The following is a 60,948-nucleotide window of genomic DNA, read 5'->3' on the forward strand; positions in this document are numbered from 1 at the left end:
TGAAGGAAGGCAAGATTGTGAGAAGATACAATGGTAATGGTGGGATTTTTGAAGTTTGTTGGAACAAGGAAGGCAACAAACTTGCTGCTTGTTTTGCAAACAATGTAGTCTGTGTTATTGATTTTCGGATGTAGACGTGAAGAACCTTCAAATGCCGTCCATCTTTGAGGTCATTTTGCCATCTTTTGCTAACTCAATCCAGATAGGAGTAAGGTGCCAAACTTGATGGTGGTTTCGTAAAAATGTAGTCTGCATCATTTAGCTTTTATATGTAGAAACAAAGAAGCACATATTTATATAAACCTTAATTCTCCTAGTAGTATTTGATTTGACTCCAGCGGTTTTCAATTTTACTGGCAAGGACTGCAAAGTGCGCAGTTTACCTTCTGCAGTGAAAGGTAAAATAATTTTGAGTTACAATAGCGTATTACTCCATCTTTTTTTTCTGGAAGGGAAATATAATGGCAGTGGCCTCACTAGTCACTACCAGCACACAAGCAGAGAGACCACTAGACGATCCTTATGGTTGGCATAACCTCTTATTTGCAGGCATAAGCTGTATCATGATTGGCATAACCTCTTAGTCCTGATCAATCGCATCAAAGTTTAAATAAATATTTTCTTCTGGTTATCTACCGCACGATTTACAATCCTTCTGCTTATTTCCTCTATGCCCAGAGGAAGAGAAAATGCAGTTAAAAAGAACTACAGTATTTAACTTTTGGGAGAAAAGGAAAGAGAAATGGTTCTAGTTTAAGTCCCTCTCCCACAAGCTAGCTGTTAAGGTTCTTGAGGTAACGTAAGATTCCTTACTGGAAATTTCTTAGGAATGATGCACAAGACGAGCAATTTATCATGTTTGTTTTGAATGGCACAAAACGCACGTAAGCAATCAGTAGTAGTATTACGCGTTTCATGTATTGATCCATCGATGAATAACCTAACACAGTAGTATGTACTATGTATATAAAGATGCTAATGATTAGGATCTTTTCAAGGACTTTACATAATCCAATTGCTCTATTTGAATCTAGATCTTACCATACGAACATCCAGCCATCTAGGTAATATATATATATATATGGGAAATCAATAGCATGGCCAATACACCAACCAAATCCATTGTAGTATCAAGCAGCATTCAAAAACGTTCCAATCAGGTCATGGAACCTTGACAAGGTAAATGTTACAACTACCTATTATTATGCTCTCTACTTAGAGCACATTTTCAAACATTACAGACCACCAACATGAGAGAAGAAGCCTATCATATCGCATAACTTCGAGGATTCCACCAAGTAGCATCAGGAAGTCAACTTGAATGAATAATCTTCCAACCTGATGATATTAACTAGCTATCATATCAAAGCTTATCCACACTATCTGATGAGTCCTTCTTTAGAGCTTCCAGGCAAGAGTTGCATATTGTTAATCTTTTACATCTTCAAAGAATGTGTCTGGTATTTCCGGGGGAGGAGATAATGTTGACACACATTTGAACTGTAACATGAAGTCATGTAGTATTGTGTAAGAGTCATCTCTATGATTGAGAAACTTTTGCTTATACGTACTAGTACCAACTGAAATAAGTGTACCTTATGTTGATTGTATTTCTCCCTCACTGCCACCAAAGTGCTTCCCCTTCTACCTAGTTGCAGGTCATGTATGAGCTGGACACATTCCTTTAGTTCTGCTGGTTTATATCCTGAATATTGCTGTAGTGCAGCATTCTGTAATGTGCGAGTTTAATCAGTCACCAAACATATTGTGTATGTTATGCTAGAAAGATTGAAGACGGCTAAACATGTCAAGAGACTACTCAAAAACACGTCCTTACCCAAGGATGCAACTCTGGCTGAAGTGTAAACCTTGAGAGAAATACGACTGCAGCAGCAACCAAAGATGGTAGGTATTTTACACAGCCATAGTCCAGCAAACTTAACTCAGCTAAGTAGTAGCCTAAGAACTCCAACTGCAAATTTGGATTCTACAAAATCAAAAGAAGAACAAATGAGCATCAATATTTAAAAAACCCCATGGAAGGAAACAGAAGAAAGGTTTTAAAAAAGATTTGCATACATACATTGTAATCTTCCTTAGCTACTCTGGTGAATCTTCTGCATCCCACAAGGAAAGGAACAATAAGGTTAGCTACGTGAATGCAAATCTTAGTTTCATGAGCATAGAGACATAGAAGCAAAGTAGCATTAAAATACCTAAGGAATGTCTTGATTGTCGGATTGCCCATTTCATACTTGAGGAATTTGAGCACGTCAAATTCCATCTTCACCACCTCTTGCTTAGTGTAGGTATTATCAGTAATGTAACAGAAATCTTCCACATGAGGAGGACTTATCTCTTCATACTTCCTACTCGAAACAATAAGCACGAATCCATAAGCCAAAAAAAAAAAAGAAAAAACAATAGAATACAAACATTGCTCAGAAAGTAGATCCACTGCCAGATTCAAGGCTTACGAGGCAATAAGCATGGAAGAAACGCCCAAAAGTTGCAGCCTTTGCCTGCTGATAGCATTCTTCGATAAGAATCTATCTATATAGGAAACAGTTAAGTACAGCGTATCTGAAAGAAGCTTGTATTCCTCAGCCACCTCAACCAACCAATCCACCAAAATTCCTCTCATATTTGCTGTTACATCCTTCTGAACCTTGTCAAGGTAATCCGGCAATGGTCTTCTGTTCACCTCCATCTAAATTATAACCCAAATATCATCAGATCAAATCATAAACACCTCCTAAACCCCATTTAGATAGCAAAAGATTTAACACGAAAATGCACCAATCCTTTCTATACAAAAAGAACCCATTTTTCATAAATAATTTCTTAGAGGCCAACCTTTTTGCAATTTAACCATCATCTTCAAAACACCCTGATATTTCAGGGACTTCAGAAAAAATCAAACCCAACCCAAGGGAAAAGAAAGTTGCGAATGAACCCATTATTCATCACCCCAATCTGGACAGCCATATGAAATGCATGTAACGGTTAAGAAAATTTGACATAACCAAGACAAACCCATAAAAGCCACAAGTACTTAACAAAATTTACAAGTGAAAATAACAATTCAAGATAACAAAATCCCAATTCTTTATTTGCACAGATAAGCCCAACCCGTGAATAATCAACACAAAAACTCAACTTGAATGGTAAAGTACCCTACCTCCATCTTATGAAGATATTGATAAATGTCAGAAACATAATCCCTACACATTTGGGGATCATCCGATTTGACATCAATATCAATAGCACCATCCTCCTCCACAACCACAACCACAAACTTCTCTTTCTTCTCCTCCAAAGCCTGCTCCTTCACCTTTCTTTTAGGCCTGCATTTGTGCTGCTTCTGATGCTGAGATTCATCTGAACAAACATCACCAGACAAATTCTTAAGCTCTCCCAAAACAACCCTATTCTTTTTGGGCCTCTGCTGCTGGGAAGAGGCAAGAGCCATTGCCTCAGCAGCCCTTTTCTTGGCCAAGCGAGTGACCCTCACGCAATTCTCCTTGTCCGCCATTACTACTCTCTCCCCGGTTTCCTAATCCTCTGATGTGTGCTTAGAGGTTGAGGGAGAGAGGAGATTAGGAGAGGGATGGAGATGCGGTTCAGGAGATGAGGAGGAGAGGGAGGATTTGTAGAAAAGGAGAATGCCGCCATTTGAGAGTGTTTTTTTTTCAAAATGAAATACTAATTCGGTTTGCGCGGCTTAGTAAAAATTTGTGAAATCTGGAAAGTTTTTGAGATTTGAGTTGGGTTAATTTCACAAACCTTCCCTGAGGTTTTTAACAATTGCAGACACTTCCCTCAATTTTTAAAAATTACACTTACCTCCCCTATTTTCACTATTTAAGTAACATTCTAAACCCAAAAGGCTATACTTTTTTCCAAAATTCCTATAATGCCCTTGAGTTATAATTCACAACAAAATGTAAAGGAAAAAAATGGTTTACAGTGTCTATTTTGTTTATATTTATTCCCTACCATTATTACCTACTTATCAACATCCAACCACTAAATAAGCATTTATCTTTATTCTAATGTTCCATTTTTACTTAAAAATTTCTGATGCAGACCATTGTATCAACTATAAATATTATATCATATACCCAAAAACTTATCTACAATTTCATAACAATATCAAATTTTACTTAATATCCATAAATTTCAATTCCATGGCTTCCACCTTTTAAATATAAAATAATCCAAACCATCACTACTAATATCAATATCCAATATATTCCATAGGCATAGAGTTCAAAATCAATCAAATTCTCTCTACAGGAATAATATCAATAATTGTAAATAAAAAATAAAAGCACAATACAGTTATAAATATATATCAAGAACACTTTTTTCATGATAACCAAAACAGTATAACCTATATGTAGTTCCTATTTCACTTCTTATCCTTAATTTTTATTTTTTATCACTATCACAATCTAATTCGATAATGAAATTAACACTCAATTTATCATTTCACAATTTCAATTTGTTGATACCTATCAAAAATTAGAAACAAAAACGGGCGCAAGGAAACTATTTACTAATAATGGAAAATCGAGGATTGGGAATAGACCAAGATATATAAGTATTGGTGGTTTAATGTCAATGAGTTGATAATTAATAAAGGGCATTATTATCTTTTCATGACAACAAGGGAGGTCTCTGTAATTATGTAAACCTCAAGGGAGCCAAGTGAAATTGTTGAAGACCTCAAGGGAGGTTTCTGAAATTATCCCATTTGAGTTTTGATGTTAAGGCCTTAGGCCGGAGGAAGCAGACAATTTAGGCGAAAATTTTTTTTGGCGCACTGGAAAAGTGTGAAACTTGTTTTAGGACAAATTAATAAGTACTAATTTTTTTTTAGCAGAGTGCTAAGTGTTTTGAAATTCAAGAATTTGAGGAAAAATGAATACATTGAATAAGAGGGAATAAGAGGAAGGCAAAGAGGGTTGTTTTCTTTTCCCGGTTTTAAGTTTCAGCTTCTCTAGACTAAAATGTTACTTACCATAGTAACATTCCCTCTTCCTTATTCCCTCTCAGGTAATTTGCACAAGTACGCCACCTACATAGTCTTTAATTTTCATCTTTTGGATAATTTAGTATAATATATTTTTTAAAATAATTATTATAGCATTGTTTTATGATGTAATGTATGTGAAATAAAAAGATAATTAAAAATATAATAAAATGAATTGACAAATCTATTTATGTAAATGAAATACTACGTGAAATAATTCAGTTATTCAAACACTCTATCAAGTAGAAACTATTTTAGCAATTTATCAAAAAATTAAGACAATAATTGAGTAACTAAAAATAGTGAGAACAATATCTCATCGAAAATGGGAAAGAAATAAGCCTTGTAAATAGTGTAAATTTTTCCTACTTGGCGTTTTTTTTTTCTTTTTTGGTCAAATTTACGGTGGCAGCAAGTAGGGTAATGTCCAGAGGGTGTTTTAACATACTACTACTGTTACTTACCTTAGCTTTGATTTCACTAACTTAAAACAAGAGTTACAAACAAATCGAGGTTATTCACGAGCTTAGATACTCAGAGCTCAAGCTTCGACCAAGTTCAAGCAGTTTTAATAGTTTCACAAACTCAAACTTTTGAATATCCTTGAACCTTATATGTGAGATTTGAAAACTCGTCAATATTAATCAAAATTTATATATATACATACACACACGAATGTGTGTATTATTTATTAAGGTGAAAATGTCTATCATATCTCTTATATAAATGTATACAAAATATTAATTTGCAACACTAAAACTTGAGTTATTCCATATAAGCTTGAATACACTTCATCGAGGTAGATCCAAAATTGAGCTCGAACAAGTTAAAATTAAATATCAAGTTCAGGCTGAACCTTAAATTTGAAGAGTTCGATGAGCTGGAGTTTGAATTTAACCATTTTACAAACTCGACTCAACTTTGTTGTATTCTTACTTGAGATAACAATTATCGTCCTTCTCTTTCTTCCCTTTTTGAAACTATAAAAGGTAAAATTAAGGAAAATTTGTAAATTGATGTAAAGAGTACTTACAAGTAGAGATGGCTTTATGCCCAAGCAATCCCATAAAAGATCACGAGATTAAGGTGGGAGGAACTAAAATGGGTTAGACTCATTTCAATATTACCCAAATACCCAATAAATCCTTTTTTTTTTTGCTTTAATTTTTAATTTATGCTTTTTCTTTTTTAGACCTCATTTCTCTTTACTATATAAAAAGCATACACTTATCTTCATTTCTCATGTAATATTTTTTCAAAATAAATATTTTTTGGTGAATTCTACTTCCTATTTTCCTTGACTTATTGGACCCAACAAATTAACAAATATGTTAATTTGATTAATTATTATATGGAAAATCAAAACGAGGTGTGTCTAATACCTAACTCAAATTTTTTTTGTTTAAATCTATCAAAAAAATATAATACTTCACATTTTTTATTTTTATCTACTAAGCATTTCATCATACAGGGGGGGGAAATTAACTAGGCATTATATCATACTGAGGGGAACACCCCTCAAATTTATGTCATAGTAACTCTACAATCAAGATCAGCATAACAATAATATTTTTCTAACCAATGAGATCTTTGTACACAATGCTATGTATTAGTTATTAATGATGATTAAATTTGCAGAAATGAAATTTCAAATGAATTTTATGTCATTGGACTAATAGTCTTCATTTTTATTCTTTTGTTTAGTTACTCTTGTTTTATATTTTATTTTTTTGTTTAATTACTCTTAGTTTACTAAATCTTATTTTTATAAGAGATTTTTACTAACATTTTTTTAAAAATTTTATCTCAAATTTCCATATATTTCATTTTTTTCTCTATTTATTTTTCTTTCATTTTTCATCATATATATATTTTTTACGTTTGTCTCCTTCATGCATGGTAGCCATTTAAGCTTCATCCAACAATTTTGCTTTTGATTGAAGATTTAAATTATGAAAAAATGGAGAAGAAATATATATGTAATTTGAAAAAGTGGTCTAAATGAAGTTATTACAGGTGCTAGTCCGATTGCTATTGCTAAAGAGACGACAGCCAGCATAGAATTAGAGTAGCAGGGCTTTCGGAGAGACTAGGAGGCATGAACGCGCTTCGCGCGATAGAAAAATAAAATGCCCTGTCCAGTTTTGAAGTAATAAAAATATCAATTTATTTAGAAAAGTATATTTTTTAGTATAGTTATTCCACAAGTTAAGTTTTGTTGATACTTTTTGGCCGTTTCTCACAAAGCCTCTAGTCAATGGCAACCGTCAACTTGCATTTTTTGCAAAACCATTTCTGGTGCAAAAATGGAACCAATGTAGTATATGATACAGAGCAAGAAAAGAAAGAGCATCCCACGAGTTGGTTATTTACTCATTGAGAAACTTTTGTGGCCTATAATAGCAAACACAATTGGTGTTAAACAAGCCTATAATGTGGTCTAATAGACTACAATCTTAAGCATCCATTCAACACTATATCAAAGTTTCACGATGACAACTGTTTGAGGGGGCCTATACAGAACATAAAATTATGAATCTCTTAAAGACTGTATTCACCTCTTCAGCCAGTGACAGGAACTTTTGAGACTCATCAGAAGCATAACCAGAAGAACCTAGAACTAACATTCCCGGAGCAAAACATGCTAAATCATCCATCTGCACATAATTTTGAAAGACAAATACTATAAATTAATAATTACTCCTCCGCAAAACAATTAGGATATTTAATCTTGCAAGTTCACACGTCACCTTGTCAGTTAGGGAATTTCCAATCTTTTCACAGATATATGCAAAGGATGAAGGGGTAGTTCTCTTAACCAAGCTTGAAAGACCTTTCATTGATGTCTCCCACATTTCTCTGCTTGCAGATTCATGAGAAGAGTTACTTCTCCAGGATATTCTAAGTTTATCTCAAAGTGTGAAAAAGAACTTAAGACAGCAAAGTAAAGAAATCTACTCCATGCTCAACAACAATGCAATAAGCAATATGTACATTAAACTTTAATGTCATTAATCTCTCGCTTTGAGTTCATAATACGTTTTTCTAATCCCATATACGTGACTTTTCTTTTACCTATATTTTCTCAAGATAGCTGACACACTTTGATACAAGTCTAAATATATATATATATATATATATAGACATACACACACACACACACACAAACATTAAAATAGAAATGTGAATGCTTTGCAGAAAGTATGCCTTTTGGGAAAAGATCGATATATCTAAGGAAAGAAATGCCAATGTTTACCTGTAATGATTTACAGAAGCAGTTTTGTTTCCTTGTATCCACACTTTGAGTAAATATTCATAAAAGCTGCCAAAAGAAGAGCTTTTAACATTATTCAAATTACAAAAAATACAAAGTAAAGAAAAGAAAAAAGTATATTTTCAAAGCCATGGAAATGAGATATACAGGAGGATAATTTTGAAGGGACCTAAATGAAAAACAAATGCTATCTATAGATTATGAGATAATTACAAAGCAAGTACTGCTAAGGAATGTAAACATATTGAATAGATTGTATCTGTCCCCCTTAGCCCAGAAGTGATGGTAGAATAGAATGTTGTGCCCCTCTGGGGATTAACATAGATGGGAAGCAAACCATCAGCAGGAAAGGTCCTACTAAGAAATAAAATAGCATTCTCTGCCTGAAAGTAATGGATATGAATCATCAGCTGTCTGTCAGAAACTTATTGGGAAAAAAAAGGTCTATCCTTATCTAACTTAGCCAAAATTCTCTCTTGTTCGAGCACCATAAAATCTTAATATACACTTTGACTATTAAAACTTTCATAAAATTGTAAGTCCCAAAACAACCAATGCAAAGATCATAAACGAAACAATAAGTAAATAAAAGGAAAGGATTGCAAACCAATTAACTACCCAACTCCTCTTGAGCTTGTAGATTAATTGAAACAAACTATTTCAAGTTGATGAATTACAATCACTCTTGTGTACAAAGGAAGGTTCACCTCCTCCTTGCCCCAAGCAGCACTCGGTCAAGTCAGGACGTTTTACTATCCCTCAGGACAACCCTCACAGAGCTACACTCATGAAAGATTCACTCACAAATGAAAAGCTTACAATGAACCTCACACCACTAAGACTACAAATATTCTTTTTGGAGTATTTTCTCACTAAAATCTCTCTAGATCTTTTGTATCTTCAGTGTGCCAAAGTTATTTGAAGTGTCTGACCAACAACTATTTATATAGGACCAAGAAAGAGCCTCATTAAAGCTTCCAACGGATAGAAAGTAGCTGAAGAGTCAACTAGCCGTTGGTAGTGTCGGACGTCCGATAGCTCTGTTTTATGCGTCCGACAGCAGGCAGAGAGTTTAAGACTTTTTCTTCAATTCTTTCGGACGTCCGATAGACTGGTTTTCTGCGTCCGAAGGTATGATGTAGAACTGGAAATTTTTCTTCAATTCCTTAGGACGTCCGATAGGCTGGTTTTCTGCGTCGAAGATACTCAATGGTTGTCGGACGTCCGATGCAGACTTTTTGAGCGTTCGACAGTTTCAGCATACTTTGTCTTCTTCCAATTGCACTTGTTCATGGAATCAAATAATTTCATAACTGAAAATATATCTTGAAGAAATATTAGTATCATCCATTTGTTTTGTAAACATCAAAAGATAGGGATCAAGATCAACAATCTCCCCCTTTTTGATGATGACAAAACAATGGATGGAAAGAAACAAAAATAAGTACAAGCTCCCCCTCAATCATTGCAACCAAAACTTTTAAGAGCCAAACTCATAATCTCATAATAACTCCCCCTTACACATTGCATCCATCTCTCCCCTTTTTTGTCATCATAAGATGAGAGTAATAACCAGCAACCATAATCCAACAACAATAACAGAAAATCTAATATTTCAAACAAAAACAGAGAAATGATAGCAGAATTCAGCAATACCAACAAACCAACTTATCACAGAGAAATTAGCAAATCATCGTTAGATCAGAATAGTCCTTTTCTCTCCCTTTTTGACATCATATAGATTCAGTAATATTCAAAAATATCAGCGAAAACTCAAATCAAAATATCAGAAATATCAAAAGAAGAATATTGTGAACAAGAATCACTGCAATGATTAACAAAATCTCCTACTTGTTAAAGTTAGCATAATGTCTAACTATCCACATGTATTTCATGCCTTTTTTTATATTCTTTCTCACATAGCAATCACTTTTCATATGACCTTTTTGACAACAGAAATTACACATAATCAGGGAATTATTTATATGAACAGGTTTAATAAATCTTACTTGTCTTCTCCTATGGATAACAAACTCATTTGCAGCAGAATTTATCTTAAAATGAGGTTTTGATTTATTATTCTGAAAAGAGTCCTGTTTTTTATGTTGAAGCAACTCATTTAAATCATCCATTCTTCTTTTCAAATCATCTTGTTCCCTTTTGAACATTTCACAAAAACTTGTTTTTCTATCAAGATCCAAGTGTAAAGCAGTCTCACTTTTTTTTAAGTAATCATTTTCAGCTTTCAACTTTTTGTTTTGTTGAAAAAGATTTGTATTATCTCGAAGCAAAAAACTAATTTTCTGTTTTAACTCCTTGTTTCTAACATAAGATTCTTTCAAACTATCATGCAATTTTATAATGAAAGATTCAAGATCATCATCATCTTCATCATCACTTTCAAATTGAGAGCTAGAAGATGTTACCTCATCATCTCCAATGGCCATGAAAGCCAATTGAGCAGATTGATCTTCCTCTTCAATTTCACCATCGGAATTGCATTCATTCAATGTGAATTGAAATTTGTTTATTCTTGGTTTTCTTCCTTCTTTCTTCTTCATCACTGGACAGTCACTTGCATAGTGTCCAGGTTGGCCGCATTCAAAGCACTGATCAGTTTGCTTTTTGTTGAACTGATTTGGGAATGAATTGCTAGGTCCACCATTTCTGAATCTCCTCTTGTTGAGTATTCGTTTGAAACTTTTTGTGATGAGAGCGATATCATTGTCATCACCTTCCACATCTTCTTCATCTAGGGAGGCAGAATCATCTTCATCTTGTGAGACTTTTAGAGCAATATTCTTTCGCACTTTTGCATCATCTTTCTCTTGCACCTTAGTCTTAAGTTTCAGCTCATAAGAGAAAAGAGAATTAATAAGAGATTCAATAGGCATAGTATTCAAATCTCTAGTCTCCTCAATAGCAGTCACTTTATTTTCCCAATCATTGGACAAGGCATTCAGGATTTTTCTATTTTTCTCATCAAGAGAATATTTTTTTTCCAACACCTCTAAATCTTTAATGAGATTATTGAATCTACAATACATTTGATCAACATTTTCATGAGGTTTCATCTTGAAAGATTCATACTTTGTAACTAGAATGGACTTCTTTTGTTCTCTAACATTCTCACTACCTTCATGAATTTCTTTCAGTTTGTCCCAAATTTCTTTAGCTGACTTGCAACCCTTGACTCTAATAGATTCATTTGAGTCTAATGCACAATATAACACATTCATGGCTTTTGCATTTAAGGTGAGATGAGCTCTATCCACAGCAGTCAGTTCACTTCTTGTTTTCGGTCTAGATGCATGAGTATTTTCATCTATAAGAGAGACATCATATGGACCTTCACTAATAATAAACCACAATTCGATATCAATAGATTACAAAAAAATAATCATTCTTTCTTTCCAACTCATATAATTTGACCCATTAAACACAGGTGGTCTAATAACAGAATGTCCTTCAAAAAACATAGCATTATTGGTTGTCATCTTTACTCCAAAGCCGATTGAGCTTAATCTCTAGGAGACCAAGCTCTGATACCAATTGTAAGTCCCAAAACAACCAATGCAAAGATCATAAACGAAACAATAAGTAAATAAAAGGAAAGGATTGCAAACCAATTAACTACCCAACTCCTCTTGAGCTTGTAGATTAATTGAAACAAGCTATTTCAAGTTGATGAATTACAATCACTCTTGTGTACAAAAGAAGGTTCACCTCCTCCTTACCCCAAGCAGCACTCGGTCAAGCCAGGACGTTGTACTATCCCTCAGGACAACCCTCACAGAGCTACACTCATGAAAGATTCACTCACAAATGAAAAGCTTACAATGAACCTCACACTACTAAGACTACAAATATTCTTTTTGGAGTATTTTCTCACTAAAATCTCTCTAGATCTTTTGTATCTTCAGTGTGCCAAAGTTATTTGAAGTGTCTGACCAACAACTATTTATATAGGACCAAGAAAGAGCCTCATTAAAGCTTCCAACGGATAGAAAGTAGCTGAAGAGTCAACTAGCCGTTGGTAGTGTCGGACGTCCGATAGCTCTGTTTTATGCGTCCGACAGCAGGCAGAGAGTTTAAGACTTTTTCTTCAATTCTTTCGGACGTCCGATAGACTGGTTTTCTGCGTCCGAAGGTATGATGTAAAACTGGAAATTTTTCTTCAATTCCTTAGGACGTCCGATAGGTTGGTTTTCTGCGTCGAAGATACTCAATGGTTGTCGGACGTCCGATGCAGACTTTTTGAGCGTCCGACAGTTTCAGCATACTTTGTTTTCTTCCAATTGCACTTGTTCATGGAATCAAATAATTTCATAATTAAAAATATATGTTGAAGAAATATTAGTATCATCCATTTGTTTTGTAAACATCAAAACATAGGGATCAAGATCAACAAAAATGTTCATCTCTTTTTGTCTCTCTCAGACGCACAGAAGAAGGAAAAGGGGGAATGAGCGAGCAAATTACTTGAAAGTGTAAGGAGCTAGTTTTTGGATACCTTCTGCCGATACTTTGGGTTTCCAGTCCTTTGAGAAAGAGCAATAAACTCCAGCTGCTCTGTACCAGAATCAGCTAAAATACTATCAACCTGAGAAAAGGTAAAGTTTTACACAATTTGTCATACATATGTATACTCAAGGCATAGACATGACAATGAGCAGAGACAATGCAAGTAGTTCATGCAGAGAAGTAGATATACAGAAGTTGATTGGGAGATACATGATTTAAATGTAAAGAAAGCCAGGATTAATAAGAGCAATGTAAAGCTCAATTGCCATTATATAATTGTGAAGAATCAGGGAATATTCAGATAATTATTGTGGCAGGTATTGCTATTATTATATCGTGCAGCTGAGTCTTGAAAGGACCCACAACAATTTTGTTTTGCTTAAAAGTATAGCAAAAGTCACAGTTGGACAATGAACTTGAGTCTAAATGTTTCATGAAACAGAAAACAAATTAACATATGTATCAACTTACACCAGTCCATCCGGGATTATGCGGATTCCCGTGAGCCAAGCTAATAACGTTATAAGGAATGCCAGAAGGTGTGTCCTATGTAGGCAGTAGCCTATCCGCAATATCCTGAGCCTTTTCAAGGAAAACCTTATCTCCAGACAGATCATATGCACTGAGAAGTCCTCCTACCACTCTAGATTTTGTTATGAAAAATTCATAAGTAACCACCAGTTATATGAATGTCTTGTCTACCTCTATTTAAAAAGTTGACAAGAATTTCAGATGTTAAAACTTATACAAAGGAAAAGATGAAAACACAAAACTAAAAACACACGAAACATTAAACCTTATAAAACAACCTTATGGTTGTTTCAAACACATTTGCATCATAGTTTTTGTTAAAATCCAAGGAATTTGCAACCCACTTGCCACCAAATGACCAGATAAGATTAGATAGGAAAAATGGGTAAGCAAATACTTACCGATTAAAGACACTTTGCAATTAAAAAATCACCTTACTACAGTGAAACTTTCAGGAGGGGGGAGGGAAAGCAAATTTGGACAAAGATAGTGACAACTTATATGTGTGTGAACAAAGATATAGCAATCATTTTTTAACATGGTGACTACAGAAAAACTAAACAGCAAGTGGAAATTCTACGACATTGCTGCTAATCTTCAATGAAGAAAAAGTCAACAAGCAAAATTTACATTTACGCAAATGGCTCAAATGTCTTAACTTGTTTTACACTGCCAACTTCATTTTCTTTCTTGAAATTAAAGCATAAAGGGTTTTGGACAGAAATCAAATCTAGCACCGTGGCTATACCAAAACAAAAAAATGCCAAGTATGGTTGTCTTCAAATTGGTGTAATTCCTACCTTCTTAACCCGTACAAAACCTTCAACTCTACATCCTCCTGCTGAGGGCGCAGGTCTTTTTGGATCTTTTGTCTTGTCAGATTTATCCTCTAAAGCAAGTTTTTTAGACTCTAGTGAAACAGATGCAACCAAAGTTTCCATTGTCTGCAAATAATTAAAAAACCCAATAATGCCACATATATAATAGGTGACAACATCAACACCTATGCAGGACTACACAATTCAATCATAGGTTTCTAGTATAGGAAAATGATATCAACTGCATTGATAGATGTGCAGAGTCATGCTACATATACATTTCCCTTTTCCTTTATTTATTTAATTTTTGTTTTGTTCTTTTACTTCCTTGCTTTTCTTCACCTTATTTTTGCCTTTCCCGTTTAAAACTTTGGGCATGCAACTCAATATTGTTTCTTACCTGGACCAGACTTTCAGTGTCTTGATCGCCAAAATATGATTCATGCTCATGATGCCCATGTTCATCCCTATATTAAAACAGACAACAAACTTCTGATTTGAATACAACAAATTCAAATATTACATAAGGTCATTATAAATGAAAATTTCTGCAACTTAAAGCTAAAGAAGAGAAAAGTTTGCACTACAGAAGGAAATTTTTAATGAGAAAGTTCAAATTAACCAAGACAAACATATAATAAGCAAACAGTTTTTAACAGGCAACAAAGGTCAAAGAATCAAATTTGGACAAAGATAGTGACAACTTATATGTGTGTGAACAAACATAGCAAAGAAGGTTTAATACAGAGAAAAAGTAAAATTCTGGACCAACATTCATATAAGTGCCATACAGAAGCCTAGCAGATATTGCGCATAGTCCACTTTATGTCTAGGACCCTTTCCACCGAACCTAATAATGCAAGTATTATCAAATTAAATTCAACTTTAATGTCAACGAAAAGGAGAACAAGGTATAAAAAATGAAACTGAAACATTAGAAAATTTCCAACAGGAATATTGCAAGCAAATTCCAAGTATGAAGCTATTGGACAAGGCCAACAAATCATAAGTAAGGATGACAAAAAGAGAATTTTAAAAAAAAAAACTTCTTGAGCAGTTCTCCATTAATTTTTTTTAGTCCAAGAGAGATTTTAAGATCTTACAAGAAGCAAGGAGAAATGGAGAATTAAACCAATAATATAGGCAGCTACCTCCTTTTCATTATTTCTTCGGCTGTCTTGAAGTCATTGCAAAAAGCTTCTGTCCACAACCATTACGCCAAACATCCCGATCAGGCACACCTTCAGTAAAATAATTTTGCCCTCCTGAAGCAGCCTCAGTCAAATCTGGATTTGGATCTAGATCAGAATTTGGATGTTTAAGGTCTAAAATTGCTGCTGCAGAGCCATCACCTAAGCGGATCCTGTGGAAAAACAAAAAAAAAACAATTTTTGTATGGCCGACTATGGTAGCCACCAAGGAGCCTAGGACAAGGGGCGGAAAAAATACGAACTCCAGAAGGGGGGAAAACAGGAAGCTTACAGAAAAGATCAGGGTTCACTGGAAAGGAAAAAGGAGAAAGCTCGCGACGGAGGAGGAGGAAAAGCGAACGAACGGCACAAGATCTGGACCGATGCAGGCAACAGCGAAAGCGGTAGCTCCTTGGGCGGTAAGAAGACAATGGAATTGGCAGAACGGAATACTACACCGCAACAAAGCTTTGTACCAGTCTGGAGAGCACGCGGATAAGTGACAGATCAACATTGTTGTGAGAAAAAAAAGAGAGAGAAAAGAATGACAGAAGAAAGAGTGAGAGAGCAGCTGCAGAGGGAAGGCAGCGGGAAGAGAGAATGTAGCAGAAGCACATGGGATACTGGCAGCGAGGCCAGGTGGGAAGCTAACGCGCAAGGCGCGAAGGATTGAATGCTTCTAATCCACATGTCGGGCACGTGAGAGGTCGACGAAAGTTTTGGCTGAATTCTGTTGGGACGTTATCTACTTATGTTGAAACTAGGAGGTATAATCCGTGCGGTGTGCGGAGGTATAGAAAGAGAAGATGCCCAAGACAAGCATATGATATGGAAGGAAAATATCGGAGGAAGATATAAAGCAAAAGGCAGAAAAAATAATGAAAGACGTATTAACTTGAAAGACCTTCAACTCCCTGTGTGAGCTAGAACAGGAGTACAATTTTTGGCTCTATGTTTAGTTGGTCTTTGTTGAAGATGATCGGCTACTAAGGGAACGACAGCTCCACTAAATTTTACATGGTCCCAGAAATCACCCCCTTCCTTTCCAATCCCCTTCCACTGTTTTCTTGTCTTTTAGCAACTTGCACATTACAGGCGGAGGAGTTTATAAACTTCTATTTTGTGACTGCAAAAACTGCTAGCCCTTCCACCTGGAAAATATCACCAAAAAGATATTGCAAAAGAGAACAAATTTCAGCATCACCAAACCAGAGTGAATCTAAGCCATGATTTTAAGACAAGCCCACATGATAAACAATTATCTTTGACCAATAGATCCCCCTAATAAGGGACCAAATGACCTCACTGAGTATATGCTCCTGGATTCCAAAAAAAAAAATGGTTTGCACAATTTTTTTTTCTTTTCTATGTTATTTGGCTGGTAACATAGAGAGAATCTCATCTGTTTACCATGAACTTTGCTCCCCATATTTTTTCCTCTTTAGCTGGAATTGCAGTGATCTTATTCTTTGGATTCTCATAGCTTCTCAATTCACCCAAAGCTGTGGAGAAGAAGGAACCTAAACAACAGACATCAACGTACATTACAAGATTGGAATTGTTCAACATAGCAAAGAAATTTGAAAGAAAAGATGTACTAACAAAAAGAAAGGAACTTTAGTGTTCCTTAACACAAGCAGTTAATGTATTCATTAATTTAAGAATCAATTCTTTGATGGCTGAATTGAGCGCCTAAGAATCAAATTTACCTTGAGGGAAAGATGCAAGGGACTTGCCACAAGCACCTTTAAGCAAGTTAGCATCATCTGCAAATGCTACCCATCCATCAGGAGTGATTCCACAATATAGAGGAACCTTAGCCTTTTCATCCTGTCACAACATCACCAACCAGACTGTTAAAACATTTCAATTAAGTCAAATTTGTAGGTAAGGAAATGCGAAGATCACTCACAGTAGCCACAAACAAGGTGGAGGTGGCCTTGCCGAAGACAATAAATGCAAAATTCCCTTCTAGGTGGCCAACAACATGGTTTGGAGGATAACGTGCCTTGTCACGAAACGCCTTGTATGCTTCAATCATCAAAACCACCTCATTTGAAGACTTTGGAAGCCTATATTGTTGCTTCAGACTCCCTAGATTATCAAGTGCTCCCTCAAACAAGGAAAATATGTCATCTTTAACTGCGAATGACCTACAAATTTGTATCACCGAGTTAGTTTCACACGTCACTTTTTTTAAAAAATTGATTCACATAAGGCCTAATTACTGCTAACCAACCAAAAATAGGTTTGCAAGTTAACAGCTCTAAAAGTTAAAAGACATATGTATATTTCATTAGATCATCGCACGGTACTGACTACAAAGGTCCCAATTTTTTGCTTCTTCCCCGCCAACTCTCTCCCCATTTTTTTTTTTAAAATAGACTCTGGCCGGGAGGGGGTTGAGGAGTTGGACTTATTGGGGAGGTGGACTGACTGAATGGAAATGAATGGGAGTGAGTTCAAGTAACTTGATTCTCAAGATAAAATGAAGCTGCTAAATTTACCTCTGTGTTTTCTTTTCTGCCAATTGATTTTGTTCCGTATTAATCACTAAAAATAATAATAACAATAATAATAAAACATATTCTTACTTTAGCCGGTACTTGTAAAAGCAAGAATGTACTTTCACTTTTAGACCCAAAGGCATTGCATGTAGTAATTAAAAACAACAATTGAACAAAGGGAATTAATAAAGGGAAGTGTTGATCGATCGGACCAACTCTCTATTTCTTCTCAAAGTACAGTTTGATTTGTAAACAATACTCACTGAGGTTGGCCGCCAGCAACATATGTGATATGATATGCACGGTGGCTGGGGTGGAGGTCTTTCAAAATGGTGTGAACCAACTATATGCGAGTATTAACGATGTTGCTTGAACAAGCTTGAACAAGGGACAATCCACAAAAGCTTGAACAAGGGAAATAGAAAAAATGGGAAAGCATATCAGAACAAAGAAAGTAGTACCTTAGAAAGGGCAAAAAATAGAGCAAGCTGCGGAAGATGCTTCTGCGCTTCCAACTCTATCTTAGACGGAGAATAAGGGTCCAGAAATTAAAAATCATTCTACCTGCAACCTGGAAAAAAAGTGAAAAAAATTCAATGCAATGAAGGTTTTAACCCAAAACCAAGAGAAAGGGGAAAAAAGAGAGAGATCTGGCGCATGTTGATGACTGAGGAAGGGAAAGAGGACCGGCCATGAAGCTCAGTAAAGTCACCAGTCCGAAACACGTCATCTTCGTTAAGCTCCGGAGGCAGAGTTGTCTCCAGAAAGCAGTGAGAGCGGTGCTTCGTTCAGTCGGAGCGAAAACGCAGAGAAATCTGTCAGAGGAGGGCAATTGACGATGACGGGAATTAACGGTGCCATTTTGGTCCATTTGAGTGTGACAGCTATGGTCCTACCTACTACTACTACTACTGTTGCCACCAGCAGTAGTGAAACTGCAGGACCGCGCGAGTAATCTGTTGGCGTTGGGATGGGTTTAGCTTCTGAGGATAGAGGTGAGGCGAAGGAGAGGAGGAGAGAAGAAAGCAAGCGGCGGCGGCGACAGCGGCAGCAGAGGAAATTTAAGAAAACCCTAGAGAGGAAGTATATGCAGGCGTCGGCGCATCGCGCGAGAAAAAAAAGGCTGGTGACTCACATGTGCCGTGAGAGGACGACGAAAACCATTCCAGGTCACAAGAGGCCTTCTGCTTAGGGGTGGGCAAAAAAACCTGCCGATCCGAAAACCCGATGAACCCGATCCGATCCGATCCGAAAAATAGGATACCCGATCCGATTTTTCTTAGCGGGGCAGATGAGGGTCGGGTACCCGAAAAATCGGGTACGGATACGGATCAGAAAAATAAAAACCCGCGGGTACCCGACCCGCAGGGTATATTTTATAAATATTAAAAAAGTGGGGATCATTTTATAATTTTATAATTTTTAATCCTAAGTGCAAGTGAAGTGGCTCGCAGCCTCATATTCTAATCCTATATGATCTACTCTTCTTATTTTTTTTGAAGAAAGTGAATATTTTCGGTGAAACATGAACAAAATGAAAAAAAAATTTGTGAAACTCTGTTATAAAAATTGTTCATCCCTTTCATCTTTTTTATTTTTATTCTACCTCCATCGATCTTTCCTGCAAATCTTGCATCAATTCAATCAAAGATTTTTGTTTGGGGTCTCAATTTTCTGTTAGCTAGATAATTAAAATATTTGTGTCATTCATTTGCAATTATATCTCTTAAATTTGTCTCTTTTATTTAGTGTAAGAAATTTATTTTTCTTTTTCATCACCTTAATACCATAAGGTCTATTCCAAAGATGTAAAGAAGTTGGGGAAGATTTTTAACATTATTTTGGTTATATTTTTTTTCAAAAATAATTAGTTCTATTCAATTCTTTTCCGAACTTGATTTCACAATTGACTTATTTGAGATGCGGTCTTGTACCATAATATCCTTGGGGAAGTTACCAAATACTTATTATCCTTGTGTTTGTTGTGTTGTAGAGGTATGAAATGTGTGAAAATGGTGATGTACTCAAAATTATTATGAAACTTCGTTTTGTCCATTAGATATTCTAATATGTACTAAATTTATGAGATCGATTTGATTATTGGATGAAATGTGTGAAAATGGTGATGTATGGACTTTAATTACAATATCTCTACCAATATTAATTGGAAAAGCATGTTTTTTTATTGAAAAACATGTTGATATTAAGTAGAAAATAAATTTTTTTTATTGAAAAATAGTTTTTTTTAGGGGCGGGTACCCTATGACCCGCCCCTTTTTTTCGGGTACCCGCTATTCGGGTACCCGAAAATATTAGGAGCGGGTTAGGGTCGCAAAATGGGTGATCCGATATATTAGGGTCGGGTCAGCCAAATCATGTTAGGGGCGGGTACCCGACCCGTGCCCACCCCTACTTCTGCTCTTATTCTATATATGTTGAAGAACAACGTAAAAGAGACAAGAAAAGAAATAAAAATAAGAAAATTTATAATACATGAGACCCGTGGAATACCCAAATGATCCCAGACAAACCCATCAAATAAATAGGTATCACAATCATCAAACCCACAACCCAAATTTCCAGAACCCATCCTGCCCAAATTATGGGCAAGCATGGTATTTAAGTGGGGCTTGGTCCTTATTGCCAATTATACTTACAAGATCTATTATATACCAAGAATAATTCCATGTATCAATAGTTCGTTTACACGAGGAAATGCTACTATAACAAAACCCAAATGATGTCACGGGGTAGGGGTGTCAATGGGTCGGATTTGGATCCGAACTCGATCCAGATTCGATAAAATTTTATGGGTTCGGGTTGAAAAATAATTCCAATACCCATACTTGTTTACTTTAACAAAAAATGGGTCGAATACGAATATAGGATTTTGACCCGTATCCGAATAATATATTAATAATTATAAAATATAAATATTTCTAAATACATTCTTTTACCAAATTAACAATTTAGTAATGACTTTGTAAATTGATTTGTAGTTAGTTTTGGATTGACTATTACGAGTTATTTGTGATTTAGTTTTGTAATTTGATTTGTTTAAGTTTGGAAATTGGTTTTGAATTTAATTTTGGAATGTTTAAATTTAGATCTTTTCTTTTCGGGTCGACCTGGATCCAACCCGGAACCCATCGGACCTAGTTCCAAAACTCTAAAGTCAAAACCCGTCAGGTATATGGGTCAGATCCGAATCTACTATATAAAAATGGGTCTGAATCTGAAATTTTCAATTTCGGCCTGAACCCAACCCGCTAACACCTCTAGTTATGGGTCTTAATATGGTGCCTTGACATTTGGGCTTCTTATGTATATCAGGCTCAAGAGCACCCGTATTACTTTTCAATGTGCGAAGACCAACTCTCATGCTTATGCCTTCACAAGGAGAATCAGCAGCACAAGACAATCCAATTCCAGTGACTTGGACCAGGCAATCACTATGAATTTGTTGGTCAATGGATTCATTTGATTCTTTCTGATATAAGTCGATAGTGGGAGCAAGTAACTTCCGGTCCAGCACGTCCTCAATGTTGGTGGCCTAAAATTCATCTCTACCCATTTCTTTAGGCTTAATCCTTCAATGAAACTTTCATGTCTTGGGCTTTTGCCTGTGAAGAGTTCTAGCAGAAGAATTCCGAAACTGTATACATCTCCAGCCCGGCGTGGATGATCTCTCGCCAGAGTCATAATCTACAAGGTGTTCAGAGTAAAAGTCAAATGGTGACTTTTGAGACGATGAATGAAAGCAACAGAAATCAGGAAAAGCCGGCAATGGATTTCCCCTAAATCCTACTATATGTGATACAGAAGCGTAATGAACTAACTTATATGCTACAAACTCACGTAAACCAAGAAAATAAAAGCCAAGAATTGTCAAGAAACTAACCTGGAGGCATGTGGCCTATGGATGGATCCCTTCAGCATCCATGGAGCTGACACAAGATTGATCATCACTGTTGTTTATCAACAACCTGGCAAGCCCAAAGTCTCTAACTTTTGCCGTCATGTCTGAGTCCAGAAGAACATTGCTAGGCTTCAAATAGCAAGTCAGTGCAGGGACCTCACATTCATGGTGCAGATAATTCATAATTTATGGCACAAGCGACATCAATTGCTACATTCAGTCTATCCACAACATTGAGCCCCCCTCCACAGGAAGTCCTACTCTTCCCTGTTATCCAATCTTCCAGATTACCATTGCTCATGAACTCAAATACTAAAGCAAGAAAATCTGAATTCCTGAAATCGATGCTGGAGCAAGTAGTGATAAGTTTAACTAGATTCCTGTGCCTGACGTGCCTCAAAGCTGCACATTATGCTATAAAACTCTTCCAGGATCCGGCTGTCTTTGTATTGATGACCTTAACCGCAACAGCAGTCCTTTGTCTGAGTTGTCCCTTGTATACAGATCCAAAGTTCCCACTCCCAACAAGATTTCCTTTGTTGAAATAATTGGTGGCAATGCGGAGGTCATCATAAGCGATCATATGATTTTATTCTGCTTCAAGGATTCAGATTCTACTTCTACTTTTGCCATTTGTTTTCCGAAGCAAAACAGAAAAGCAATTGTGAAACGCACTGCTATTATTGCTCCAATTAGACTGAAAACCAATATTAAATATCTGCGATGAGCCCTCATTTTCAGGCAGAGGTTTTTGTTGCCTTCCAGATGAACCTTCGAAGGATGTGCAAACACTCCACTAGAAGGGATTTCTCCTTCCAAATTTTTGAATGAGCGACTGAGGACCTGAAGTGCCCGCAAGTTTTGAAGATCAGAGGGAATTGGGTCACTGAGTTGGTTTGAGGAAAGATCAAGAGTTTCCAATCCCTTAGCATCTCCTAAAGTATCCGGAATTTGGCCTGATAGCATCTTTGTACAATTGTACCAAGTAGTGAATGCTCCAATCTCTTACGGTTCCCAATTGACTTTGGCATGTCACCTGCAAGACTATCGATTGTGACAAGGAATCCGACCTCTTCCGGCAAAGAACCTGTGAGATAGTTATTGGAAAGATTGAGGAAAGTGCTTAAACTGGGGAGATGGAGAATTTTTGGCGGGATGCTTCCGTTGAGCTTATTATCGATAAGTCCATGGAAAGTAAACTTTGGAAGTTTTTGAAGGTAGTAGGTATGCTTCCAACCAATTCGTTTTTTGACAGGTCTATCTTGTTCAACTTCTGCAGATTGCCAAGGGAATTTGGGATTTTTACATACAAAGGATTTCCAGCCAATCCCAAACCTCGTAGTTGGAACTGCCCAATTTCTGGGGGAATTTCACCGGAAATTTCAGCATAACTCATGTCTAGCAACTCTAAGCATCTCAGTTGGCCAATTGAGCGTGTTATACCGCCAAAAATTGGATTTCCTCCCATGTAAAACTTTTTAAGAACTTAAGAAAGATTGCCCATGGTCTTTGGAATTACACCTTCTAACAGAATGGAATCAATTGCGAGGAAGTTTAGACGGGTTCTCTTTGTTAAGGATTCCAAAAGACTGAAGCCATCACCTCCTGAGGCAACAATCCTGTTGAAACTTGAAACCTCTGTTACACATCTCCAGTTCGGGGAGATTTTCTAATCCTGGAGGAATACTTCCATGCGAAAGGTTATGTGCCAAGCGAATCATTCGTATCCTTGTGAGACTGTGCAAGGATCCAGGAACTGTACCGGTGAATCTATTGAAGGAAAAGTTGAAGCCTAGAAGATTAGGAAGTGTTACTCCGATGCTGCTGGGAAGATCACACCACAAATTGTTGGAAGGCAAAGCTAAATATACACACGTTGTAAATGGAGGAGGGACTGTACCGGAGAAATTGTTAATCCTGAGATCAAGAAACTTCAAGTTTCTCAGACGGGACAAGTTGCTGTGCATCTTTCCATCCAGTGAATTGGTGCCTAAATTTATGACGGATAGAATTGTAATATTTGCTATAGAAGATGGAAATAAACCAAAGAGCTTGTTTCTCGCCAAATTCAGAACTTGAAAAGCCCTTTCAGTTGGCTTATCTCTTGAGGGATTTCCTCTGAAATCTGATTCTGCACAAGGTCTAGAATTCTGAGCTCTTTGCACTGGCTTATGTTACTTGGTATAGCATCAGTTAGGCCGTTGAAGCTCACATTCAGCGTTCTAAGGCGCAAAACATTGCCAAGTTGCTCAGGAAGCTTTCCTGTCAATTGGTTATTCTGCAACTGAAGGGATCCCAGGAAGGACAGATTTCCTATGTAAGGGCTTATGAAGCCTGCTAGTTTAAGGCTTGAAAGGTCAAGCTCTACCATACCACTCTTTGGATCTTCCACACATCAGCACAACATGAGATACAAGAATTTGTTGACAATTCTAAGAATTCGGCAATGGGTTACTTAAGAACCATAGGAATATTTGGTTATCAGACTTTTCAAGCAGTTTAATAGTAGTCTGATTGGCTACTCTGCACTTTCTAGAGTAAACGAATTTGGACAATTTCTCATGACAAATGTTGCTGCCATACTCCATCTCGTCCCCTGCTCAATCTTCTTTTTCTACTTTCTAAACGAAAAAAAGGAAAGAAAAGAGAACTTGTGTTAATGAGTTTCACTGAGATTTTGTGTAATTCAAAGAAAGTGATGGTTAGTGTAGAGGTATCGCAGACAATATGGATCTTGTAAAGCATAAGCGGATAGATCCAGCAGATTATTTTGCTTCTGTTTTGTTCCTTTAAAAAAATTGAAAGATCTCAAAAATTAGTCCTTTAGATTAAAATTTTAACCCACAAAGTAATGGAAATTCTTTTATTACTCCACAAACATTTGCAAATTCCTCTTACATTCATTTTTTGTTTGAGCCACGTGCCCACATCAGTCAGACAACCCGAAAAATGGAACTCGCAAATGAAACATGATTGATATGGCACAATTCCAGTGTACATGTTCGTATAAGTTGAACTTCTATCGAAAACTTGGGTCTTATTTAGTTATTTGGTTTTTGGGCTTTGGGAAATCTGGTTTCCATCGCACCAAGGTCCAGAGGGTTTTTATTTTTGGGGTATGTAAAACGTGCCAAGTGCTTAAACATAAAATTCAAGAGTAATGCATGTATAATCTTGCAGGATAATTTCAGAAATCTCCCCTAACATTTTGTATAATATCACTCAACACCACAGGTTTTTAAAATCTTGTATACCTCTCTTGGATTGATATTTCTTGAAATATTTTAATTCCTTTAGAGGAAATGCAAGAAAGATAAAACTTTTGTTCCAATATTACCATTATATTATCCTACTTATGAAGTTTACAACAATAATAAAGAACAAAATATGGTTAAAAAGTAAAAAGATGAAAATATGAGTGGTTGTCAATGCAATAACGAGTAATTTTATAGATATACAACAACTATTATCTAATATAATCCATGATGTTTAACAAAAAATGGATATTCCTAAATATATGTTTGGTCATTAGATCATTTTTCATTATTTTAAATTTTGACTTATTTATAAAGCTTTTTCTATAAGTAGGATTTGTATTACAGGCTACATATGTGAGGAGATTATTTTAATTTTTAGTACAACTTAAACTATATCACGTACTAACACATATTTTCTTAAAAATTTCTTGACCTCCTTATAACTATCTACAAAATTTTTTAAGGTGTTAATTACTCACCAAAATCTTCGTATGTAATTGACTTTGAATAGATTTAATTTACCCATGTCCTTTCTTATCCCACCATGACCTCGATATAAAGAAATATGAACCATTATTAGATAGCGCAATTTGTTTTTGTAACCTACATTTTTTTTTCCAAAATTTTATTTTGTTTTGGCTTTTTGGTTAAATAGCTATTAAGAGCAATAATAATACTATCAATTTGTAATATTTAATAGGAATATTTAGTTTCTGATAGGAAAGGTAAGTGAGATTTTAAAAATTTTAGAGGAACTAAGTGATATTATGAGAAACCTCAGGGAAGAGATTTCTGAAATTATCCCTATTCTTACTTGAAACCACAACCTTTTTTTTTAAATATTTTTTGGACCCTTGTAGTACCTAAGTGTTGAGACGGAATTAAAAATTAATTAATAGATCAAAGTTAATGTTAGTTCATTTTAATTTCAGATGAAAGATTATAGAGTTGCTTAGTCGAGATTGGAGTGTAGTATAACTATGCAAGTCATTATTAGGGAGAATTGATCCAATCGTTAAGGTTGAGGTTTCGGGTATTAATGGTCATGTACTCAAATTTTCCTATCCTTCCTCGCTTCTTAAGTTCCACCCCTCTCTTGGAAAATAAATTTTAAAAAAACCTTTTATGGCCTTTGTTAAAATGAAGGGTTAAAGACATTGAAATCTTCTAAACTTTATCTTTAGTTGCATTTTGCTCCCCCTAAACTCGTTTAATAAGCACTTCGTCTCCCTATTTGATATTTCAAGACAAAAATGCCCTTACTATTTTATTTTGTTTCTTTTTTTGTTTATTCACTCCCTTTTTTCCTTTTTCGTTGCTTTTTTATTTTGTTAATTTTTACTATTTTTTCACTTCTGTCATATCACTATTTTGTTTAATTTTCCTATTAGTATTACTAATTTGTATGCTAATTACTTTTTAACTATAATTTTATTCTTGTTTTATTTATTTACACTATTAGAAAATTCAAGATAAATTGTATAGCGTAAAAAATTAATATATACCTATCATAATAACAATTGTATATTACTAGCAATTTGACTATTTAAAATGATATTAGCAAACTAGGATGTACCATTAAATTACTTAATATTTAAAAATATCCCAAAAATAAAGTAACCAATTTTGTATTTACTTTTTTAATGTATGATTGATTAACCATTATTTTTTTTACAATCTGAATTCATTAATGTTGTTATTAAAAGTTATTTTATTCTAAACTCTAGATGTATTGATTTAAATAATATATAAATAAATCCTTTGTTATAACATAGACCTTATGATCATTATAACTCCCAATAACAAAAGGTTAAAAAGACAGAATTAAAATAAGCTTAAGAAGATTAAACTTAATATATTAATAATAACAGGTAAGTGAAGAAAGTAGTTGATTACATGAGAGAAGGGAGAAAAATAAAAACTATAAAGAAAAGTGAAGAGGTGATTTTTGGTGGATAGTTAAGCCGACCTAAATCAGCCCTCTCTGAGGTAGTAGGATAGGTCCGAAATGAACCTTCTGAGCTGAGGTGAGTGGCGGGGCTTCTCCCCTGGGATCACTCCGACGATCAATTTAGTATGAGAACGAGAATACTAAGAGTATGAGTCAATGAACAGTAGGCTTACTTGTTGGGAGTGTGTGTGGGGTATTTATAGGAGAGTAGAGGACAGGACGGAAAGCTCATGCTGGTGGGACCCACTCTCTGACATTACGGTTCTGTCTCCTGTCAGGAGGTCTGACCCTGACACTGTAGCTTTCTGGGTATGATGACGGAGAGTATTAGGCAGGTGCCATTAAGTGCCTCCAGTGCTTTTCAGATAAAGCGCTGGTCTCGGGTGATGTCAGGTGACCTGACATCATCAGCGTGCGGCCGAGGTGGGGGTGCCGAGATCACCCACACGGTAGACTAGGGATCCGGCCGAGCTCAGGGGTTATCCTCAAGACGAGGATGACCTTTGTACAAAACGTCTGTGTTGACTCGAGGGACGAGGTGGATTCACCTCGGACGTGCGGGGTGTCCGAGGTGAGCATCCTCAAAAAGGAACAAGTAGAAAAAGAGCAACAAATGAGGAAAAAATAATTAATATAGAAGAGGCACTTTTGCCCTAAAATATAAAGTGGGGAGGGAGGGGGGGAGGGGAGGGGAACAAAGTGCCTATTTATTGAGTTAAGGGGTAAAGTGCAGACTGAGTGTAAAATTTAGAGGGTTCAATGCTTTTAACCCTAAAATGAATTAATCCATGCAAAAAGGGGTTACAGCGGATACTTCATCGCCCATGCAATCCTATTTCTACGTCGTTAGTTCCCTATCTAACCAAAGAAAAAGCATAGACCGACAAAATGTAAAATCGCATGAAGTCTTTTAATCTATAATGATCTAATCTTACTTGAAAAAGTGTACGAGCAAAACCAAAAAAAAAAAAAAAAGTTTCGAAAGGTCCTGTTGGTCCCTGCTGGTTCGTTGCAGTTGGTAGTTCTTAGTTTTCACTCCGAAATCTGAAATTTTTGAATGGTTGGAGTTTAAGAGGCACGAATAAATGTACAATACAAAATTAAGCATAATCTTTGATTACTCTTTTGAAGTATGTTTTAGTTTGTGAGGCTAAACAGATTCGGCAGATATCAATACACAAAATCTTCTCCATTAATTATAGTGACGAAGTTTGACAAAGCCGGCGAGAGCTTACTGTAAATTTGAAATACTTGTGTACTTCACTGGAAACCCTCAATTTCTATTTCTGTTTTTTTATTTATACATAACTATTAATGAAAACCTCAAATATTCTACAATTCTAACTCCTTACAAGGCTTATCAAATAAAAATAGTATTAAAAAAAAACTAAATACAAACAAATCACTGGAGATTATCAAGCTGATCTTGATTTACAGGAGCAAGCTGAGATAAGAACAGCTCCAAGAGTGCTCCTTCCCTGGGTTGTCCAGCTGGAAACGGATCAGTTCCTGAGGAAAACCAAAAACCAAAAAAAAAAAAAAAGAAGAAGAAAATGAATAAATGTAGTTTCTTTCTTAGTTACATAACAATTTGAAAAAGAACATGTTTAACTTTTCTTAAAAATGAAGAAAAGAATTGTTTAACACCAAGACCTATTTTGTCCTTGAAAACTTAGGCTAGTTGCAGTTTGCAACTTCAAGTATTTTTCTTTTTAATATCATTTTCACTTTATACCATCAAACTATTACCTTGGACTTTTGCACCTTAAAGTTTTACACACACCCTATTAGTTACCTGCAAACCTTAGTAACGTCAAAACAAGGACATAAATCCGAGAATGTGACCATCACTTCAGGTGGATTTATTTATACACTAACACCACTTGGTTACCTTGCCAAAAATCCACGATGGTATGAAGTCTTTATTTATGCACTACGTACCAGTTGGATTTATTTATAGTACCCTATTAGCTTCCAAGGCTTTAGTTAGTTGAACAGAGCCATGAAACTTGATCGTTGGGGAATCATTTGCAGTTGATCTGAAATCAGGGAGTAATCTTTGAGTTGAAGACGAAGATTAATGGAACCTCAGGAATATTTACCAACCTGTTGGATATAGGTGCGTCCATGGCGAGAGATTTACGTCGATGATTTGTCCATAGTGATCATCATGGGGACGTTGCAGTACTTGTGGGTCATTCTCGATCTTGCTGATTGGACTGTTATGATCATTCAGCTGCTGCTGCATGTCTGCTGCTGTATCCATATGACTTTGAGGAGGAAGAGTTAAGGAAGCAGGTACCATGTTCTCTATGCGCTGATCAGCTTGCCCAGCTCTACCAGAAAGCACAAAAATTACAACCAAAAAAAAAAAGAAGAAGCTACTAGGTATACATAGCATTGACACGTAATAAAACTAGTGTTTTCAACCTTATTTACTGCTAGTTTTTTACTATGTTAAAATGAGCATGCACCTAAGAGGAATAAGCCCTGTGGGATCCAAGAAATTGAGCATTGGAATTTGATCTTGGTCTCTTTGATGAGGAAACCAATCCAATATACTGCTTGCACTTCTCGTAGTAAACCCATTTACTTGTGCTGCTTGTTGAGCCAAATTTACCTGCCAATGATAAAAGAAAAAAGGAATGAACTGTGCTTATTCTCCCTGATATTTCCACAGGGTGTACCGTCGAGGATCTTCTTTCGACAATCATGGAAATATTAGAAAAACCACATATATAAATGTGACTACCAAGTGAAGATTTAGATTTTATAGATCGATCAAAAGATCTGGGGAGTTTGTAGGTGTGGGGAGGTATACTTCTCCTCCAGTATTTGCTATTTTCATGAAATACACAGCCTGCGATCAGTTCTAGCGACTAAGGTCATCAACAGCTAATCTTTAGTGGAGAAATGAGGATTCCAATACAGTGCTCGCGCTTACCTTGCGTGCTCGAACCTGATTCAGAGTCTCCTCAAGAATTTGTTCCCTGTATTCAGCCTCACAAATCGTATTGATCTCCCAAGGATCACCTTCATAAATTCTGATGATCAAGAATTTACAAATTAAGAAAAAGAAACAAAGACATCAGTGGAGCTTGCTACTATATTGAAATCTTTTGAGTTGAGTTTGTTATTGCCGCAAGAAGGGGACCCCAAAAAAAAAAAAAAAGACCCAGTGCAGAGAACTTTTACAGTTTTCTTGCTAGCTGGATACTACTAGAGACTGTAGACTAGACTCTAGAGGCTAGTGAATGAAGTGACATTAGTTGATTACTGCTAGTACCTCAATTTTTTCTCCATATCCTCCATTTGGGACTTATACCTAAGAATTTCTTGCTGAATTTCCTGCGAGTCCATTTAACTAATTAGCAGTCGCTTTCTCCATACGAGGAAGCTGGAGTGCAATTAATCCAAGCTCATTAATGAGCTCGATCAAGCAGTACCATTTCGTCCAAGAGCTTCTTACCTCAATTTGAGAGTCAACACTTACTGGGCTGAATAGGAAAACAAAGAACGTTAGTCAAAGAATTAGTATAATATAAACTGAATATGTAACAACCAAATATTTTTTTTATCAGTATCACAATTCACAAGTAAAGATGAACTATTGCTTGATGCATATGTGGTACCTGACATCTTGATTAGTTCTGTCTGCTTCAGATTTCAACTTGCCAAGTGCTTTTTCCAGATACTACAAATCGGCATGGTAACACAAACAAGTCAGCATTGCAACCAAATTTTCCATCCCTGTTGAGCTCACAGATTTGCAAGCTATTTAGTTAGTGAAAGAGGAGTATCCGCCCACAATACCTCTTGGTTATGCAGCCTGTATAGAGTTGCATGGAGACGAAAGGCATCCGTATAAAGAGGGGGCCACCGACAAAACAATCAAAAGTAATCCGGGAAAAAAAAAAAACCGCCATTTGAGACGGTATCAGAGTATATAAAGAATGATCAAGAAGCTATAGCTAGTTCCTTACCGTCCTCGCTCATGCTCAGGAAGATTCAGATATCGTGCCATAATTTCCTCAAGGCTTCCACAAATCCGATACATGTCATAGACCAATATGATCATTCAGATCATTTTATGTTGAAAACTTTATATATACTTGTTACTAAAATAAAGACTAAACAGGAATATACAGAAAGAAATTTATAAAGGACACGAGTGAGGGCTGAGGAGTAACACCTTTTGTTTCCTGAAAATACGCTGAGTCTTCCAGAGGGGGAGAACATGATGAGAGCTACATCAACATCACAGAGCACAGAAAGTTCATAAGCTTTCTTGATAAGCCCATTTCTTCTTTTTGAGAAAGTCACCTGCCTATTTGTTGTGCTCTCGATTTTCTTGATCTGGAGCTTCACTCTTCCCATATTTTTCCCTCCTCCTAGGTTTCCTCTCCTCTAAAATATACGTCTCTGTCGAACTTGTTGAAACTTGAAAGCCCTTTTTTGTGAAGGAAGCCAAATATAGTAGTAATCTCAGCCAGGATCAAGTCTGTCCCTGCCAGCTCTTAAATGGAACCTGAAATTATACTAGTATCCTAGTACTTTTGTTTATACATAGATAAAAAAAAGTCATTAATTGCATATGCGAAACAGTTGATGTAAGAAGTTGGAAAGTGAAGGATGAGAAGAGAAGCTAAGAGAGGTAGTAACAAATTTCGGATCGGAAGGGGCTTTTTGGCACCGTTAGGCCGCTGTTCAGAAGATGACGAGAGGGTGAGAGATAAAGTTAGCGGTGAGTTTCCACAGCTGTCAAGGATCTTCTCAAGAGAGTGACTATATTCTAGTAGAACTTAATTCTCTTTTCTTTTTTCTTTTTTTTTAAAAAAAACGAAGAAAGAAATGAAGATTGTAATACAGGAGTAGTGATAAATAAATTTGACAAAAAAGTATAATAAATCAAGTAATACCAGGGTAATTACAACGTAAATATGGACTAGAGGCAGAGGTAGAATACTCCTAATAACAAATTCACTATTTTCTTGTTTTTAAAGGAGGGGGGAGGGATTGGGGATTGGTTGTTTATTGACACCATTTCTTTTTGGTTGTTTGCTTCATTTTTCTCATAGACATTTGAAAAAATGGTAAGCATCAGGTTTTAACCTTTCATATGTGAGGAAAATCTTAGCCAGAGGCCAGCTCTTTTAAGTAGGGAAAATATAAGGCCAGCTGAGCGATTCACTAGCTACAGCCCACAAGATGCTAGTAAATAGGAAAATTTAGAGCCATTTTATACTGCTATTTTTTGAAATTTTTATAAAAAAAAATATTATAGTGATTTGATAAATATGAAATAAAAAATTAATTAAAAAATATATAAAGTTTTTGAAAAAAAATGGCAATCCCAATAGGCCTAGCATTCAAAGCTAAAAGTCTTTGTATAGGGTTTGCTTCGTTAAACACTTCACCCTCATAAAGCGCAGCACAACTCCGATGCACGTCAAAAATTGCTCTTTTACGTAAATTTACCAGAAATTCTTTTTCTAAAGTTGAACTTATATATATATATATATATATATATATATATATATATATATATATATATATATGAAGCATCTAGAGTTGAACTTCGTGTCCATAATGACCATGTTACAACGGTACAAGAGACTAATATCAAGCACGAAGTTGATACTAATTAGAAATTCTGCCACGAGGTCTCTAAAACTATTAGCCATTATGTGTTTTTAATTTTAAATTAGTTTAAAATGCACAAACGTTGAGCAATGAAAATTTTTAACGATAACTTCTTATACACCGTCAGTGTATAATTTTTTTCACACTAATAGATTTATATTATGCCACATAATATGAATTCATGTCATACGTATATGGCATACATCCAAAATTACTAATGAAAAAAATTATTACACTATCAGTGTATTAAAAAATAATTCAATTTTTAATAAGTAAAAGGATAATTAATAGTACTCTATCTCGTTTTTATTATTTTTTTTGTGAAAACACATAAACAAAATCACAAAATTACTTTAAAAATGAAGAGCCTATAATATGTGTTTCGTGAAAAAGAGTAAATTGATAATTTTTTTTTTGTCCATTATGTATTGCAAATGTATAGAATAAGTATATAGAAAAATGGATGATGAGTTTATTATAAAACGTTAACATTTATTTCCCTCGCTGCATACACTTAAGATAAAAAAAAATTTTTTGAAAATTTTACAATATGGAATAACCACTTCTCTACAATTTGTAGTATGCTCCGAATGTTTTTTTGCACAAATAGAAGAACCCCTATTAAAAAAAGTCATAATTCAGGGGATCGGAAAAATTTTTCTAGAAAAGGGTATTTTGGTAGATAACAAAACATGTGGGAGAGGGAGCGAGGGTCCAGGTGGACAGCAATCCAGATTAATTGCAAAATGGAGTTTTTGAGTTTGGGATTTGTTGGTTTGTTTGGAAAGGCGAAGATAACGAGGTGGATGATCAGCTGCGTCTTGCTTAAGAATGGGGGAGGAGGTAGCCGCCGAATTCCGCAAACAGAGAAAAAGTTTCGGTCGGATTTTGGACGCGTCTTCTCCGTTTCCTCGTTTTCTTCAAACCTGAAACTCCGCTCTCGCTTCCACGATATACCACAGACCTCTGCATTTTTCACCCATTCCCTCCCAAATTGTCCCAATCCACGCCTCAGCAGGCCGTGTGCAGCATACTGGTATTGTTAATACAGTCAACCCTCCATTCCATTAATAATACTTATCATATTTTTATTTTATTGATTTCCTAAAACAAGAATCACCATTCCAAAATTAATAGTACATACATGCTTTTCAATCTTTGTGATTTGAGAAAATAATTTTTTAAAATTTCAATGCACATTTAATAAGGGAGTATTTTGAGTTCAAATAATACATACTCCCTCCGTCCCGTTTTATTAGTCTTGATTTTTTTTTTTCACACAAATTAAGAAAGTGTAATTAATTTGGTTGGAAACATAAATTTAGATTAATAATTTCCTAAAATACCCTTATGCTAATCAATGTAGTCAATGTATTCAATGTATTGGAAAAGCTCAATGTATTCAATGTAGTGGGTTAGTATTTAATAACAATGTATTAATAACAAGATATTTAATAAGGGTATTTTAGACAATTTGAAAGATTATTACATTTCTTAATGGGAAAGTGAACTACAATTTGGGACGGACGAAAAAAGGAAAACAAGATTAACAAAGTGGGACGGAGGGAGTATATAAACTAACCAGTGTCGTGCTGCATCATCTAAATGTAATGATTATTATGTCTCCGTAAAAAAGTTAGATGCCCAAAAATGACTCTAACATTTAGGACGGAAGGAGTATGAAAATTGTGGTGATGATGTCTGGAGTAAAACATTAATTAGTTGATCGTGAGGTTCGATTCTAAATCCTATGTATTTTCTCTTTTCTTCAATTCTAGAGTCTCTAATAATACAAAAAAAAAAAAAAGAAGTAAATGTAAACATAATTAAAGTTTTAAATGATTATAATAGGTACTATTCATTTTTGGAATCGGTAACAACTTTAATTATTTTTACTTATCAATTTCCACTTCTAAAACGTTATAATTGAATTTTCGCTATGAATTGTTTTTACTATTTATTCAGACAATCATTTGAGTAATCTTTCTTAGTTCCGCCCACTGTTTTCTGTTATTTCGTCAGCAAAAAGACTTAGGAGGCAATGGCGTAGTAACGAGCAGACTGTACACAAAATTTCGTGCCTAGTGTATACTAGTGTTTGGGTTTGATGCAGCCCAGCCCCAATTGTATACTAGTGTTAGCCCACTTTAGACTCTCTCCTGCTTTGCTGTCCTTCGTGATGAATATGATGATCCACTTCCAGGTTGAGAGCCTGACCCAAAGCCTAAGGGCAGAAGTCGGACCAAATAAGACACGAAAAAGACAGCAAGAAGTTCAAGAACATCTCAAGTCCGCATACCCCCTGTGTGTGAAAAAAAAAAGGAAATAAGTTAGTAGCTGGACGGCTATAGCAATGACAAAGTCGTAATGAGCACTGCCACCTAACATTCAAAAATAGGTAGTGTCAATATCATTACCGCCTCAAATAAGCACAGAAGGATTAGTAGAGTAGCAAGCAATACAGCAACTGGTCTCCTCCATAGCTACTGGTCTCCTCTCCTCTCAGTCTTAGACAAACTCCATTTCTTCCGCATTGTCAATATCACCAACTGTTACAGTTTTCTACAATCTTAATAACCAAATTGGGAAAAAAAAAATGCACAGATCAGTTCTTGCAGCACAAAGCAATCATCATCCTCGTCATCAGTATTCTCAGCGGTGCCAAGAGACTCGTGTTTGTCTCCTTGCTCCTTTATCAATTTGCCTTTGTGGCATGTAACATTATCCCTGTTCCTTTTTTTTTTTTTCCTAATAAGGCTTTGTTCTCGAGAATTGCATAATTTTTCTTCCATTGGATGATGTATTTGTTTATTTATTTTGCATGCAGTAGCAATTAGCATGAGGTATGTTTATTATGGGGATTGTGACATGCTGCTTGGACCTAGCTCGTCGCGATTATTTGAGGCCAATTCTGTGTTTGTGAAGCAAGTTCACGTCACAGATACTGATAGGAAAGGAGTCGTTCTTTACGGGTTTTCGCAGAAGCCTGAGCTGAGCCTGGAAGAGAGTTGGAGTGTGTCAAATTATATGATTGTTGGATCCTACAGTCATAAGGTAACAACACTTCAGAACCTGAACTTCCACCCATATTTATGGAAAGAGATTTTATCTTGTGGAATATTCTGTCAGGGATTCTCGCTGTGGTTGAATAAAGGTTCAAGAATTCAGCTTGGACTGGAAGCAGAGAAAACTAGTTTGAATCAACTTGATGTATCAGTAAGTAAAGGTAGACATACTGCAGTTTGTTCTGATTCTGAGAGTAATAGTAATCCCCCATCCCTGCTCAATTTAATATTTTTAAACTAATGTCTAAAACAGGGGTGCGGCAATATGAGACCCTTCTGCCACCAAATTCTCTAGGTGCTGACCTCTTTAATTATGATACAGCTGGTAATAACTTCTCTGACTTTGTACTCCTAACAAAAATATTCAATGAAAGAACATGTAATAGGTAATGTTCAGGTGTGAAGTACATTTGGTTTGACATTTGTTTTTTATACTTGTGATTAAGTTCAGGTAAAGCAGCTGAATATGTCATTGAAGAAGATGATAGGTACTGCATCCGCATCACTAATTTGAATCCTACAAGCATCATGGTGGTAATGCATGTGAATGTTTCTTCCAAAATGTACGACAGCACAAAAGCAAAGAGCATGTGTTCAACAGGAAGCGGGACATGCCATCTCAATCTTCTTTTCCCAACTACCCAATATGTAGTAGTGACTACTCCAAACAATGTGAGAAATCTCTTCCATGGCGTTGCTATGTCTGTGTTTAACAAATCCTACTGAAACTAAAGTTTTGACTGATTTATTGGATTAATGCAGGGAGATCTTGGCCAATGGCATGTTGAGCTTTCATTCGTTGCTCGTCTTCTTGCCTACATTTGTATTTTAGGTAACTCCATATTGACTAAGCTCCTGAATTCATGTATTTTTGGTATTAGAACAATTGACATTTTGTGAGTGCATCTCAACTCTCAAGTTTTACAAATTTTACATTCGGATTTTGCGATATTGGGCACCTGGAAATGGTCTGCATGGATTTATTTGGAGGGGTACTAATTGTAGCCTTACCAATGAAATCTTCCAGGTGTTGTTGTTATTATCATCTTTCTGCTGTTAAAATTACTGGGAGCATGTAATGAGGAGAACCATGAACCAGAACATCCTGTAACGAGAGTTGCAGCTGAGACTGAACCTTTGCTGCCTGAGAAAGTCTTCAGATTGCCATACGGAACTGATGAAGAAGACAGGGAGTCAAGCAGGGGTAGCTCTTCAGAAGACCTATATGATGGCAAGATTTGTGTCATCTGCTATGACATGCCACGAAACTGCTTCTTTGTTCCCTGCGGCCACTGTGCTACTTGCCAAGATTGTGCTAATAGGTAAATATTTGGTTGAACAAAAACCAGTGTGGCCCTTATGAAATGTGAATATTTGGAGTTAATTCAAGGATACACTATTTTGCAGGATCATGGAGGGGGAAACCAGGGTGTGTCCAATATGCCGACGGCTCATCCATAAAGTGAGGAAAGTTATTATCCCTTAGAACTTGCCTTTCGTTTGAAATATTTCACGAAATTTGCTGTTGTGAGCAGCTATTTTCGTTGGTTCACGTTGAAGCCAGTCTCCTTTTACCCCTTGAAATGCCAAATGAAAAGGGATATTGATAGCATAACTAATTATTCTGGGTATGCCCAAATCCCGATGAGTGTTGCGCTTGAATTTCCATAAAATTGGATCTTCCGACCATCTCCTAGTACAAATTTCTGGCTGATGTTTGAAGGATTTTAGCCTAGGCGCTCTTAAAAATATGTCCAACATATGGACTTGAGATTAATGAAACTGGCGAAATTGGCCTGAGCATGGAGTAGTATTTCTTGCTCTCTAAGTTTGCACGCACGTTTGCTTGGAAATTGGAGGACAGGCAATTTGCTCCCGGCTTCTGATCCTGGAGAGGAAGGGAAAGCAAATTCTACTACGAGGCTCGTAAATAAACTAAAAGAGAAATGGTATCTGCTGCGGCAAATGATACATTTGCCACCGGGAAGGGATCATAGCATCGTTTTTGTTGTGGACTTCCACTGCAGCAAATGATACAGCATTCCCACTAGAAATACTGAGAAAACGTTAACAATGCTGACTAACATTGATTAACCTTTGTCTGCGGACTTCCATTTAACATATGAAGCACTCAAAGCCGCCATACCTGTCTGGGTACTACGTACCTTCTCAAATTCTAACTCGCCAGCCACAACCACCAGATGGAAAAAAAAAAGAAGAAGAAGAAATAAACAATAATTTTTAACGGGCATCTACTCTAGTCGCATGTCGTTGACAATTTTCAAGTTAAATACAAGATGCAGAACAAAAAGCTGATATAATATAAGATGGCCAAAGCATAAGGCCAAAGCATCAATGGAGATTTCGTACTACCTTCTGCTCATACCCTTGCTGTATTTTCTCACCAATCAGATTATCAAAAGATTCAATAATCTCTCACCGAGTCCTTTTCCATCTTTACCTGTAATTGGGCATCTTCATCTCATCAAGAATCCAGTCCATCGAACATTAGCTCAGATCTCCAGTAAATATGGCCGAGTTCTCTTGCTTTATTTTGGCTCTCGCCCTGTCCTCCTCATATCTTCACCCTCTGCTGCAGTGGAATGCTTCACCAAGAATGACATAGTCTTCGCAAATCGGCCCAAGTTCCTCGCGGGAAAATACCTTGGCTTTAACTACACAACTCTGGTTTGGGCCTCGTACGGTCAACACTGGCGCAATATAAGAAAAATCGCTACCGTTTATATATTATCAGGTCGTCGAGTCCAGATGTTTACCCACATACGTTCTGAGGAGGTTCACTTGTTGATTCGGCGCCTTCTGAAGGCCGCTGCCGCTAGTGATGATGACCATGTTATGGTCGATATGAAATCAGCCTTCTTCGAACTCACACTGAACATTATGATGAGGATGATTGCTGGAAAACGATATTCTGGTGATGGCTCAGGAAAAATAGAGGAAGTCACCAGCTTTCAAGAGATGGTTAAAGAGAGTCTTAAAGTCAGCGGATCAACAAATGCTGCAGATTTTGTTCCGCTACTGAGGTGGATAGGGCAAAATAAGCTTGAAAGTCATCTGAAAACGTTGCAGATGAAGAGGGAAAAGTTCCTACAAGATTTGATTGAAAAGCACAGAAGCATCGCCAGCCATCGTGAGAACAAGACACTGATTGATGTTCTCTTATCTCACCAAGAGACCGAACCAGAGTACTATACGGATCAAATCATCAGAGGCTTGGTTCAGGTGAGTCTGGTTTTAAGGAGAATAGTAGATCAGTCCCTCGAAAGTGCCAACATTCCATAAAATCAAGTATATGAACAACCTAAGAGAATCAACCTCAAGCGCTAGCTAGCTGTCATACTTGCAGAGTAGGATCATAAGTTCATAGCATCAACTTCCCTGCTATGAGAATTTGAAACTGCCTTTTATCAGATATCTATAGAGATAATAAATCAAATTTCGTCTAATCTTATGTGCAGATAATGTTATCAGCGGGAAGTGACACAACATCTGGAACTATGGAATGGGCACTGTCAGTTCTGCTGAACAACCCAGAGGCTTTAAAGAAAGCGCAAGAAGAAATAGACGTTCAAATAGGCCAATCAAGGCTGATAACTGACTCCGACCTTGGCCAGCTTCCTTACCTTCAAGCAATAATAAACGAAACCTTTCGTATGTATCCTGTGTCCCCTTTTATCTCCCTGCATGAATCATCCGAAGAATGTACAGTTGAAGGCTTTGGTATCCCTCGTGGGACACACTTGGGATCCTCGGTGACACATTTTGAGCGCAACGGATCTTCTGTACCAAACCCTGTCTCACATCCTGTCCCACTCCTTAGGATCCCGCCAAGTGTCCCTTAATAAACCAAACCCTCAAACAACCCAACTCGAATCATATTAATCGATTAATCGGACAGAAAACTTAAACCCATTCAATCTCTATAACCAAACCGATTAAAATAAAAACTCTTTAACCAAAATCACAATTTATCAACAAAAAAAACCCTAAAACCCAAACAACCTCTGTCCTCTCTTCATCATCTTCACCATTCAAACAGATAACTTGATGATCCGTTGCGCAATTTACAACTGACGCCCACCATAAGTTGCCCCATTGTGAGTAATATGCTTCTATGCTTTAGTTTTTGGCTTTTATGCTTTAGTAGTATGTTTCACGAAAGCACACGTAAATAGTTGTGGGACTTCTCCTAATTGTCTTGAAACATGATTTCCCTGGAACTGATGTAGGACTTCTCCTACATGTCTTGAAACATGATTTCCATTGCTGTTAACTATGTTTTGATTATCGCAGACTGCATTATAAGAATTGTCTCCGAATAGCTGTGAAATTGTGCCCATGCACTCCGTATCCCATAGATGAGATAGCGAGCAAATCCTTGGGAATTTCGACAACTGTATTTGCTGTGGTTCACAACTAGCCGCATCAGCCGTTGTCACAGTCTCGGTACTTTGATCTTCAGCTTTGATATCAAGGGCTTTTCCAAAATTTTTCTTCTTATAAATTCTGCAAAGAACCCAATCAATAATTCCGGCTGCAACAAACATACAAAAAGGAAACGTTAGAAATTGTTATTGCTCTCTTCATAGTTTAGCAAATCTGAAGGCAATATGTGTACTATCTGTTTGGTCTATGATTTTCCTGTGCATCCATATTCCACACTTTTTTGAAGTATCTGTTCATTCGGCATTTCTACATTTTGTGTGATTTCTATGCAAACTTATGTGTTTAAATATACTGATAAACGGTTGCCTAGATTTTCTGTTGAATTTTCCTTTTGAATTGAAATACAAAAGAGGAACGTTGTTGAATTTTAGTAGAATAGTGAAAATTCATGTAAAAGATGATCTAATGTTACAAGACAATGACTTTAACTTCGGTTTTTGAAGGGCTTAACTATCGATTACAATTGCAATTACGCACCTTGAAGAAAAGCCAGGACCACATAATTAATGATACCACTACATCTAACTACATTGCATAATTGTTAGGTTACCCTCATGGAATCATTTTGCTTGTTAGGTTGAGATCTTGATTCACTCAAGCGATATTCAAAATGATCCAATCAGTCTTGATACCCTTTGGAGGTCTGCCCTGGTAGAAAACAAGTGCTTTCTAGACCCCAACATATTTAGATCCACTGTAGATAGACTTGTCCGTTCCAAGTGGCCTTCCAGTAACCTGATACAGCTGCCCTATTGGGATTTTTTTTTTTTTTTTTTACTTTTTGTGTTTTCGATTTCCCTTTTTCGTGTGGCTGCATTATTCTCAAAAATTACAAAGGTTATGTAACCTCAGGAGTACATGTCTAAACATAAAAAGAACATAGCAGTTGTGAATATGTTGGTTTTGTTCAAAATTTTCTCCACTTTGTCTTGGATCTTTGCAAGGTGACATTTTTTCTTTTTATTCCTAGCTGTTGTTTAGGAACAAACATGGCAACTTTTTTCTTGGAATTTGTATTCATGCAAATAAGGCTGTAATGTTCTTCCTTTGCTGAAATTGATGGAGGAATAGTATTGGTCTTATTCCAGTTTGAGAAATTTTGTGGATCTGTACATGAACAATATGATAGAGCTCTTAGTTTAATATGATCAACCATTTTTTTTTCTTAAAAATTATTTGTGAATTACTAAATTACACAAGAAAGAGCTTCCATTTGTTGGTTCATAATTAGGAATTTCAACATCCTTATATTTGTACGATCCATATTTTTCAAGTGTTAAATAGAATTTTGCATATTTCATTTGGGGTATAGATTTCTTATGTTGCTTTACGCCTTTGTGATTGGAAAGATATGGAGAATGATTTGCCGACTCATGAAATCCAATCATGTCGTAAATTGGACTTTGAAGATGTTGACTGGCAGGAGATAAATGATAATGCCTTACCTCTTTATATTACTGATGGCAATCAAGGAAATCAAATTTTTCTTCCTTTGGCTATACCAGATGACTTGGTCCCGAAACTTGGCATGGAATTTGATACTGAAGTAGCAGCTAGAAATTTTTACCAAAAATATGCCAAAACATCTGGGTTTGGAACTCGATTGAGTAAGGGACATAAAGACAAAAATAGTGATATGATGTTGGACAGGGTTTTTTGCTGCTCCCGTGAAGGAAAAAGGCCAAAAGACAAACGTAATATGGTTGTTAAGTGTCCGCGTCCAGAAACAAGATGTGATTGTGGTGCAAGGATGAAAATTAGTTGTAGACAAGCTGGAAAATACTGTGTTGTGCAATTTGTTGCACAACATAATCATGAGCTATCAACTCCTAGCAAAACCCATTTATTTAGATCTCATAGACACATGACAATGGCACATGAAGCTGAAATAGATATGGCCCGAAGTTGTGGAATTGCACCAAAACAATCAATTGAACTGATGTCAAAACAAGTTGGTGGACGAGAAAATCTTGGATTCATTCGAGATGATTTAAAAACCTACTTACGATCCAAAAGATCCATACCAATGATGCAAGGTGACACAGGAGGAGTCTTAGAGTACTTACAAAGGATGCAATTAGAGGACCCAAATTTTTATTATGCCATTCAAGTAGATGAAGATGACTTGATAACTAACATATTTTGGGCTGATGCAAAGATGAGAACGGATTTTGCTCATTTTGGTGATGTGGTATGTTTCGATACAACTTATAGAAAACACAAAGATGGGAGGCCAATTGCATTATTCGTTGGTGTAAATCATCATAAACAAACTATAGTTTTTGGAGGTGCTTTATTATATGATGAGACAATTAGAACATTTGAATGGCTGTTTGACACATTTGCTAAGGCCATGATGGGAAAAATACCAAGAACTATTCTTACAGACCAAGACGGAAGAATGGCAACGGCTTTAGCTTCTCAATGGCCAACAACATATCACCGCTTATGTATATGGCATATCTATCAAAATGCAGCAACTCATCTAGCTAATGTCTTCAAAGATTTTCAAAATTTTGCTGCTAATTTTAGTCACTGCATATATGACTATGAAAATGAGAATGATTTTTTAGAGGGATGGAGTGAAATGTTAAAAATGTATGGTCTGGAAGACAACAAGTGGTTGAAGAAAATGTTTGATATAAAGGAGAAATGGGCTTTAGTGTATGGGAGAGAAACATTCTGTGCCGATATGACCACGACCCAACGAAGTGAGTCCATGAACAGTGTTATAAAGAAGTATGTAAGTTATAAACATGACTTACTTGAATTTTTTGAACACTTCCAAAGGCTGTTAGATGATCGTCGCTATGATGAATCCGTAGCAGATTTTAGAGGCAATCAAAATACACCGGCAGTGACATTCCCTTGTAAGATTTTACAGCATGCGGCGAGTGAATACACACATGAAGTTTATGAAAGATTTAAGGACGAGTTATGCAAAGGAATTGATTGTAAATGGGAAGTAGATGGTGAATTAGGAAAGCAAGTGATTTATCGAGTTACACCATATGGTAAGACTTCCCATCACCTCGTAACTTATGATTCGTCCAAGAATTCAATTTCATGTAGTTGTAAGAAATTTGAATTTGCTGGATTTTTGTGTTCACATGCACTAAAAATATTGATGACTCTGAATATTGTAACAATTCCTGATGCATATATATTGAAGAGATGGACTAAAGCAGCTAAAATAGGAAATGTATGTGTTTCCAGTGAAAGTAGCCAGGAAATGGAGTCAAAGGCAAAATTGAGTTTTCGTTACAAAGAGTTATCCTATCTATATATGCAGTTGATGACAAAAGCTTCTGAATGTGATGAAGCTTATAAAATTGCTAAAGATGGATTTTGGAAAATGTTAGAGCAAATGGATGCATGTTGTCAAGGGAAAAAGAAAATGAAAGAAGTGTGTATTGAAGAAAGGGAAAGCGTGTATCAAGATGTTGATACTAATCCATCCGAAATCGACTGTAGTAAAATAAAAGGCATCAAAGTGAAAGAAAGAGTCACTTACAAGTCAAGCAAGAGGCCAAAAAGTGCACTAGAAATGGCTATAAAGAAACGAAAGTTTTGCTCGACGAGTTGTGGGGTTGGCATTGGGTTCACTTATTCAATGCTTTGAGTGGGAAAGACCTGGGGAAGAATTGGTGGACATGAGTGAAGGAGCTGGGCATACTATGCCTAGAGCTCAACCGCTGCTGGCAAAGTATAGGCCACGCCCTGAAATGGTTAAGCTTCTTTGAGTTGTGATCTGAGTGTTTGACAATGTTTTCTTCCTACAACACCTAGACGACTGTGGAGAAACAAGTGAACAAGAAAACAGAGGATGTCTCTCTGTACGTGTTTGTTTTAACTTTTAATACTACTATTTTATCTCTTTTAACTTCGCTTTGTGTTGCTGCAAGAAAGTATAAAAAAGCAAAGGGTTTACTCTAATTTCTTGCTTTCTCCAAAGATCCAGCATTTTCATGTGTGTATCTATTATTTGTTAACCAATGGTTCAGAATTCAATCGACGGAGAAGCAAAATTTTGCCAAGCATGAGAAATTCCCAAAATTCTGATCAAATTTAAATTATTTGTGAGATGCTTTTGGTTGCATGTTGTACTTTAGAGGGTCCTCGCGTTCTGTAATTTAGAGCTTTCTTGCATTCTATAACTGCGAGGTAAGGTAAGCAAAACTTAAATTTTGGTCAAGTTTATCTGCTTTGAACAGGAGGTTGCCCACTGCAAAAAAAACACCCCTATTGTACAGTTTTTCAAACATCATCAAAATCTTGTTTTTGAGGTTTCAAAGCCGCTAAATTGAACATTAGCTCTGAGTCGGATAATAGCATTAGCTCTGAATCGGATAATTATGTTCAATGGTGATGTTTTGCTGATAATTACTCTTTAGTTAGTCCAGTGCGCATGTACGCATAGTCCATTCGACGCCCGTGGGAAACAGGTGTTACAAGGTCCATGCATTTTTCAACCAAAGATAAGTCAAAAAAATATTTGTCTGCGGAGCGGAACTCCATTTTCATATAAAAAAATGCTGAAAGCCGCCATATCTGGTTCCGTACTACCCCTCTGCCGGTTCCATCTGACAGCTGACGACCGCAACCGGGGGAAAAAAGACAAATAAAACAAAAAAAAAAAAAAAGCAATAGATAAACAAGGATCTTTGTCAATCGCATGTTATATGAAATTTTAACACAGGATTTAGATTGCAAGATATCAGCTGATACAAGGTGGCCTAAGCTGAAGGCGTCTTGCTCCCTAGAACCTATGTCACTGAAACAGCAGGGAATTGTTTAGACTATTACATTGGATAAGTAAGTGTAAGTAATCCTCCGATACAAAGTTGGAATACCCTAGCGTTCAAGTTTATTTAATTATTTTAATGAGTTTGTAATTTTATTTAAATTTGACTTATTTATTTGTCGAACCAAGTTTGTTTGATTATTTTATCGAGTTTGAACGAGTTATTTATTGAATCTGAATGCTATCAAATATAAAACAATGTTTAATCTTAATTTGACTAGTTAGCAAATCAAACTCGAATGAACTCTAACTGAACTGAACTCGATTCAAATATCAAGTAGTTTGATTTAGAGAAAAAAAATCTGGGGAGCCCTTAAACTATTGTCGTTGTCAACTTTTGGCCCCTCATCTAAAATTTGTTTTCGATCGATACTTAAACAATTAAAAATGCATACTTTGAGGACTTCCGATGACTTTAAGCACAAATCTGACCGAAATTAAAGGAGAACTGAAGATGAAAAGAAACCATCCAAAACTACAGCAGCCATCAGCAGCAGCAGCACGAGTGCAAGTCCAGGAAAGTAGCTATTCAGGTGGGGGTGGAAGTTCAACGGGAAGTGGCAGCTATTACAGCACCATGGCGAGTTGCAGCTCTGCAGGAGGAGGAAGCCAAAGCAAAGGGAAGATGTGGGTCGATGAGTCTGACCGGCAAGATGATGAGCTTTTGGCTGTTTTGGGCTATAAAGTCAAGGCATCAGATATGGCTGAAGTTGCACAAAAGATTGAGTAACTTGAAGAGGTTTTTGGTAATGCTGAAAATGATAGTTTATCCCATCTGGTTTCCGAGACCGTTCATTATAATCCCTCAGATCTTTCATCCTGGCTTGGATCTATGATTTCTGATCTCTACCCAGATATGTCTTCCATCCCTGATTCTTCTGCAATTTCCGATGAATTTAAGCACAAATCTGCAAAACATGAACAGACAAAAATGCTCTTTAATTCCGGTCAAATTTGTGCTCAAAGTCATCGGAAGTCCTCAAAGTATGCATTTTTAATTGTTTAAGAATCAATCGAAAACAAATTTTAGATGAGGGACCAAAAGTTGACAACGATAATAGTTTAAGGGCTCCCCAGATTTTTTCCTCTTTGATTTATCTTTCAACATTTCGGAGTTGTTATCATGTGTTTGAAAATGTCATCCTCCTGTGGCCCCTGGTCCGCAAGAGAAAATATGAATTAAGGAAACAAAGGATGCTTGTATTGTGTTTTGGTTTTTCAAGTCCCGAACGATGTTTTTTTGTTGCAGCAAAGGAGGAAAGTTTTAGAGAGCTTAGGATAAGAAGAAGAAGAAGAAGAAGAAGAGCTTAGGATAGGAAGTTATGGTTTTAATTTATTTGAAGAATTACCATATATATATATATATATATATATATGTATTTTAGGTAAAAGAAGATTATGTACTAGTAGTAGTTTGGAAAAATAAGGAATGCGATCATAATAAGTAAATGCAAACAAGTTTGCCGTAAACTCCTTTGAGTGTTTGTAGTTGTCAAAGCTCTTTGTCAGGCTGCCCCCAGTGGTTCGAAAATGTGCTGAGGACCTGTTTTGAACTAATTTGTTACATGGATGGAAACCATATGCAAACCAAAAGATTAGAAATTTTCATGCTATCCCTTGTTTCTGCATTTAATAATAATAATAAAAAAAAAGTGGATGAGGCGTTGACCTACAAAGTAGAGGTTTTAGAATTTGGAGATCTTGAATTCAATACTTATCAACCGCTGCTGGGCTTACTATGCCAAGAATTCAACCGCTGCTGGCAAAGAATAGGCCACGCCCAGAAATAGTTAACCTTCTTTCTGAGTTGTGATCCTAGTGTTTTGGGAATGTTCTTTGCCACCTGCACGACTGGGGAATCGAGTGTACAAGGAAAACAGAGGATTTCCGACTGTAGTGCGTGCGTACCCCGTTGGCTTACTACTACTTTTTATATTTTACCTTCACTAGGTGCATAATTTTTGCAGCTCAAGGATGTGAAAAAGTCCGTGCCGTCCTGATTCCATTGTAAATTTGTAATGTAAGCTGGTCAAAGCTACAGGCCGTTATATACGACGCTACTCCGAAGAAAGGAGAAAAATATAAGCAAGGCAAGGAGGCAGTAAAGGATGGATATCAGTAGCAGATCATTGACAGATAAGATACTAATATTTAAGAATGGAGGGCCGTATCCCTTACGTCAAAGGAGTTTTGAATCTTGATTACTGATGCTTTCTTGAAATAACAATAATGAATTACTAGATAAAATAGCCATACTGCATAAGTATCATTCCAACACTTTGGATTTAACCTCGATCTCTATGGATGCTTCATACTGCTACCTCCTGCTTTTTCCCTTCCTGTATTTACTTACCAATCAATTCATCAAAAAGTTCCAGAATCTCCCACCAAGTCCACCTCTTTCCTTACCCATAATTGGCCATCTTCATCTCATCCAGAAACCACTCCACCGAGGGCTAGCTAAGATCTCCGATAAATATGGTCCGATACAGTTTCTTCATTTTGGTTCTCGGCCTGTCCTGCTTGTATCTTCACCCTCAGCTGCAGAAGAATGCTTCACCAAGAATGACATAATCTTCGCTAATAGGCCCCGATTTCTCGCCGGAAAACACCTTGGCTACAACTATACAACTCTGGGATGGGTCTCATATGGCCAACACTGGCGCAACTTGAGAAGAATAGCTACTCTGGAGATCTTATCTGCTACCCGAATTCAAGCTTACACGAGCATTCGTGTTAACGAGGTCCATTCATTGATCAAGTACCTTGTAAAGGCCTCTAAAGCTAGTGACTCTAGCACGGTTGAGATGAAATCGGCCTTCTTTGGGCTGACACTTAACATCATGATGAGGATGATTGCAGGAAAGCGATACTACGGCGATGATGCCCAGAACAAGGAGGAAGCCGCAAGGTTCAAAGAGATAGTTAAAGAGACTTTTCAACTCAGTGGGGCGACAAACATAGCAGATTATATTCCATTATTGAAGTTTTTTGGGCAGCAGAAGCTTGAAACCAAGCTGAAGACTTTGCAGGCGAAGAGGGATCAATTCTTGCAAGATTTGATTGAAGAACACAGAAGAACCGTGAGGAGTTCTGACAGTGAGAAGGGCAACAAAACAATGATAGACGTTCTCTTGTCCCTCCAACAGACCGAGTCCGAATACTACACAGATGAGATCGTCAAAGGCATGATTGTGGTAAGTAACTATTTAATACGCTCGATAACTTAATCCATCTGTCTGTTAAGCATACGGAAATTCTGATCTTTGTCCGGGATCAGTCCCAAGGATTGAGTCTGAAAATCTAAGTCAAAGCTAGTTTGATTGCACTAGTACCATATCCGTGTTGCCTTGCATTTTTTCTTGAGCTATAATGGTATATTTCCTACACGTAATAATTCTAGGGATAATTTTAGAAACCTCCCTATTAGGTTATTGGGGTCCATTTGTCACATCAATCATGGAGAAATGACTTAATTACCCATACAACTTAAGAGATATTTCCCAATTATGTTCACATGATTAGTTAAATTGTTATTAACTAGATTTAACATAAATAATGACAATTTATAAGTTTTTTTAAAAAATTTCTATCATGCCATTACAAAAAGAGGGCCATATATAGCTGCCTTTCTGTGATTGATAATTGATGTGTGTGAGTAGAAGCAATGATTCAAACTTTAGTGTTTTTTGTGGAATATGAGAAATAGAGCTTCTTTAGGTATATCTAAGGATTTAGGAGACTTGAAAAGAAAATTTGCTCTTAAAATTTTCTCAAAATTTTGGTGGTTGTGAAAATTTCAAGATCAACTTCTAAGATTTTTCTACTCTTAAATTTTGGAAATTTTTATTATTTGATTGCAGTTGTTAAGGTAATTCTTGATGGTCATGCTTAATAGTGACCCTACAAGTGAAAAAGAATAGTTTGGATCAAACAAAAAAAGGAAAATATGATGTTATGTAGTTTGTATTATGTTTGGTATGATCTGCTCCATTTGATGATTGGTATTTAATTATAGTGTTTTTTCTTTTTTATCCTAATTGTTACTTTTATTTTCATCAAAATTGGGTACTGGTGTTGTATGAAATATACATAAAGATTGTTGGTTATACGCTACTAAATTGAAAAACCTTTTAATTATGACAACTTTTTTTCTTGTTTGTGATTATTCAACAAATGGGTTTTTTTTTTTTTCTCAAATCGAAATGTTGGTTGTAGTAGGATTCACATGCTTTGTTTTTCTTGGAGGAGATTATGCAATTGATGTGTTATAATAGATGTAATATTATGATATTACATGTGCAATATGTAGATAAGATTTTGAGTTGCTGAACTTGTTGTAGGGTAAGTAAACTGATATTTTGTTTACGCTCTATGAATACGGTAACAATTACACCATTTCACATTTGATAAAGTTAAAATAGATATATATTGTTCGTAGTAAATCAACTATCTAATGCAAAACTTGAGGGTAGCTATGGAATTGAATTGTTTTCTCTCTTCTGATACCAATTTTATATTATTTTTGTATTTGAATTGGGCTGATTGTTACTAGCTAATTAGCTTTAGGGATGGTTTCCGATATTTTGAAAATCTCAGTGAAATTGTCAAAAACCTCAGGGGAAGTTTCTGAAATTATCCCATAATTCTATCTACGTCTAATACTATTTATACTAAGAGGGTTGCTCACGATAAATGTTCTAACATTATCATACACCTCCTCTTATTTACAGAATCAAGATAATAGTATAAAAAATTCAATCCCATTGTAATATTGAATCATGACGTGCAGGAAAAAAAAGGAAGAAGTAAAGATAAAACGAATGAGTAGCACAGTATTCACCTTTAATCCATGCTTTAGACTAGCAGAAAATAATGCAAATTTTGTCAACAGCAAATGTTATCAGCAGGAACCGACACATCATCTGGAACAATGGAATGGTCACTCTCTCTCCTGCTCAACAATCCACAAGTTCTAAAGAAAGCCCAGCAAGAAATTGACGCGTACGCTGGCCGATCATGGCTTATCAATGACTCGGACTTGGGTCAGCTGCCTTATCTTCATGCAATTATTAATGAAACACTTCGCATTTGCCCGGTGGCCCCTATTCTGGTGCCTCACGTGTCATCCCAACAGTGTAGTGTTGGAGGCTACAATATCCCCGGTGGCACATTGCTGTTAGTGAACTTATGGGCAATGCAAAATGATCCCAAGGTTTGGGAAGAACCCACAAAATTTAGGCCCGAGAGGTTTATAAGTTTGGAAGGGCAAAGAGATGGATTTGCGTTCATGCCATTTGGGTTTGGCCGAAGGGGATGTCCTGGCGAAAATTTGGCCATGAGAGTTGTGGGGTTGACATTGGGGTTGCTTATTCAATGTTTTGAGTGGGAAAGAGTTGGGGAAGAGTTGGTGGATATGACTGAAGGGGCAGGGCTTACCATGCCAAGGGCTAAAGAATTGATGGCCAAGTGTAAACCACGGCAAGAAATGGTCAAACTTCTTTCTCAATCGTGATTGAGATTTCAGAAGTTGGTACCTCTAAGAAAAAAACCCATCGCAGTGATGACCCCTCCCCCATCCCCCGCCCCGTTGCGTATTAGTTCCCCCGTCCCCCGCCCCGTCCCCCGCCTTGCCCCGCTTCTCCCCGCGGATGCCCCGTGGGGTTAATAAAATTTTATTATATAATTTTATTATAATTAAATTTTAATAAATAATCAAGTACTAAAATATCAACACATCATCAAATTATTATTCATTGTAATTTTACAATTGAAACTCATAAAAACAATCAAACAGAAGTTATTTGAATACAATCCAATATGATGAAATAAATATAACTAAAATAGTCAAATTTTCACTTTTAGTACAAATGCAATCACTAATTCATCATTGTGTTTGTGCTTTTTTTTGAGAAAAAAGTGTTATTCTATTAAGTGTAATTAGAAATTTAGTATAAATGTATTAGTAAATTTAGTATAACTAATTAATAAATTCTATTAGTAGACATGTATAATTATTCATATAATTGACAATATCAATTATATTACATAAACTAATATACATTATATAATACATCTAACTAATAATATCATTATCATAAGTTTATAACTAATTAATTTACATATAATATATAGTCATTTATATATATATTTATATATATATATATATTTTTTTTTTCCGGGTGGCGGGGCGGGGGATGGGGCGGGGGTATACTCCCCCGCCCCCCGCCCGTTTCTAAGCGGGGGGAAAAAATTCCCCCCGCCCCCGCCCCCGCCCCAACCCCCGCCCCGTGAGCCCCCCCGCGCGGGCACCCGCCCCCATTGCCATCCCTAAATTTGATGGATTTTTTTGGGAGGTAACAAATTAATAATATTACGAGGATTTGCCATGGGGTGAAAGTTGCTCGTCATTAATGGGCTTTGAATATTGTCCGGCACATAAAATCCCAAGTCGTGTCAGTCTAGCTACTTGACTTCAATATCGAAGATTGTCCGGCACATAAAATCCCAAGTCGTGTCATTCCATGGGCTTTGAATCTCCATTAGGCCCAAAAATGATAAATCCATGGGCCAAAAAATTGAAAATCAAGTTGAGTATTATGATGGTTTCCATCTTCCCATGTAATCATTTTTCAGATCTTTGTCATGTGGCGCGACATTATTGCGAAAGAAAGTATCCTCCGTACAAGGATTTATGACAGGGGACAACGTGCAGGTCGTGTCAGACGCAGGAGCTGTGACAGCCGTCTGTACATATCCGTCCGTAGTGCATTAACCTTTCCGATTTATTAGTAGTGGACCATCGGTAGGGTGTGTCGGACGAAGGATATCACATGTCAAATTTGATTTGATTTGATTTGTGGCTGGAAGGCTAAGGAGGCTGTCGGCGGCCCTGAAGCAAAATTAAATTGGTCCGCAAAAATTGCCAAACTAGTTTTCTTTTTCCAAATTTCTGTTATGTGAGTAAATGAAAACTTTTAAAATATCTTAAAGCGTAACTACATGAAAAGTAATCATTCAGAGAGTATATTTTGCGTTGATTAGTCTTATTCTGTAAAATTGGACGTAGTAATTTTCTGTAATCTGCAAAACCGAACTTACCTCCATTTAGGGCTCTTGTCTATAGATTGAACATATGGTTCGGCAACACTTTTAGTGCAAAAATTTTCAGCATGCAACAGTCGTCAAATAGCTCAAGTGAGTTAGGTGCAGCACATTGTTTGGCCAGGGAACAACCCCGTTCCATATGACTCCGTTGCCAACTTTCTTGGAGGACTGGAACCTCATTAAATAGATCAAGCACTCTTACCTTGGGTTGTAAGTGAGGGTTCAAATCCTACCTACAGTAAAAAAAATTCAAAAATTATGTCAAAATACTTCCTTAATTTAATAAAATCTGTGTACTGTTAGCTCTAAACATAGTTTCTTTAGCCTCCCCCTTTCCTCTAATTTAGAATAGATAAGTTATACAATATTTGTCGTCTCTGAAAAAAAAAGAAAAAAAGATCAAGCACGATTGGTCCTCGACAATTATTTGGTTCTGCTTTGCTGTCGTGAACTTGTGCATTGATTCTGTGCTTTAATTTCTCTTGATTTGTAGAAATTTGCTAGTCTTCAACTGCAAGATTTTGTTACTCCGGCGATTTTAACTTTTGTGCTGGAAAAAAAAAACGCACTTCCAAGCTCTAGGTACAATATTTTTTTTAAAAAAAAGGGTAGATGACAGGTAAGCTAAGTAGTGGCTTAGTGCCATTATTGAAATGTAAAAACCTCCAACCCTACACTTTTCCGACCCACGCACCGCTCCCCCTGGCCCGAACCCAAGAAGATTTGTACAAGAAAACAGCAAAAGCTTTGGTGGGGGGTTTTGCCTCCCACTAATTTATCACAATTAAATGTGATATTATTTAAAAAATTCATGTAAATATGCAATACATTCATCTGATTTGATGATAATTCAGTCCTTTTTAAATTATTTTTGGATCTCTTCAGGTCTTACTCTTCCCTCATAATATAGAAAGCTACATCTCAACTCATCAACCTTATTTAATCTGATTTGAAGCATAATTTTCTTGAAGAAGAGGGGCCGGGCCACACTGATTGTATTATGTATAGTATAGTTCGTAATAAGAAGAGGGGCCGTAGATACAATGGTTTTAATCTACTCATAACAAATTCACTCTCCCAAGCTCATACGTCATCTTTGTCTATAGGCCAACGATTATAATTGCACATTTTAATAGGAAGTTTCATAGGCTGGCTATCAATTGCAACCTTACAAGAAAACGAGATGAAGACCACTGAGAGTCACAAGTCCGACTGTAAATCCACTGCCTCTCATTGATTAAACCCCATCCATCATTCAAATCCCAAATAAACCAGCAAGAAATCCGCAACTATCCATGGAAACCTTGTATCTCTACCTTCCACTTTTCCTAGCATTATACATCTTCACCAAGCACTTCCTCAACAAAATCCGAAACCTTCCACCTAGTCCCATCCTTAATCTCCCCGTCCTCGGCCACCTCCTCCTCATCAAGAAGCCTCTTCACCGAGGCCTAGCCAAGATTTCCGACCGTCATGGCCCGGTCCTCCTCCTGGAATTCGGCTCACGCCCAGTCCTCCTTGTCTCCTCCGCTTCTGCAGCCGAAGAATGCCTCAACAAGCACGACATCGTTTTCGCCAACCGCCCGCGTCTGCTGGCTGGAAAACATCTGGGATACAATTATACCTCAATGGCATGGACGTCCTACGGGGATCACTGGAGAAATCTACGGCGGATAGCTTCACTGGAGATCTTGTCTTCCCACAGGCTTCAAACGCTTCACGGGATACGTGTTGATGAAGTAAAATTGATGCTGAAAAGGCTGTTTTCAGCTTCAGAAAACAAGAAAAGCGTGGATATGAGGGCCCTTTTCTTTGAGCTGATGTTGAACGTGATGATGAGGATGATTGCTGGGAAGAGGTATTATGGGGAGAATGTTGGGGAAGTTGAGGAGGCTAGGAGGTTTAGGGAGATTGTAGAGGAGACGATGATAATTGGTGGAGCTTCGAATATGGGAGATTTCTGGCCGGTTTTGAGGTGGTTAAAAGTGGGAAAGAAGGAGAAGGCCTTGAGGGTTTTGCAGGAGAATAGGGATCAATTCGTGCAGGAGTTGATCAAGGGGTTTAGGAGTGCAAAAGATGCAGAAAATGGTGGCGGCGATGCAGAGGAAACAGGGGAAAAGAAGAAAACGTTGATTGAAGTTTTGTTGACCCTGCAACAGAAGGAGCCTGAGTATTACAAGGATGAAATCATTAGAAGCCTTATGCTGGTATGGTTACTCTGATAAATTTCTTTCTGGCTCTTCTTCTTCTTATTAATGTAGCTAATTTGTTATCATTTCTATGTTCCCTAGAAAATGTCAAACTTCGATTAAGGACAAATTAATAGAAATTGAAAGTAATTCGAAGATTAAGTGACTAAATCTAGATGGCCAAAATTTGCTTTCTTTGAGTATAAAATATAAGCTTACTTCAGTTGTCGTACAGTAATTCGATTGCTTCCATTATTGTGCAAAGTTATGATGAATAAGAAAAATTCACTGGTACAGTTCAAGAATAGAGTTGACCGCACGGTGTGAACAGGAGTAGATCCCAACGTATTGGGCGGGGGGCCCACTTTTCTTCGGTGTTGGCATTTGACAGTGAAGCAGAAAGAAAGTATGATGTCTAGCCAACCGATGTCTAAAGTTGGTTGACTAGATTTTAGAAGCAAATGTCACTGATCATGCTCTTCATTCTACCGTTTACCACTTTCTTCTTCTTTTCTCAAGTGCATTTCACCATTGACCGCTTTCGTATTGCAGGTTTTACTAGCAGCAGGTACCGATACATCAGTGGGAACAATGGAGTGGGCATTGTCACTAATGCTAAACAATCCATCAACTTTGGAGAAGGCAAAAGCAGAAATTGACAGAATCATAGGAAAAGAACGTTTATTAGATGAATCAGATGTGGCTAATCTACCCTATCTCCGGTGCATAATTAGTGAAACATTGAGGATGTTTCCAGCAGGGCCTATAATGCTACCCCACGAATCCTCCGAGGAATGTGTGGTTGGGGGTTACCGTGTGCCTGGGGGGACAATGTTGATTGTCAATTTGTGGGCTATCCAAAATGATTCCAAGAATTGGGAGGATCCAAGAAAATTCAAGCCTGAAAGATTTGAAGGGCTTGAAGGGACCAGAGATGGCTACAAATTAATGCCATTTGGTTCTGGTAGAAGAGGTTGTCCTGGGGAGGGATTGGCCATGCGCATGGTTGGATTTGCTTTGGGATCAATTATTCAGTGCTTTGATTGGAGCAGAATCAGTGAGGAGATGGTAGATTTGGCTGAGGGGCCTGGACTGACTCTGCCTAAGGCTCAACACTTAGTCGCCAATTGTCGAGCACGACCTGGAATCATGAGCCTTCTTTCTCAAATTTAGACTGCGACGAGGATGTATCTTGACTCTTGAGAAAGGGTGGGCAGTATTTGCCTCGTCTCTTCTTCTTGTTTGAAGAAAAAATATGTACTAGTAAAAAAAAAAAAGTCTTGTTTTATATATTTCACTTGTTTCTTTAAGGGAAAAAATGACGGAGTAATTTACTTTATAGTAGTTGCTATTTGATGACGCTAATTTTTGAATTTCCTTGTTTTAAGTTGGAATTTTCACAGCACAATAATTATACCTTGCAACTCCTAACCGAAAACAACTCAAACCATATATTTATTCATTCTCCTAATGTCCACACTAAGCAATATGTTAGTTGGCAACTTCTTGATCCGAAAGTTTTCTTTAGTGTTGATAATCAATGAGAGATAAAAAAAAAATGAGTATCTAAAAATATAAAGGTCTATCTATTTGGACAACCGTTCTTAAGACATATTTCAGATTAAAAAATACAAGATTAATTAGAATAAATAAATATAAAGAAGGGCAGGTAAGCTTCTTTGAGTTGTGATCTGAGTGTTTGACAATGTTTTATTCCTGCAACACCTAGACGACTGTGGAGAAACAAGTGAACAAGGAAACAGAGGATGTCTCTCTGTACGTGTTTGTTTTAACTTTTCATACTACTATTTTATCTCTTTTAACTTCGCTTTGTGTTGCTGCAAGAAAGTATAAAAAAGCAAAGGGTTTTCATGTATCTCTTATTTGTTAACCAATGGTTCAGAATTCAATGGACGGAGAAGCAAAATTTTGCCAAGCATGAGAAATTCCCAAAATTCTGATCAAATTTAAATTATTTGTAAGATGCTTTTGGTTGCATGTTGTACTTTAGAGGGTCCTCACGTTCTGTAATTTAGAGCTTTCTTGCATTCTATAACTGCGAGGTAAGGTAAGCAATCAAAAAGTGCCAGAATCTCCCACCAAGTCCACCTCTTTCCAGAAACCACTCCACCGAGGACTAGCTAAGATCTCCGATAAATATGGTCCGATACAGTTTCTTCATTTTGGTTCTCGGCCTGTCCTGCTTGTATCTTCGCCGTCAGCTGCAGAAGAGTGCTTCACCGAGAATGACATAATCTTCGCTAATCGGCCCAGATTTCTCGCCGGAAAACACCTTGGCTACAACTATACAACTCTGGGATGGGTCTCATATGGCCAACACTGGCGCAACTTGAGAAGAATAGCTACTCTGGAGATCTTATCTGCTACCCGAATTCAAGATTACACGAGCATCCGTGTTAACGAGGTCCATTCATTGATCAAGTACCTTGTAAAGGCCTCTAAAGCTAGTGACTCTAGCACGGTTGAGATGAAATCGGCCTTCTTTGGGCTGACACTTAACATCATGATGAGGATGATTGCAGGAAGGCGATACTACGGCGATGATGCCTAGAACAAGGAGGAAGCCGCAAGGTTCAAAGAGATGGTTAAAGAGACTTTTCAACTCAGTGGGGCGACAAACATAGCAGATTATATTCCATTATTGAAGTGTTTTGGGCAACAGAAGCTTGAAAGCAAGCTGAAGACTTTGCAGGCGAAGAGGGATCAATTCTTGCAAGATTTGATTGAAGAACACAGAGGAACCGTGAGGAGTTCTGACAGTGAGAAGGGCAACAAAACAATGATAGATGTTCTCGTCCCTCCAACAGACCGAGTCCGAATACTACACAGATGAGATCGTCAAAGGCATGATTGTGGTAAGTAACTATTTAATCCGCTCGATATCTTAATCCATCTGTCTGTTAAGCGTACGGAAATTCTGATCTTTGTCCGGGATCAGTCCCACGAAGGATTGAGTCTGAAAATCTAAGTCAAAGCTAGTTTGATTGCACTAGTACCATATCCGTGTTGCCTTGCATTTTTTCTTGAGCTATTATGCTATATTTCCTACACGTAATAATTCTAGGGACAATTTTAGAAACCTCCCCTGAGGTTTCTGGCAGTTTCACTGCCCTCCCCTGAGGTTTCTAAAATATCAGAAACCTCCCCTATTAGGTCATTGGGGTCCATTTGTCACATCAATCATGGAGAAATGACTTAATTACCCGTACAACTTAAGAGATATTTCCCAATTATATTCACATGATTAGTTAAATTGTTATTAACTAGATTTAACATAAATAATGACAATTTATAAGTTTTTTTAAAAAATTTCTAACATGCCATTACAAAAAGAAGGCCATATATTGCCGCCTTTCTGTGATTGATAATTGATGTGTGTGAGTAGAAGCAATGATTTAAAATTTTATGTTTTTTGTGGAATAAGAGAAATAGAACTTCTTTAGGTATATCTAAGGATTTAGGAGGCTTGAAAGGGAAATTTGCTCTTAAAATTTTCTCAAAATTTTGGTGATTGTGAAAATTTCAAAATCAGCCTTTATGATTTTTCTGCTCTTAAATATTGAAAATTTTATTATTTGATTGCAGTTATTAAGGTAATTCTTGATGGTCATGCTTAATAGTGACCTTACAAGTGCAAAAGAATAGTTTGGATCAAACAAAAAAAAAAGGAAAATATGACGTTATGTAGTTTGTATTATGTTCTGTATGATCTACTCCATTTGATGATTGGTATTTAATTATAGTGTTTTTTCTTTTTTATCCTAATTGTTACTTTTATTTTCATCAAAATTAGGTACTGGTGTTGTATGAAATATACATAAAGATTGTTGGTTATACGCTACTAAATTGAAAAACCTTTTAATTATGACAATTTTTTTTCTTGTTTGTGATTATTCAACAAATGGGTTTTTTTTTTTCAAATTGAAATGTTGGTTGTAGTAGGATTCACATGCTTTGTTTTTCTTGGAGGAGATTATGCAATTGATGTGTTATAACAGATGTAATATTATGATATTACATGTGCAATATGTAGATAAGATTTTGAGTTGCTGAACTTGTTATAGAGTAAGTAAACTGATATTTTGTTTACGCTCTATGAACACGGTAACAATTACACCGTTTCACATTTGATAAAGTTAGAATAGATATATATTGTTCGTAGTAAATCAACTATCTAATGCAAAACTTGAGGGTAGCTATGGAATTAAATTGTTTTCTCTCTTCTAATACCAATTTTATATTATTTTTGTATTTGAATTGGGCTGATTGTTACTAGCTAATTAGCTTTAGGGGTGGTTTCCGATATTTTGAAAATCTCAGTGAAATTGTCAAAAATCTCTGGGAAAGTTCCTGAAATTATCCCATAATTCTATCTACGTCTAATACTATTTATACTAAGAGGGTTGCTCACGATAAATGTTCTAACATTATCATACACCCCTCTTATTCACAGAATCAAGATAATAGTATAAAAAATTCAATCCCATTGTAATATTGAATCATGACGTGCAGGAAAAAAGGAAGAAGTAAAGATAAAACGAATGAGTAGCACAGTATTCACCTGTAATCCATGCTTTAGACTAGCAGAAAATAATGCAAATTTTGTCAACAGCAAATGTTATCAGCAGGAACCGACACATCATCTGGAACAATGGAATGGTCACTCTCTCTCCTGCTCAACAATCCACAAGTTCTAAAGAAAGCCCAGCAAGAAATTGACGCGTACGCTGGCCAATCAAGGCTTATCAATGTCTCGGACCTGGGTCAGCTGCCTTATCTTCATGCAATTATTAATGAAACAGTTCGCATTTGCCCGGTGATCCCTATTCTGGTGCCTGTGGCACATTGCTGTTAGTGAACTTGTGGGCAATGCAAAATGATCCCAAGGTTTGGGAAGAACCCACAAAATTTAGGCCTGAGAGGTTCATAAGTTTGGAATGGCAAAGAGATGGATTTGTGTTCATGCCATTTGGGTTTGACCGAAGGGGATGTCCTGGCGAAAATTTGGCCATGAGCGTTGTGGGGTTGACATTGGGGCTGCTTATTCAATGTTTTCAGTGGGAAAGAGTTGGGGAAGAGTTTGGTGGATATGACTGAAGGAGAAGGGCTTACTATGCCAAGGGCTAAAGAATTGATGGCCAAGTGTAAACCACGGCAAGAAATGGTTAAACTTCTTTCTCAATCGTGATTGAGATTTGAGAGACTGTTTTGGCAGTTGGCACCTCTAAGGAAAAAAACCCATCGCAGTGATGACATTGTGAACAAAGTGTGCTTGTTTTGCCATTATTTTTGTGATTCTACACCTTCTTGTATGTGGAATAAAGAATTTGATTAGAAGTTTAAAATAATGCGGCTAGAGACTCCTCATTTTAATTTAGTACGTTTTATTGTAGGAATAGATGCGTATGCATACCTTTTTATTTTGATAGGTGAAAATAAAACAACAAAAAAGGACTTAGAAATATGTTAGATCTTCAATGTTCATGAATAAAACTCTCTCTCTCTCTCTTTTTTTTTTTTTTTCACTTTTACTTCCTTTTGTAAATTAAGAACAATCTTTTGCATTACTTCGGCCCGAGACTAACCAAACGGCACCGGAGACATGACAATAATATCTTAGAAGAAAGAACTTAGCCCCAACAAATATGAACCTATTGACAGTAGGTGGCTTAATTTGTAAGAAATAAAAAATAATTTTAAAATAAGAAAAAAAAATTATTTAACGAAATGCAAGTAACATCTTGAACGATTTTTCCTTGTTGACTCACAAAGTTAAGTTCCACTGGCAATGGAACAAAGCTGACAGCAAATCTCTTATTGGTTGGATGAGTCTCCTGACACAGCGTATTAGCAATAAGCATTCATTATTAGTATACCCCAACCTATTACTAGAATTCCCAATGTAAAGTGTAAAGCACGGCAAGAAATGGTTAAACTTCCTTCTCAATTGTGTGTGATTTGAGGGACTGTCAAAATTAATGTGAAAACGTACGAGAAAGTAGAATCCTCGAAAAATCCTAAGACATTTTTTTCAACAGCCTGAATCAGACTTTTGTTGTTTTATAAACCTAATCCCAGAATTAACCTCAAAAGCCGGCGAAAAATCCTAAGACATTTTGATGGTGAAGAAAAAGTAAAATTAACAGGGCCCACTCTTTTGACTGTTGGTTGGAATACTTTCAAGGTACTAGATTATACTACTACTTTCTTAGTACCACTCGAAAGAAAGGAAAACAAGCCTTGGAAAGAAATAGGATGTAGAATAAATCTACTGCACAATTTGGGAATTATTCATCATTCGATCAAGTGATGAATAAACCATACGCATGTTCATGTATTGGCCGATTAATTAATTATTATTGAATCAGAGGATTACGACACAAGAAGGAAACTTGCAGAATTGGACAACTATGGTCCCGAAGAAAAGAATTTGACTTGCTTCAAGATTCCCTCAAACTTGGAGCGGGGGGTGGCGGACGACTAAGGAACTCAAGAAAGTTAAAAAAAAAAAAGCCAATTACGCAAAGTTTTGGATCCATTAGTTGATTGACTGACTTCTATCGCTAGCCGGTCAATGCCACGTTATATAAATCAACAAGAACTTTTCCATGGAAAATGTGTCTCTCACTTTGGCACAATTTTC

The 60,948-nt window shown here is 36.6% G+C and overlaps 11 protein-coding genes, 1 long non-coding RNA gene and 2 pseudogenes across 18 annotated transcripts in view; 7 read left to right on the forward strand and 7 right to left on the reverse strand.

Annotated features, from left to right (window-relative positions):
• LOC113712854 (WD40 repeat-containing protein HOS15) overlaps nt 1-332 on the forward strand; it is an 8,000-nt gene extending 7,668 nt beyond the window's left edge. For both annotated transcript variants that reach the window (XM_072066855.1, XM_027236455.2), the window contains one exon: nt 1-332. This exon is cut by the window's left edge and continues 86 nt beyond it. In XM_072066855.1, the coding sequence (XP_071922956.1) occupies nt 1-134 (134 nt within the window). In that variant the 3' untranslated portion in view covers nt 135-332.
• Nucleotides 333-1,051: 719 nt separating this feature from the next.
• Nucleotides 1,052-3,674, reverse strand: LOC140015032 (putative cyclin-A3-1). Of its 2 annotated transcripts, none has more exons than XM_072066857.1 (7): nt 3,182-3,674; nt 2,478-2,710; nt 2,217-2,369; nt 2,084-2,114; nt 1,838-1,987; nt 1,596-1,730; nt 1,052-1,500 (listed from the first exon to the last, which is right to left on the reverse strand). In XM_072066857.1, exons 1-7 carry the CDS (start codon nt 3,533-3,535, stop codon nt 1,429-1,431), a joined length of 1,128 nt encoding a protein of 375 aa, XP_071922958.1. In that variant the 5' UTR covers nt 3,536-3,674; the 3' UTR covers nt 1,052-1,428. The 2 variants fall into 2 exon arrangements, with proteins under 2 accessions (XP_071922958.1, XP_071922957.1); XM_072066856.1 differs by having other exon boundaries at nt 2,084-2,117.
• A 3,877-nt stretch (nt 3,675-7,551) lies between these two features.
• LOC140015452 (mannosyl-oligosaccharide 1,2-alpha-mannosidase MNS1-like) lies at nt 7,552-13,048 on the reverse strand. The gene is made up of 6 exons (XM_072068047.1): nt 12,980-13,048; nt 12,826-12,915; nt 8,526-8,695; nt 8,295-8,360; nt 7,789-7,897; nt 7,552-7,695 (listed from the first exon to the last, which is right to left on the reverse strand). The coding sequence occupies exons 1-6, from the start codon at nt 13,046-13,048 to the stop codon at nt 7,552-7,554; spliced, it is 648 nt and encodes a 215-aa protein (XP_071924148.1).
• On the reverse strand, nt 12,839-16,055 carry LOC113728879 (protein disulfide isomerase-like 5-4). Its single transcript, XM_072066858.1, has 6 exons — nt 15,668-16,055; nt 15,337-15,548; nt 14,586-14,652; nt 14,168-14,311; nt 13,308-13,479; nt 12,839-12,915 (listed from the first exon to the last, which is right to left on the reverse strand). The coding sequence occupies exons 2-5, from the start codon at nt 15,345-15,347 to the stop codon at nt 13,450-13,452; spliced, it is 252 nt and encodes an 83-aa protein (XP_071922959.1). The 5' UTR covers nt 15,348-15,548; nt 15,668-16,055; the 3' UTR covers nt 12,839-12,915; nt 13,308-13,449.
• On the reverse strand, nt 15,347-18,753 carry LOC140015453 (uncharacterized). Its single transcript, XM_072068048.1, has 7 exons — nt 18,595-18,753; nt 18,447-18,453; nt 17,288-17,565; nt 17,085-17,205; nt 16,786-16,895; nt 15,746-15,855; nt 15,347-15,548 (listed from the first exon to the last, which is right to left on the reverse strand). The coding sequence occupies exons 1-7, from the start codon at nt 18,751-18,753 to the stop codon at nt 15,347-15,349; spliced, it is 987 nt and encodes a 328-aa protein (XP_071924149.1).
• Nucleotides 18,754-21,050: 2,297 nt separating this feature from the next.
• Nucleotides 21,051-24,407, reverse strand: LOC140015040 (uncharacterized; annotated as a pseudogene).
• A 3,861-nt stretch (nt 24,408-28,268) lies between these two features.
• Nucleotides 28,269-32,207, reverse strand: LOC113712143 (agamous-like MADS-box protein AGL104). Of its 2 annotated transcripts, XM_072067664.1 has the most exons (11): nt 31,202-32,207; nt 30,993-31,046; nt 30,823-30,838; nt 30,642-30,703; nt 30,479-30,506; nt 30,296-30,357; nt 29,954-30,053; nt 29,484-29,629; nt 29,116-29,345; nt 28,951-29,048; nt 28,340-28,518 (listed from the first exon to the last, which is right to left on the reverse strand). In XM_072067664.1, the coding sequence occupies exons 1-10, from the start codon at nt 31,384-31,386 to the stop codon at nt 28,996-28,998; spliced, it is 936 nt and encodes a 311-aa protein (XP_071923765.1). In that variant the 5' UTR covers nt 31,387-32,207; the 3' UTR covers nt 28,340-28,518; nt 28,951-28,995. The 2 variants fall into 2 exon arrangements, with proteins under 2 accessions (XP_027091235.2, XP_071923765.1); XM_027235434.2 differs by lacking the exon at nt 28,951-29,048 and having other exon boundaries at nt 28,269-28,518.
• Nucleotides 32,208-35,122: 2,915 nt separating this feature from the next.
• LOC140003841 (E3 ubiquitin-protein ligase APD2-like) lies at nt 35,123-37,359 on the forward strand. 3 transcript variants are annotated; one of them, XM_072068114.1, is made up of 9 exons: nt 35,123-35,363; nt 35,480-35,706; nt 35,782-35,878; nt 35,971-36,042; nt 36,169-36,205; nt 36,290-36,389; nt 36,480-36,549; nt 36,745-37,039; nt 37,125-37,359. In XM_072068114.1, exons 1-9 carry the CDS (start codon nt 35,249-35,251, stop codon nt 37,201-37,203), a joined length of 1,092 nt encoding a protein of 363 aa, XP_071924215.1. In that variant the 5' UTR covers nt 35,123-35,248; the 3' UTR covers nt 37,204-37,359. The 3 variants fall into 3 exon arrangements, with proteins under 3 accessions (XP_071924215.1, XP_071924214.1, XP_071924216.1); XM_072068113.1 differs by having other exon boundaries at nt 35,125-35,363; nt 36,169-36,389; XM_072068115.1 differs by having other exon boundaries at nt 35,168-35,326; nt 36,169-36,389.
• Nucleotides 37,360-37,553: 194 nt separating this feature from the next.
• Nucleotides 37,554-40,376, forward strand: LOC140015490 (isoflavone 3'-hydroxylase-like). 2 transcript variants are annotated; one of them, XR_011822120.1, is made up of 3 exons: nt 37,554-38,960; nt 39,197-39,835; nt 40,032-40,376. XR_011822120.1 is itself a non-coding variant. In XM_072068112.1 (2 exons), the coding sequence occupies exons 1-2, from the start codon at nt 38,073-38,075 to the stop codon at nt 39,578-39,580; spliced, it is 1,272 nt and encodes a 423-aa protein (XP_071924213.1). In that variant the 5' UTR covers nt 37,554-38,072; the 3' UTR covers nt 39,581-40,014. The 2 variants fall into 2 exon arrangements, 1 of the variants encoding a protein (XP_071924213.1); XM_072068112.1 differs by lacking the exon at nt 40,032-40,376 and having other exon boundaries at nt 39,197-40,014.
• A 1,131-nt stretch (nt 40,377-41,507) lies between these two features.
• LOC113689652 (protein FAR-RED IMPAIRED RESPONSE 1-like) lies at nt 41,508-44,120 on the forward strand. Its single transcript, XM_072068049.1, has one exon. It carries the CDS (start codon nt 41,536-41,538, stop codon nt 43,804-43,806), a length of 2,271 nt encoding a protein of 756 aa, XP_071924150.1. The 5' UTR covers nt 41,508-41,535; the 3' UTR covers nt 43,807-44,120.
• Nucleotides 44,121-45,223: 1,103 nt separating this feature from the next.
• Nucleotides 45,224-46,794, reverse strand: LOC140015316 (uncharacterized). Its single transcript, XR_011821921.1, has 2 exons — nt 46,662-46,794; nt 45,224-45,896 (listed from the first exon to the last, which is right to left on the reverse strand). It is a non-coding gene; the product is annotated as an uncharacterized lncRNA (long non-coding RNA).
• On the forward strand, nt 45,894-50,517 carry LOC140015315 (cytochrome P450 81Q32-like). The gene is made up of 2 exons (XM_072067481.1): nt 45,894-48,185; nt 49,883-50,517. The coding sequence occupies exons 1-2, from the start codon at nt 47,289-47,291 to the stop codon at nt 50,501-50,503; spliced, it is 1,518 nt and encodes a 505-aa protein (XP_071923582.1). The 5' UTR covers nt 45,894-47,288; the 3' UTR covers nt 50,504-50,517.
• Nucleotides 50,518-53,224: 2,707 nt separating this feature from the next.
• Nucleotides 53,225-55,657, forward strand: LOC140015371 (cytochrome P450 81Q32-like). The gene is made up of 2 exons (XM_072067812.1): nt 53,225-54,302; nt 54,837-55,657. Exons 1-2 carry the CDS (start codon nt 53,391-53,393, stop codon nt 55,455-55,457), a joined length of 1,533 nt encoding a protein of 510 aa, XP_071923913.1. The 5' UTR covers nt 53,225-53,390; the 3' UTR covers nt 55,458-55,657.
• A 393-nt stretch (nt 55,658-56,050) lies between these two features.
• LOC140015454 (cytochrome P450 81Q32-like) lies at nt 56,051-59,682 on the forward strand (annotated as a pseudogene).
• The last annotated feature ends 1,266 nt before the right edge of the window (nt 59,683-60,948 follow it).

Source organism: Coffea arabica, chromosome 10e, assembly GCF_036785885.1.
Source record: "Coffea arabica cultivar ET-39 chromosome 10e, Coffea Arabica ET-39 HiFi, whole genome shotgun sequence".
NCBI lineage: Eukaryota > Viridiplantae > Streptophyta > Magnoliopsida > Gentianales > Rubiaceae > Coffea > Coffea arabica.

Bases quoted from the DNA above. Each gene is read 5' to 3' on its own strand.
- LOC140015032 (XM_072066856.1), bottom strand. From the start codon at position 3,535: ATGGCGGACAAGGAGAATTGCGTGAGGGTCACTCGCTTGGCCAAGAAA. The intron at 2,711-3,181 runs GTAGGGTACTTT...GTTATAATTTAG, and splicing joins AATATCTTCATAAGATGGAG to ATGGAGGTGAACAGAAGACC. The intron at 1,731-1,837 runs GTAAGGACGTGT...CGCACATTACAG, and splicing joins AGCCAGAGTTGCATCCTTGG to AATGCTGCACTACAGCAATA.
- LOC140015452 (XM_072068047.1), bottom strand. From the start codon at position 13,048: ATGTATCTCCCAATCAACTTCTGTATATCTACTTCTCTGCATGAACTA. The intron at 12,916-12,979 runs GTCATGTCTATG...ACCTTTTCTCAG, and splicing joins TTGCATTGTCTCTGCTCATT to GTTGATAGTATTTTAGCTGA. The intron at 7,696-7,788 runs GTGACGTGTGAA...AATTATGTGCAG, and splicing joins GAAATTCCCTAACTGACAAG to ATGGATGATTTAGCATGTTT.
- LOC113728879 (XM_072066858.1), bottom strand. The intron at 14,312-14,585 runs GTAAGAAACAAT...AATTATTTGCAG, and splicing joins ACACTGAAAGTCTGGTCCAG to ACAATGGAAACTTTGGTTGC. The intron at 13,480-14,167 runs GTAGGAATTACA...AACAAAATCTAG, and splicing joins GTTTTGTACGGGTTAAGAAG to AGTGGTAGGAGGACTTCTCA.
- LOC140015453 (XM_072068048.1), bottom strand. From the start codon at position 18,753: ATGGACCAAAATGGCACCGTTAATTCCCGTCATCGTCAATTGCCCTCC. The intron at 17,206-17,287 runs GTGAGTGATCTT...ATGTTGTGACAG, and splicing joins CCACCTTGTTTGTGGCTACT to GATGAAAAGGCTAAGGTTCC. The intron at 15,549-15,745 runs GTGCCGTTCGTT...GTTTTTCCACAG, and splicing joins CCTGCATCGGTCCAGATCTT to GATCCGCTTAGGTGATGGCT.
- LOC113712143 (XM_027235434.2), bottom strand. From the start codon at position 31,386: ATGGGAAGAGTGAAGCTCCAGATCAAGAAAATCGAGAGCACAACAAAT. The intron at 30,054-30,295 runs GTACTAGCAGTA...CTTGATCATCAG, and splicing joins GATATGGAGAAAAAATTGAG to AATTTATGAAGGTGATCCTT. The intron at 29,630-29,953 runs GTAAGCGCGAGC...TATCATTGGCAG, and splicing joins ATCAGGTTCGAGCACGCAAG to GTAAATTTGGCTCAACAAGC.
- LOC140003841 (XM_072068113.1), top strand. From the start codon at position 35,249: ATGCACAGATCAGTTCTTGCAGCACAAAGCAATCATCATCCTCGTCAT. The intron at 35,364-35,479 runs GCATGTAACATT...TTTTGCATGCAG, and splicing joins TTTATCAATTTGCCTTTGTG to TAGCAATTAGCATGAGGTAT. The intron at 37,040-37,124 runs GTAAATATTTGG...ACTATTTTGCAG, and splicing joins TGCCAAGATTGTGCTAATAG to GATCATGGAGGGGGAAACCA.
- LOC140015490 (XM_072068112.1), top strand. From the start codon at position 38,073: ATGGAGATTTCGTACTACCTTCTGCTCATACCCTTGCTGTATTTTCTC. The intron at 38,961-39,196 runs GTGAGTCTGGTT...TCTTATGTGCAG, and splicing joins TCATCAGAGGCTTGGTTCAG to ATAATGTTATCAGCGGGAAG.
- LOC113689652 (XM_072068049.1), top strand. From the start codon at position 41,536: ATGGAGAATGATTTGCCGACTCATGAAATCCAATCATGTCGTAAATTG.
- LOC140015315 (XM_072067481.1), top strand. From the start codon at position 47,289: ATGGATGCTTCATACTGCTACCTCCTGCTTTTTCCCTTCCTGTATTTA. The intron at 48,186-49,882 runs GTAAGTAACTAT...TTTTGTCAACAG, and splicing joins TCGTCAAAGGCATGATTGTG to CAAATGTTATCAGCAGGAAC.
- LOC140015371 (XM_072067812.1), top strand. From the start codon at position 53,391: ATGGAAACCTTGTATCTCTACCTTCCACTTTTCCTAGCATTATACATC. The intron at 54,303-54,836 runs GTATGGTTACTC...TTCGTATTGCAG, and splicing joins TCATTAGAAGCCTTATGCTG to GTTTTACTAGCAGCAGGTAC.